The sequence below is a fragment of the Cornus florida genome, unplaced genomic scaffold (assembly GCF_030987335.1).
Source record: "Cornus florida cultivar Cherokee Brave unplaced genomic scaffold, ASM3098733v1 CherokeeBrave_3.0.0_Hap2_Chr10, whole genome shotgun sequence".
Lineage (NCBI taxonomy): Eukaryota > Viridiplantae > Streptophyta > Magnoliopsida > Cornales > Cornaceae > Cornus > Cornus florida.
The window spans coordinates 58,218,252-58,290,340 of record NW_026775580.1 but is presented as its reverse complement, the minus strand read 5'-3'; the positions used below and the strand labels follow the sequence as shown (position 1 = coordinate 58,290,340).

The window sequence follows — 72,089 nt, the reverse complement described above, 5'->3', positions numbered from 1 at the left end:
CGATGCTTTGTAAGGCCGAGAAGAAGTAACCAGGAACCAAGTACCATAAGAAACTACAGGTGAGTGCAATCACGAAAATTTTTGATCGCGACATTTGCTTCTTTGTGTCATTGCCATCCTCTGTTCCTTTGCCTTCATCTTCTCAAATAATGTTGAACCAAGTACAATTTATTTGCTAGAGTTGTATGTTGAAATGCTAGTTATATGAATGATGAAACTTTATAACATGTGACAATGTCAATTAGACAATTTACTAAAGACATAGTATATAGATAACAATAATATCTTCTCAAATAATGTTGGACAGTAACCACAGCTATTGACAATTGGCTAAAAATTTTGGTTGTAGTTTACTGATTGACAGATGGGTCCAAGAAAATGGTTTTCTTAGACTATTAGCTTTTGATTGTGCAAGCGGACATGAAGTCTACGGGTCATTTTTGCACGTCAAATCTGCCGGAGTGCCGGTAAAGAAAAATTACAATATCATATGTATATATAAGAAGGCCTGCAGTCTCCTAGAGTTCTTTTGCAGTGTAACAGTATTTTGAAAGACAACTGTGTTATTTAAATATAAATAAGATTTTTTAAAAAATAAAAAAAAATATTGTATAGTTTCAAGTGAAAATGCACCTTGCCCATACTGGACTTGAAGTGTTAACCTTTAGTTTTGAATAATGAAGGATTAGTGAGATACCAATGAATTATAATGATTAGGAAAAAAAAAAAAAAAAAAACCATTTTTAGTGTCCAATATATAAGCAATTGACCTAATATGGTAACATATGGGTGACCATAAAAAAGACATGGTGTAATGGAAAAAATAAAGTAACATATTATAATTAACCACAATTTAGTGACAAGTATAGTGACAAGTCCCCAGTGTTTATCAACTAATGGCACAAAATCCACACACAAGAAGAAGAAGAGTACCGGAATAGTGATATCTGGACCAGGGTACTGGGCCACCACATATGAGCTGGCTCCACCACATACTTCCTTAATAGCCCAGCCCAACCGTAACCCAAAACCTGATTCACAGAGTGCGCACGTTAGCATGAACCTTGGATGAACACTCCAATGAAGATGATGAATCCAATCAGATTCAGAGCTGAAGAAAAAGCTTTGGCTGATGTACACTTGGGACCAAATAATTGTACACTATAAAAATTGTACTTCATAACTGTATACGTAAAATTTTCTTTCGGAAAATAGAAACCCAAAACTTGAAAATTAATTAAACACCACCACAAAACATAATTGTATAACCATGAAGAAGAATCCTCTGCTTGGCTGCCGAGAAAATATAGGAAAATATAGAAAGACAAATAATGATCACCCCTCAACTAGGCATAATTACTAGTTCAATATTAACAGTTGATTCTCCATTTTGGGATACCCAAAACAACATAAATCAAGCAGTTACAACTTCAGGATGGATTATCTTAAATCCATTTTTCTCGCCCACTTTCTCAGCAACCAAACAACAGCTAGCTCACAGTAAAAAAAATAAAAAGATAGTGGGTACCTGAGTAGTTATGATAAGAAGCCAACCAGCCAAGAAGGAGATCTTCCTTCCATAGAAGGCCTTTATGATGTTAACAATTCCAACAGCATAAGCCGGTCCATTCCCAAAAGCACTTCCAGCGTTGGCGAATATGGATATGAGCACATGTTCCTTCATGTTAAACGGACCCGGGTTGAGGGAGAATTTCCGGGCCCCGCACCCGGGGATGTTGAACTGGGTGGTGGGGAGGACGGAGGCCATGAACCGTCCGATGGGGAGGGAGGCCACCTGGACTGTGATCATGGTGATGATCAGAGGCTCCCTCCGGTAGGCGAAGAACTGGTTGAGGAACGAGAGGACGACGACGGAGAGCAAGCCCAGGACCCACATTCGGAAGGTCCATACCGGGAGCGAGGAGTCGTCGGATGTGGGTACGGTCAGTCGGACCTGTTCGATTGGGGATTCTTCGTCGTCGTAGATGTCCTCATCGTCTGATACTTTCTTGGCCAATGGGGCTTCTATTTCCAAGGTTCCATGGAGAGAGCTGAAATGTTAGAGAGAGAGAGTGATGGGACTGTTAGAGAGAGAAAGCTAGAGAGAGATAAGGACTGCGGGAGACGGTTACTCTATGATACACGTACAGAGTACATAGAGTACATGAGGAGGTGGTGGATGGAGAGGATGATGATTTGTTTTTGTTACCTTTTGAAGTGCAATTACTAGGATGCCCTTTTGGCCAAACCTGTTTTTTTAGTGTTGTTTTTGAAAGGGAAGTAAAATATAAAAATAAATGTTTCAAGTGTTGTTTGAAAGGGAAATAAAATACATATATAAAAAAAATGTTTTAAGGCTGGTTGAAAAAAAAAAAAAAAAACAAAGAAGAAGGGATTGTCATATAGCAAAATATTTTTTGATTTAAAATATTCAAATCTTCAAATGACAGAATTACCCTTGTTAATTCCAATTTTCTCTCTCTATCTCTCACTGAAAACCTAAAAATTTTGCCCAGAAATCACCACCACCACTTCCACCATTGTCACCTCCACCCACTCACCACTGCCATCTCCACCGAAAAACGAAACAAAGAATTTACAAATTAGTTTAGTGAGAATTATTGCATACTATTATTTTTTTTTAATAAATAATAATCAATGTTTTTCTCTGTGCCCATCCAAAGTGTTTCTTCAATTTTGTGGGAAAAAAAAAAAAAAAAAATTTATTTCTTGAAAGAACGAACAGGGGCGATAGTGGTAGAGAGAGTGGAGGCGGCGCCGGGCCTTTGTCGAAGCATCCACTGGCCGTGGAGACTCGATGGCGAGCTTGCGAGCAAGGTGGAGAGCTTGGCTGTGGATGATCTGTTACCGGCGATGAGAGAGACGGCGAGCTCGGCCTGTGGCTGTGGACTGATGAGACAGATCCGGCGAGGGAGGTGTTGGATGGGGAAAATAACGGAATCGGAATCGAAGCCGTTCGCGAGAAACTCATGTTTGATTTCTGACTCGCCGCTGATAAAGAAGAAAGTTTCAATTGAGAAAGATTTCGAACTCCCGACTTCGGCGAGACCATGGAAATTGAGAACTCGAAGAGCAGCTTGTAAAGAGCCTAACAATTCTGCTGCGGCCGGCGGGAGCTCAAAGGGAGCGATCTTGAGGGGCAAAGAGCCGCGGAGTAGTAATGGTAAGCCGTCGCCGGTGATAGCCGAGAGTCCAATGACGAAGGCCAAATCGAGTCGAATGGGAGGATTGGCGGCGGCTGCTAGGACGGCGCAGTGTTTGCAGAAGAGAGAGCAGTTGGAGCGACCTAGGTTTTTTATTTCTCTTTTTTTTTGGCTATTTGGGGAACGGAGCCGAAGAGAAGACCGACGAAGAAGAGGCCAAAGATAATTCAGAAAAATTTGGACGTACGAACACTATCCATTCTTATATCAATTTCGGCAATTCAATTTCTACACCAAATTGTTCGATTATTGCTTTAATTTTATGTCTCACTAATCTATTCTACAAACTTGTTGCAGTCTATTTTTCAAGGCTTGTGGTTGACCGAAGTAACATTAGATCAATACAAAGTTCCTGCTTTCCAATAATCAAGATTGCCGCGGCAGATGTGGATGAGGCGGTGGCATAGGTGGAGGCCGGAAGGAGGTGGTGAGATTGTGGAAGTGGAGAGAGCGTGGAAGTTACGGTGGTGTTGGATGGTAGGTAGGTGGCGATGGTCCTGCCTTGCTCTTTTGTCGGACAAAGATGGTGCTAATGTAATAGTGCATATGTATAAGGGCAAACTTAACTTTTCATAAGTTATGATATTTTATCATAAAATGAATTAAACATTAAGGGTAATTTTGTCTTTTTAACGTTTTAAGGGTTTGTTTGGATCAAAATTCTCATATGGGGTGTTTTTGTCAAAAAAAAGGGTTAAGTTATATATGGTTGTCAATATGTCAAACTTCAGGGGGTATTATTATAATTAACTTATAAAATAAAATTGACTTGTGTAATAGCATTTTCCGCCAAGGAACGTTGTCTCATCATGTTGGCGGGAATGTTTGGGACAATAAAAAATTTTTGGTCATCGAGCCTTAATTATAATTTTAAAATTATATTCTCTCCATTAACAACCTTCAAACTCGTATATATCAGCTTTTAGTTCGTGTTACAGGTTGAGAGGTTCACCAATTTCTTCATTCTATTCTTGACCATATCACTTTAGTGTGATTCTTACACCCATTTATTTTTACAAGAACTATAACCCTTTCTGTGATAATAATAATAACAATTATTTAGATTATTAAGGTGATAAACATAGTTTTTAACATCGTAAACATCTTTCTTACTTTGCTTATCTTTTACAGTAAATAAATAATAATGATAATAGCAAAAATTGCTTGGGTTATTACGGTGGTAAATATAATTTTTACCATCGTAAACATCTTTCATTTCATGCTTACTTTTTACAAAAATAAAAAATTGTTTGGGTTATTACATTGGTAAACATAGTTTTTACCACTGTAAACATCTTTCCTTTCATGTTTACTATAACTGCACATCCATTCATTTATATTCAATCACTTATTCATCCGGATCTGATGTAGGACAAACTACCTTTGTTATATTTTTCCCAACCCCAACCGCAGCGCCCTCGTTGCAGCTCAGGCCTCCCTGCCTATCCGGGCTGCAAGCCCAGACGCCCTCCAGACTGAGCGCTTCACGTGACAACAGATCAAGAATTGGGTCTGATTCTGATACTGACTGTAATGAGTGGACATTTACGAGTGTTAGGAGATCAAGCGCCTAAGAGACCAATCTCAAACAAAATATCCAGAACACATTTCCTTTGAGAAAGTGAGATGCATTGACAAGACCGAGCAACTTCAATGCCAAGGAAATAATGAAATTGTTTTTCCTCCAAGAACCAAATATTATTATAAAAATCCTCTTATGCTGCTTATGAACAGATTAAAACCACATTGACATGTACCATATATGCTTATATACTGGATCATACTCAACTGTGATTATTTAATACTATAGTTCGAGTTTATAATTAAAACCCTCTATAATTATCTATTTCATGATTCACCCAAGACATTGCTATGCTTAATTACTGAAACAGGTAAGAAGTTATAATTCTTACCTGTTTAATTTCTCTTTTCCCATTTATGGGCCTGTAAATTTACTTATATATATATATATATATATATATATATATATATATATGAAATTTACCTTTTTAAAATAAAATAAAAAGGTTCAATTATCAGAACTCAAATCAGAAAACTATTAAATTTCATGCTTCATTAAAGATTGCAATGGAAAAAAAAAAAAAAAAAAAAAAAAAAAAAGTGAGCATCATGGGCGAGGTTAAAATTGCATGCCTGGAGTGCCTGGAAGATTTCTTTTCTTCTTAGGTGGCTGTTGTTGGGAGGTGGAGCTATTGTTGTTTGTTGCAGTGAAGGAAGGTACTGATCATTAGGGCCGTTGAAGTGGTTTTGATTATACTTTTCTTGAAGCTGGTGGACTTCTTCCCCAATATTTCCTGAAGAGAAGCTTCCATCATCACCTGTAATATTTGACATTAGAAAGAGAGGTTTGTGGAGATAGTTATGTTCGGCTCGTGAAAAAGTGCTAGTTTCGCTTTTCAGGTGAATGGAAAGTAGGAGTGGATGTCGGGCGTGCCAGGAACTGCTGTCGTTCCAAAGTGGATATCCGAACAACTATCCAGTAGGAGATTGTAAGGATCAGGTAATTGAATGAAGGACTGGAATTACTACATTCAAAGGTTTTTTTTGCCTTGAAAAATGACTTTCGGACTGAACTATGGCTAGTGGAAAGGAAAGCTGTATTGAAAGTGCAGAACTTCAAAGTAAAGTGCAGGAAAGTAGGAATAGTAAGTGCGGGACTTGAATTAAACATATTGAAATTGCATTACATGAATGTAAAGAAATTGAAGTGTTGTTGGTTGTGTGTGTTGAACAGGATTTGCAAATTAACTCTAACTGCTCTATTTATAGAGCTTTCCATGCATGCAGCAGCTTAATGTGGCAGCTTCAGCAACTTCCACGTGGCCAAAACTCGGACTGCCAAGTGTCCTATGATTTCTTGTCAATTGTAACTTCCTCCTTCCATCTCTGTTGCAAATTCCAGCCATGCTTTCCACGACCTCATTTTACAGACAATTCTTGCAAAATAATTTCCACTTGGTTTCTTCATAAGTCGACATGTGTCCCACGTCTCCATGTTCTTGTTCATGCCGTAGACTTCTTCCCCTTTCAGACACGATTTTATCATCCCTGTTTATTCATATTTTTCGACAACTATTTCGGTTAGTAGAGTAGTTGCATGAGATGACACTACTGTCAGCTTATTAAGTGTTCCACGATCTCTTGTAACACCTTTGTTCATTAGAATCCTTCTTTCCATCTAATTCCATACATCATGCTCATATATGGAAGTTATTCCATAACCCACGTTTCCCTTATCCTTCTGCACCCATGTTTCCTTGATCTTAATAACCTCTTCAAACAGACCTTCGTTTTTGGTTTGGAACATATGCGTCGTGGCCCCAAAACTTCAGCGATTTTACTCTTAATGGAAATATATATATATATATATATATTTCCAGAAATATACATCATTACCCACGATCTCCTGTCAACCACGTTCCCTTGGATTTTCAGGTAACTTCCCTCCTTAAGACCTTCCTTCTAGGTTTCGGAGTCCATGGCGCCATGTCCTCCTTAATTCTAGGAGCGTCCTCATCGTGGTTAGTTTCCTAGAATATATATATATATATATATATATATATATATATATATATATATGTATGTATGTATCCATCTAAACTACTTTCCTTTTCTTCTGCAAACACAGTTGACTAAATAAATGTTGAAGCCTCCTAAAAATAAGGAGAGAATCCAACCCATATCTCCCTCTTCTGACTTGGTCAACTTCGATTTTAAATGGAAATTATCCATTTAATTGGTATCCTATAGGATCTTCCAGTAAATTCATCTTTAAAAGAATCAATCTGCCGTGGCAAGTTTAATAAAAAAAACACTCGCCATGTGTTATTAAACCATTGGCTAGTTGACCTTTGACTTGGATATTCTTACGAGGTTACACTCATAATAACAACTACATGTTGCCTCCTTACACTTTTAAAGCCATCAAATCCAAAGTTGGTAAGTTCTACTAGGATTCACCACTTTCCTTTAATCAGTAATTCCACGTGGTTTTTAATATTCCAAAGGAATATTTGTCAATATTGTACTTTGACATGGCGAATTCCATTGGAACTTATCATATACCTCTTTTCTATTAGTGAACCACATTAATAATTCCATGTCACACCTTCCATCTTTGGATAATTGGAGTACTAATTTGGTGTGGCCAGTTTCTTAGAACTCGCCACATGTCATCTTTCCATTAGGCTAAAATAAATGGAATAAACAAGTTATAGGGAGAGTTTTGTCTTTCTGTCTTTTCTTTGCTTTCAAACTTGTAATATTGTTTCTTTCCCCTTCCTTTTCTTGTTGTACGTTGGTGCAGAACAGGTGGCAATCAAGATGTAATCGGATGCAAGCCATCTTCTGCTTTGGGATAACCGGTCACTGGTAACATATGCCCTTTGATTCTGTTTCCTCTGATTTTCATTGTGAATGATATCAAGAAAGTCTTATTTCTTCTCTTATCATATCAATCTTTGTTTCTCGTTACGACAAGCAAAATCCAAAGCAATTTTGTTAATTAGCTACTCATGAAGTCTCATCCTTGCTGGATTTTACTGAAACTACTTTGTAACCTTTGGAAGCATTTATATATACTTGGGTGTTTTCGTTATCCGAAGAAAATATACTTGTTCATACGTGCTATGTGCTTATTAGTTGCCATTTCTATGATAGTTGTTCTTGTGTTGCAATTTACAATGTTGTCACTCTTGAAATGATAGTTGCTGAGACAATTCATGGCTTCTTATTCTAATCTGTTATTTTTAATTTAGAAAGGAAATAAATAGATTATCATACTTATTATATTGTAATGTCCGTGTAAAAAGATGAGATTGAGATTGTTATTCTAATTTGAGTTTACGGTTCGTCCCAGCAGGCCAACCGAGTGGGGGTTTAGTTGTATTTTCTATTGCGATCTACATTTGGGACAATTCCACCGCGACTGTGTATAGTACATTGCTCTGGCTTGTGTATTAGTTATTTGTTGTGTGTACTCCTGAACTCTTATCAATGGAGAAAAACCATATCCTTTTTGCTCTATCTGAGGGACCTCTGGATTCTCTCGCCATATTTCCCCGTGTCCGTCAATGGAACTTTCTCCCTTGCTCATTAATGGCTACCTCTACTCTCACCTTAGATTAATCTTCTACAACCTCCATCATCCTATGTGTTATATATCTCTTGATGCAGAATTGAGTTAGACACCTACAGTTAGTAATTTGGAGATGTTAAACTTGTAACATTTGATGGATGGACTAACTTGTTATCCTCGGAGGGCATTTTGGGGAATTAGTCAGGCCTAGCTTATGAAAGCAAAGCTAGACAATAGTTTTAACTGACAAATTTTAGGTCCTATTATAGGGCACTAATATTCTATATGAAACTCAATCCTCTGCTGTGCACTTTTTTGCCGCGGTACCTGTGGTGTAACTTCACTAGATTTATTTCGAAATTTTACCAGCAAGTTAATGGTCCGATGAAATTTTAAAGTAATGTAGTGAAAATGCCCTACGGTGACCATGAGAAAAAATGTATCGGAGGATTTTGATTCTATTATACTCTTTCTATCTCTATATTGTGGCCATTGTTTCATGGATAGGTTATTATAGAACAACAGTATATCCTTCCTCTTTATCTACCTAAAATCCTAATATTGCACCAAACATGTTCCAGTCTTGGTTTTCTATTTTTATTCCATTTGTCGAATTCTGATTTTTGTTAGAATTGATCCCCCCCCCTCTCTCTCTCTCTCTCTCTCTCTCTCTCTCTCTTTAAAATATATATGTGTGTGTGGGGGGGGGGGGCAAAATTGTCATTACCTTTTAGTCCGTTAACACACTTAAAAAGTACTCCTTTGATTTCAATTAAGTGTATCTTTAAAATTCTCAAATTTAAAGGAAACATATTTAATACATTGGCAATCAAGAGTTTGGTTATTCAAATAATTTATTTTGCAAAGAGGCCTATCAGATTAGGGTTCACTATTTGTTATAAACCGTATGTTTTATTTTTTTATTTTTTATAAGGCCACTTAAATTAACAAATAGTCGAAATTTGACATTTCAAAATTTACCGAAAGTAATAATTCAGTGGACCAGACATCTCCTATGTTTAATTGATTTTTTTTTGGACTCGAATTCAATAAATATAATTGAAACTCATTTATGAAATTAGATAAAATTCAATGGGACCTAATTTATAGAGTTCCCTTCCAATCCACATAATTCATGTATGGTGATAAGATTGGGTCCCAACCTTACAATATGTATAATAAAAAATAAAAAATAAAAAAAAATTATGAAGACTTACATTACTTAATAGTTGAAACATATTCATGGTAACTAGACATTCATTAGTCATGATCATAGACTAGAGGAGTTAAAAATGCATTAATGGGGAAGGGGAAAAAGTCACTTTTAGCTCTTGGAGCTTTGAAAACTTCCAAAATTCACAAATAAAAATAAGCTTTTTTCCTCCCAAAATTTTAAATGTGAGTTCACGTGAAATTGTTGTGATAACAACTTTTTTCTATTTGTAAACACTAAAATTTTAGTGGACTTTAATTTGGACAAATGGACCCATTAAATATGAGCCTAATGTTTAATTAAGTTATTTAATTGGCCCAAATTTGGTCCACTTAAATTATTTAATTAAGCTCAGTCTAGATAGTTAAATAAAAAGAATAATTATTCCTAATAAAATATATTTGGAATAATTATTTTTAAGGATAATTATCATAATATATCCGGCCCGGCCTAGTTATGATATTTTCCTTATCAGAGAGGACACGTGTCATCATCATATGAATCCAAGAAGCCTATAAATAGAGGCCTGGAGGAAGGGGAAGGGACACAAAGTTCAGAATTCAGAAATCTAGAATTTCAGAGAGAAATACAGAAACTCTCATCCCCAACATTCAAACCCAAAAGCGAAGAACACCAAGCACATCAAATAGTGCCGTTCTTCATCAAATTCCACAGTGATTCAAGATCAAGCCTATGTAGCCCTTGGATCCAACCAACAAAAAAAATGAGATCGAATCAAAGGACAAGTTCTTTCTTTTGTAAAGAATATTACAGAGGATTGTACCTCAATTTCTCAAATTAATAAAATTATATTATTTGCTCCATATTTTGTTTCTATTGCAGACTTACAAAATTTGTGTGTACAAATTTGTGGCATGCCCGGTGGGACTCCTTTGCCTCTCATCTCTTTCTCCTACCATCAAGTTTCTTTTCTATCAGATTCTATAGCTCCCCCTAAGACTCCGACAGAGAAGAAAGCCCAAAAGAACATCGCTACCACAAAGGTCGACGCCAAAGCCACCATGAAAAGTGGCACGAAGGCCAAATCAAGTGATGGAAGTACTTTGGCGAGCCCTGTGACACGTAACAAGTCCCAGGCGATGGCTTCATCCAAACATCAGCAAGACTTGGTGAAAACCAATCCTGTAAAGCCAGCAAACGTGAAAACTCAACATGTCAAGAACCCTGACATTTTTCCAGAGGAGATTCCGCCACCAGATTCACCTCATTCCATCCATGAACCCTGACATTTTTCCAGAGGAGATTCCGCCACCAGATTCACCTCATTCCATCCATGATGCTTGCTCTAGTGTCGGTTCACCCCCAGAGTCACCACGTCAGACTTCGGAGTATTCAATCACTTCAAGAAATGTTGACTCTCAAGGCCTATCATACTCAGATGTGGTCGCCGCTACGATGACTGGAGCTGCCACACTAGAGGAACAACTAGCAACTATGTCTCGTACCATTGAGAACCTCACAAAGACTATTGAAGAGAAGGACTTACAAATTGTTACGCTGATGAACAAATTAGAAGTTCAGACCTTCGGTGAATCACCAGTACAATTTGGGCATCCTATATCTTCCACAACACCGCCAACTGGGAATCGTGCAACTTTCACACCACCACCGTCTGGGAATCCTACATCTTCCACAGCAATGCCGACAGAGAATCTTAATTCTACCGCACAAAGTACTCGCATGAAAGACCCCAAACAGACGCCGGTAACAGAACAGGTGGCTAGTCAAAACCAGACGCTGGTGACAGAATAGGCAGCTAGTCAAACCAATCATGCTTCTTCAATCTCTTCATTATCTGTCGCACAATTGCAAGATATGATAACGAATACAATTCGAGCCCAATATGGAGAAGTCTCATAGAGCACTCTCATGTACTTAAAGCCTTATACAAGGAGAATCGACAGTATGAGGATGTATGTAGGATACCAACCTTCGAAGATTCAGCAATTTGACGGAAAAGGTAACCCCAAGCAACACTTTGCCCATTTTGTCGAGACTTGTAACAATGCCGGAACAGAGGGGGATTTACTAGTTAAACAGTTTGTCCGCTCCCTTAAAAGAAACGCGTTCGAGTGGTATACCGACCTAAAGTCAGAGTCAATTGATAGTTGGGACCAAATGGAACGAGAATTCTTGAACAGGTTCTATAGCACTCGTCGTACTGTTAGTATGATAGAGTTGACTAACACGAAGCAATGGAAGGATGAGCCTGTAATCGACTACATTAATCGGTGGAGAGCACTCAGTCTTGACTGTAAGGACCGATTGTCAGAAATCTCTGCTGTGGAGATGTGTATGCAGGGAATGCATTGGGGCCTTCTTTACATTCTGCAAGGTATAAAACCTCGCACATTTGAAGAATTGGCAACACGTGCCCATGACATGGAGATCAGTATGAAATCCCATGAGGCAAAAGTCCCGTGGCCATAGAACCACGCAAGGATAAGAAAGACTAGAAGAAGGGCGATAAGTTGTCAAAGACCGCTGCTAAAGATTCCATGGCTATCTCAACCACCCCAATCAAGATATCTGTTAAAGATGATAAGAAGTATGATAAAAAGTCTCGCCAGTTTCAAGAGAGGGAAAGACAGCGTCCTACGCTAAAGGAGTTAAAGAAGAAAGAATACCCCTTCCCCGATTTCGATGTCCCTGGCAACTTGGAATGTTTACTCGAAAGTAAAGTTATAGAACTCCCTGAATGCAAACGCTCTTAAAAGATGGGACGTGTCAACGATCCAAAATACTGCAAATATCATCGTATTGTTAGTCATCCAATTGAGAAGTATTTTATCTTCAAGAAGGTGGTGATGAACCTGGCAAAACAAGGAAAAATCTTGTTGGATACGGACGAAGTTGTAACTTCAAATCATACTACTGCTACTGTGACAACCTCTGTCGTGGGGAGTGCTCGTTCTTAACCTTCAACTTCTGAGATGTATTGCACAACCATCCAGTTTGGCTCATTGGAACCAATCCCCATCTCTCTTGGCAAAGGGAGTGCACTTGATGTTTCAACCTTTGGAAGGGTCTTTCCTCAGGATGATGAAGAAGGATGGACTTTGGTGACAAGAAATAAACCACAGAGGCAATGAGCTGACATTTTTCAGACTAGTTATTCTGACAGGGGGCAAAAGAAGAAGAAACCTCAATATCGCCATAAGTAGTCTGGCCATAACAAAAAAATGGGTCAAGAAGATACAGTCAACCAAACACGCCTCTATAAGCCAAAGGATCCAGAAGCCTATTACTTTGCAAGAGTTCTTTCCAGAAGGATATCTAGATGACGAAGTTGTGACAGCTTACATGGTTTCAACTAAAACGGGCCCTGATGGTGAGAATAGCAAGGATCAAGATGAAGCCCAGACTGTGGAGAATCATACAAAGGATGTTGCCATCATTGAAAAGTTCGATGATGATGAAGTAGTTAGAGGTAGGCTGGATTTCTGTTATGCACCAATTATTTTCACTGACGAAGATCTTCAGTTGGGTTCGAAGCCGCACAATTGTCCTCTTTTCGTTCCGGTTACATAAAGGAACAAAGAGTTACTCGAGTTCTTGTTGATGGTGGATCAGCGGTGAATCTCATGCCAAAATTTACAATGAAAAATCTCGGCATCACAGTCGACGAGTTATCTCGTAGCCTTCTTATTATTCAAGGTTTTAACCAAGGAGGACAGAAAGCTATTGGCGAGCTCCAAGCTGAAACCTTATTCCATGTTATTGATGCAAAGACGTCCTACAATTTGTTGTTAGGAAGGCCTTGGATACATAGTAATGGTGTCATTCCATCGACTCTTTATTAGTGCTTCAAATTCTACAAGAATGGTGTACAAACAGTTGTGGCAGACCATAAACCATTTACAGAAGCAGAATCTCATTTTGCCGATGCCAAGTTCTATATCGATCCTGATACACCTTTGGAAGTGCCCATCCCAAGCCATCCGTCTATACAAGAGATTCAATCTACAAAAACAAAAGAAGCGTTAAGTGATCCATTAGATGTTTCAGTGACAGACATTGTAAATGTAGCTAAAATGCGAGGGGTCTCGATAAAAGCACATCGGACGAAACCTATTTTAAAGTATGTTCCAAAATCTCAACGACAAGAAAGGCAGTTGTAATACCCCTAATTTAACAAGGATAATTCTGGAATTTATTTAATTATTTAAATTGTGTTTTATGTATTTAGTTGTGAATTTGTTGGTTTCATTGTTTCATTGGATTTAATTAATTATTTGAATTTTGTGACTTGTTTAAGTGTTGTAAATTATTTATTCTATTTAATTCTTTAATTGTTTATTTATTGGGTTTTAATTATTTGATGAAATTGTTTTCTTTAATTAGAATTAATTATTAAATGATTTAATTAAGTAAATGAGTTTTTACGTTAGTAGGATTAATTAGGGTTTTGTTTTAGCGTCATTGTTGTAGCCGACGTAGTATATGATTGTTATATTGTCGGTTGTATAATTCTCTTTCAATTAGAATTAGGGTTTAGGTTTTTTATTAAGCCTATAAATATATTATTAGACGACTACTTAGGGTTTAGAGATCAAAAACTCTAGTCACGACATAAAGAAAATAGAGAGAAGTTTAGAGGAGTCTGGGAGAAATTTGGGAAGCAACAAAGGGAAGAAACAGAGAGTTGGCCGGAGTTTGTTGAACGACGTCGGTGTAAGGCAAGTTTTATACTAGCTCTATCTCTTTGGCCTGTGTTCTTTGCATCTCTAACACAATCTCAGGATGGGTAAAAACTAAATTAAACTGCTTGGTTGCATGGAATTTGTTCAAAACAGGTTGTGTTTCCGATTAAGTATTTTGCATGTTTTATTCTGTTTTGTGTAACTCTTGTTCCAATTGAATTCAATTAATGAATGATGAATTTAAATTACTCTGGAATACCCTAGGACTTAGTTTTAAATCAACAAGAAACTTGGGTTGGAGGAACAAAGTTGCCAGAGTTGGAGAAGAAGTTGAACAGCATGTTTTCTTTTAGGTGCATGTTAATCGTTTTTAAACTATTTTGTTTAATTCTTGTTCCCACTGAATGTGATTATTAATCAAGGAAGTTAATTAACTTTTGAACACCCAAGGACTTAATTTTAATCAGCAAGAAATTTGGTTTGGAGGATCAACACAGCCGGACACCGCCGGAATTGGAAAAACGACGCACAGGGGAAGAAGCCTGCTCTATTTCAAGTAGAGAAGGCTCAATTAAAAGATGGAGCAGGCTCTACTTTGTAGTAGAGCCAGCTCTACTTGGTGATGGAGGCGGCTCCACTCTAGGTGGAGCCGGCTCCTTCGAGGGTTTTCATTTTTTTTGGTTTTCTGCGAGACTGCTAGCTGCTGTGCTTGGATTAATGGGTTTCCAGGGGCAACTGAGAGTTTAATTAGAGGTTCTCAGTGATGTTTAAATTCCTACTAAACTTCAGAAGGCATGATAATACATATTTATACCATAGAAGGTTAGTAGAAGGGACATTATGAAACTTTTCAGGAAGTTTACATGGTTGCTTTGTGCGAATGATTCAAGTTGTTTAATTTTAATTTAGCAATTGAATTAGGCGTTTGATATGTAAATCATATAACAGGGGTATGGGATTAAGCCTATTAACTAATATAAATTCAGTTAATACTTAATAAGGAACTAGTTGATGATTACAAAAAAATTGTTTATGTCAACTTGTGGGATGTTGTAGAGTAATTACAAGTAAGCATGTAAAGTCTGTTAATGTTATTATTATACTTATTGTGAGTTACAGGATGGTTATATTTATTCTCTGCATTTAAAATTTGTTGGAGAATCAGGTACTGGATGTGTTGAAAAAGCTTGCTAGTTAAACATTCTTGTTATACTTATGATTGGATATATTAATATTGATATGTTATGCTGTCATATATATATTATCAATTCTGGATGGATGTTTGGTATGCACCGGTATGGGACGGTGACATACTAGGGGGATTAGCTTAAAAATGCTAAGTCCTACTTACTCTAGATTAAGGGATAGATTAACTACAAAAGTTAAGTCCTACCTGTATTTTGTGTCAGATCACTAAATAGTTGAGTGACACTTTTATTTTGGAACGGATTTTAAATATATTTTTATGGTGCCACGATATGAGCCTGAGTCTCAGAGTCGTTGGCTAACTGGCTATGATGCATAACTGGCTATGATGGTTGGGTGTGTACCCTGCTAGATCTAGGTAGTCATGCCCACCTCAGGTGCGTTTTGCATGGTGCCTACTAGTCAGGTTGAGACAGGCCTGTAGTCCAGTGAGAGTCCCGTAGTGTGATTATATATATATGTATCTACGACTATTTAGTTATTGTTGGATTAGTTAGGATGTGCATGCGTATCGGGTCTCTGCTTGGGTAGTAGTAGTATAGAACTTGCTAGTGGACCTGACCCACTTATTATTTTTCAGGTATTAGATGGCTGAGGTCTTAGAGCTTGTTCGAGCTAAGCAGAGACGATCTTTCATTCTACCGACGATGTAGGACTTCTTTCCTGATATTCAATTTGGGCTTTTATCTTCAGTTATTTATTTTCGATCGGTTTGGATTTTTATTAGGGGTCCACTGGAGATGGATTCCCGAGTTGTAAACTTATGAAGTTTGGATTGTCAGAGTTTAAATATTTATATTTGAGGATTTTTAATTTAGTATTCCTTCAGCTTATTATTATTTCTTAAATTCATTTTGTATTCTGTGTTCGATTAAATATTAATTGTTTGATATCCTTCGGATCTGTGCTCGGACTTGATTACCCGTGGCTCTAGAATCGAGGGGTATCACAGCAGTCACCTATCATTGAAATACTTGAAACCAAAGAATTTAAATTGAAGATGTCACAAACCAAAGAAAAAGAAGATGTGCAAAAGCTAAAAGGAGAGTTAACTCTTCCTCTCACCAAGATTCAAAAGCTTTCCCCTTTCAAGCCTCCGTTAAAAAGGTTCATGCGGCCTTCTCAATCTCCGGTCAATCATGGATCACTTCCAAAACAAAGGACTGATGAAGGATTCGATCCTAAAGCATACCAACTTATGACTAAGTCGGGGTATAATTTTACAAATCCTGCAAGCCTTGAAAAACTGAATTCAGAGGTCACCAGTGAGAAAATGCATGGACTCAATGAGACACAGAAGAAATTGAAAGATCAAGGGCATAAAATCATTCCACCCAAGTCTGGTATCGGTTTCGTACCTTCTGAGCCACTTCGAATTCACATCACAAAAAAGGATAAGAAGTCAAACACTTTTTACATTGGGTTTGAAGAAGTCAAAGATGAACAAGACCAACAGAGTATGCATCAAAAATCAATCTTCGACCGCATAGAAGCTCCATATGATCGAGCATCTGTATTTAACAGGTTGTCAAGCCAAAAGTCCAATGTCTCAAGTTCTCATGTCAACAGTTTGCCTCGTACCTCTGTTTTTAACAGAATGAGCTTTCGTGACCAAGGAAGAAAATCTCCACAACCTCAATCTCGAAAGTCAGTATTTAATCGAATTGGTACTATTAATGATGCATTACTAAGAAGCAGCAAGAGTGGAAAGTCAGAGAAAACTAACATCGACGTGGTGAACAATAGTGAAGTTCGGAGCCTAGTGCCCTCGTGAATAAAACGTAAGACAGAGGTAGATGTCACCAATGATGTTACATTAAAAGCTCGAATGCGAACCGTTGTATTCACTAATTAAGCAAAAGAAGTGGATAAAACAGAAGACATTGGCGAACCATCTTGTGTTACTTCATACCACATCACTATTGAAGAGGAACCTGACTCTAAACAACCTAATGACATCAAGAAAGCTCCACCAACACTAGAAGACGGGGGTCAGGCTACTGTTAATCAACTCAAAAAAATCAACTTAGAAACTGATGATTAACCCAGACCAGTTTTCATTAGTGCATTCCTAAGCCCCTCTGAAGAAAATGATTACTTTCAATTGTAATCTGAGTACAAGGATGTCTTCGCTTGGACATACAAAGAGATGCTCAAACATGGGACACGCTCGATTAGGCAGTCTCAACGTTTCTTCCGTCCAGAGCTAGTTCCGAGGATAGAGGAAGAACTCAACAAATTGATTGAAGTAGGGTTCATTAGTGAGGTCAAATATACAACATGGATTTCTTGCATTGTTCCAGTGAATAAGAAAAATGGACAGATTCGAGTTTGTGTGGATTTTCGTGATTTAAATGAGGCATGCCCAAAAGATAATTTTCCTCTTCCCATCCCCGAACTCACTGTAGATGCAACCACAGGGCATGAAGCTCTCTCGTTCATGGATTGTTACTCCGGGTACAATCAGATAAGAATGACTCTAAAATGTGAGGAACTAACTGCCTTTCGCACTCCTAAAGGCATATATTGCTACAAAGTTATGCCCTTCGGACTCAAAAATGCGGGACCAACATACCAGCCCGCCATGCAAAGGATCTTCGACGACATACTCCACAAGATTATTGAATGTTATGTTGATGACTTGGTCGTTAAGACGAAAGAACGAAGGAATCATTTACAGGATCTACGTACCGTTTTTAATCGCCTCCAAAAATTTCAACTCAAGATGAATCCTCTTAAATGTGCATTTGGTGTGACTTCAGGAAAATTCCACGGATACGTTGTACGTCATCGTGGTATTGAGATTAATCCTAATAAAGTGGAGGCCATTCAAAATATGCTGCCACCAAAGAATTTACACGAGCTTCGAAGTTTACAAGGTCAACTTGCGTTCATTCGTAGGTTCATCTCAAATTTGGCTGGTTGTTGTTAGCCTTTTAACCGACTCATGAAGAAAGACGCCCCATTCATCTGGGACTAATCTTGCCAAAATGCTTTTGATAGCATCAAAAAGTACCTTCTCAATTCTCCGGTATTGGGAGCACCTGTACCTGGAAAGCTACTCATACTTTACATTGCTGCGCAAGAAGAATCGTTGGGTGCCTTACTTGTTCAGAATAATGAAGAGCATAAAGAAAAGGCATTGTATTACTTAAGTCGCAGACTCACCCCAACGAAGCGAAATTATCCTCCAATTGAAAAAATATTCCTCGCACTTGTCTTCGTCTCTAAGAAATTAAGGCATTATTTCTTGGCTCATACGATACATCTTGCTGCAAAGGCTGATCCTCTTAAATATGTCATGTCTAAACCGGTCCTTTTCGGAAGCTTGGTGAGGTGGTCAATTTTGTTCAACGAATTTGAAATTGTTTATGTGCCACGAAAGGCAGTAAAAGGACAAGTCCTGGCAGATTTCTTAGCTGACCATCCTATTCCAGCTGATTGGAAAATTTTTGAAGATTTTCCTGATGAAGAAGTCTTCCTTATGGACATTTTCCCTACATGGATGATGTTTTTCGATGGGGCAGCACGAGCGGACGGGGCCGGAGCAAGATTAGTGTTTGTCTCTCCAAAAAGACATGTTATTCCATACTCTTTTGCACTCACTGAAAACTGCTCAAATAATGTTGCTGAATATCAAGCCCTGATCATCGGCCTTCAAATGGCAAATGAGATGAAGATCACGGATCTCGAAATATATGGAGACTCTAAGTTGGTGATTAATAAACTTCTTCAAGAATATGAGGTTAAGAAAGAAGATTTAGAGCTGTACCATCGTTATGCCTCTCGTTTGTTGAAACGGTTTGATAGTGTCATGCTAGAACACATTCTGAGGAAAGAAAATCAGATAGCGGATGCTTTAGCAAATTTAGCTACAACATTGGCGTTAACTGATGAGGACCTGGTTGATGTTCCTGTATGTCAACGATGGGTCTTACCACAAGTTCTGGAAGATAAATTTGAATAAAGTAATTTGGTTTATTGTTGGACACAAAAGGAAGAAGACTGGAGGCTCCCTATCATTGATTATCTGGAACATGGAAAGCTTCCCGAAGACATACGCCACAAGACTGAAATATGAAGACGAGCACCTCGTTTCATCTATTACAATGATACATTGTATAGACGTTCATATGAGGGCCTTTTCCTTCGCTGCCTTGGAAATGACGAAGCAACTCATGCAATAAAGGATGCACATTCTGGGATTTGTGGAGCCCATCAATCTAGTCCAAAGCTTCACTTTCGCGTCAAAAGAATGGTTTTTATTGGCCCACTATGGTCAAAGACTGCTTGGAGTATGCGAAGAGGTGTCAAGCTTGTTAATTCTATGCTAACTTCATACACCAACCACCGGAGCCGTTACACCCTACTGTGACGTCATGGCCATTCGATGCATGGGGTTTAGATGTAGTGGGTCCCCTAGAAAAGTCTTCAAAGGGCCACTTGTATATCTTGGCTGCCACTGATTATTTTTTTAAATGGGCAGAAGCTGCACCCTATAAACATGTGAAAAAAGAAACAGTAGTTGATTTCATCAAGTCTAACATTATCTATCGATATGGTGTCCCTCGATACATTATCACTGATAATGGGACGAATCATACCACACTACGCATCGTACACCTACTCAAGCAACTCCGTATTCTCTGGTTTACGGCGTTGAAGCGGTTCTTCCATTGGAACAACAGATCCCTTCGTTAAGGATTGCCATACAAGAAGGTCTTACAAGTGAAGAAAATGCCATCTTACGTCTTCAAGAATTGGAAGCATTGGATGGAAAGAGATTAAAAGCTCAACAACAGCTAGAGTGTTATCAAGCTTGACTTTCTAAAGCATTCAATAAGAAAGTTCAACCTCGGTCATTTCAAGTTCGAGGTATTAGCTGTTCGTAGACCAATTGTCATGAATCGCAAGGGAAATAAATTTGTATCCAAATGGGATGGACCATATGTTGTTCGCGAAGTTTATACTAACGGCGCGTATCTCATTATTGATGAAGACGGAGTAAGAATGGGGCCCATTAATGGCAAATTCCTGAAACACTACTACCCATGAAGGATATGCTTCTGATCGTATGAGCTTAAACTACACTATGCTCCTCGCCCGCATGAGCTAAAACTGTGTACGGCCTAAAAAAAAAAAAAAAAAAAAAAATTCTGCATACTCCTTGCCCGCAAGAGTATAAACTGTGAACGGCGAAACCAATAAACAATGACAACATCTTTGTTAAACAAATAGAGATAATAAATCAAGTTGTTTTATTGCTGAGATTCAAAGTTACAACTTTTGGGGTTTTTTTAAAAAAATAAAAATAAAAAAATAAAAAAAGGATGATGATCAATATTAAAATTCTATAGCTATGATTTCGTCACATTCTTGCCGTAATATCTCTTTTAGTTGCTTCACTACTTCAAGATCATTATTAGAGATGACGTTAGCTTCTTCCACTAATTTTCGATCTTCCCAAAGTTTGGTGACAACTTCCTTCTTCTGAGATAACTATGCATCCACCGTCGATATGAGGACTTTAAGCCCCTGAGTCTCTTCCCTGACTTATTGCAACTTCTTCACTAACTTGGCTTCTTTAACTTCGGCTTCACTCAAACTAGACCGAAGTGATTGTATACGTTTAGCATCCTCGTCTTCTATAGACCTAGCATTGGTGAGCTGTGTATCAATACTGGCCAATCGTTAGGATTGAGTCTGAAGTCATCATACAAGCATAAGAAGAAGATGCAGCAACATAATTAGCCACATTAGTCATATACGAATCAATTCGCCTCTTCAAAGCTGAATAGTCTCCAGGGAATTTTGCGAGTCCTTCATAAAGTGTTTGAAGTTTAGGTGCTCGAGACGATATTTTGTCGGTAGGAGTATCCCGTATAATACTCTTTATGAAATCAATAAAGCATAAAACGGCACGACAATGAACATCAAGAACGATTTCTTCTGCATTGAAAATTGACATTTCGGAAGGGGCAATACGATGCAAGGGTGGACCCTGTTCTCTTATAGGCAAAGAAAGAATAGCTACATGTTCAGTACCAACATTTTTAACCACCTCCATAGTTTGACTAGTCACTTCAGCAATCCCCAAAACATCCGAGTGTTGAATAGCTCTGCTTCTTTGTAGTGAAACGTCTGCATCTTTTCCTATTGCAGTGGCCAACGCTAAGGCAGATGGTCCATCAATAGATTCTTCACTACATGTTGGATTAGCAACAAAGACGACATCTTCCCCGAGAAATCCCTCGTTGTCTTGTGACTATTAAAAAAAAAACATGATGGTAATTCACAGTACAAAAAAAAAAAAAAAAAAAAAAAAAAGGAAAAAGAAAAAGTAGTACCTGTATAGGTTGTGAACTGCTAGGTACCCCAGTAAAAAATCAATCAAGAGAAGTGGCAATACATTCATGTACTGGATCAAGTCTTATCTTATCAGTGACATGCTTCCTGTTACGATCCTCATCGTAAGCTTTCACATCCTCATCTGATTCCATTGCTAACTAACGACGGCGACGGTCATTGATTTATGGTGGAACATCTTCTGCTATTTGGTGATGACTATTAAACCCCCAACAACACCAAAAGTATTATGAGATTTGGGGAGTGACCCTGGCACTGGCTTTGATGAGAGGTTTGACTTCAGCCCCTTAATTAAAACCTTCCTGATTTTAGTTGGTTTCTCTGGTGGGGAAATCGTGCGTTTAGGTTGCTTTGAGGTAGTTTCTTCCTGTGTAAATGGATCAATATATACGCTGGACCACCATTTGGCATATGCTTTGGTAACTGAGGACTTCTGGTGGCTGGAGGTTGAGGGAAGCAACGCATCACAACCAGAAGAATAATGAACGGATGATTTCCAATGCTTTAAAAACTCCTCTAAGGTGCAACTACGAAAGTCATTCTTTAATTTTCCAGGAATATCTTGGTGGTACCCAAATTGTCGGCTAAATCTATATGGACTATACAGCTCAATGATGAGACAGTCATTTTAGCGCAATGTCAAATAACATGATCGAAGACTGATTAGGGTGTCAGAGTCAGCCTTTATCATCTCACCATTATCCACAATGAGTCACTGTTTAGAAGATCTTTTAGCCATACGAGTTAAGTTTATTCCTTTACATAATTTAAATAAATTTTGTGCTTCAAAATCGTCAAAGGATCTTGCTCCTCCTTCGCCTGCATATAATGTCATTCTAGGCCAATAGTTGATATTAGGAACGGTGAAATTAGTTCTTAAATATTCATTTAACCAGCCGAATACATAGTGTATAGGAAATATTGCAGAGCAGCTTCCAGGATCTGGTGAGGAAACAATCTCATTTAAGCCTCTGTAAATACTGGCCAAAACTGGGATGGAAAGACAAATATTGCAGCCATCTGCTAACATGCTCGCAACCTTGAAAGTCCCAGGACGAATCATGTTGCCAGGGTGTGCAGGCAAGGCAAATTTACAGAGCCAACATGCTAAAAAAGCAGCTAGATAAGTGGTGTCTCTCGATGTTTCATGCAAATTTACAGAACCAAGGTTGATAAATACTTCCTTCTCTTTGGTGGACATCGGCCGGACAGGAGGGATCACACCGGATGGGTTTTGAGTCCTCATAAGGCGATGAACTTTATTTTTTGTTGTTCTCTTTGAAGGTTTGACATGTCTTGATGCACCTTTAAACCAGAAATTAATCCAGTCAGATATCTTTACGTTCTAATCTCCTTTATACTTCTTGGAAAGTCTGTGGAAGGCCAAAAATAGGTGTTGACAACTCAAGGGGAGAGAATTTTTGTTGGTGCCAGCTCTTGAGAGTTCATCTGCGCAAGAAATAACTTCATCATAAATTGTTCCTTGATGAGGGAAACCGCCTAGCATATACAAATCTCGAAGAGAAATTGACAGCTCGCCAATAGAACAATGAAGAGTATTAGTGGCTGGGCACCAACATTCAAGGAATACTTTAAATACATCTTCATGACGATCATAGGAAAATAGAGAGGCGAATAGAGCACCATATAGTTGCTGTTTTGATAGAAAGTCATGGAAACGCGCTAAGACATCTTCTAACCACTCTCAATATAGTTCGGTGTATGGCAATTCAACGGAAAGTTTATAGGAAATACTCCATGATATTTCCTTCGCCTGAACATTAAGACCTAAGAGTGAAAACTGATTTTCCTCAACAACTCTCTCATGAAGTGAAGAATTTAGTATCAAGGCTTAGAGACAATAGATTCTTCATTAATCTGATCAAGACTAACGTTGGTGAGTTCGCATATGGCCATGCATGTCCAATGAGATGAACAAAGTTTATTATCAAGATCAGGCACTTGAATAGCATTGCGACCAAAAAGTGAGTCATATACACTTAATGTCGTTCCTTGGACTCGTTGACTATTTTAGCTCTCTAAGATAGTCATCGTTTGTTTTGCGAAACATTTGAACACCACCATGATGGAATAATAAAGCTCGATCGGTGTTGTCTAGAAAGAGGATTTCAAGTTCTGCTATGAAAAAAAAAAAAATTTGTTTCCTCTAGGAAGCGTGGAGGAAGAAAATAAAATAAAATAAAATAAAATAAAAATTCCTCCAGGAAGCGTGGAAGATGAAAAAAATATATATATATTTGGATCAAATAAAATTGTTTTGATAGAAAAAATTTTTATTTCTTTGCAAGCGTGAAAAAAATAAAATAAAAAAAATCCTCCAGGAAGCGTAGAGGAGGAAAAAAAAAAATAAAATAAAAATAAAAAATATTTTCCAGGAAGTGTGAAGGAGGAAAGAAAAAAAAAAAAAAGGGAAAAAGAAAAAGAAAGAAAAAAAAAAAAAAAAAAAAAAAAAAGAAGAAAAGAAAGAACAGTTATACCTATGTGTTCAAGCAAATGCCGCAATCCAACACAATCTTCAGAGGCTGCAATCTTACAAGTCCTTCGGAGCTGATTGAAATTGATGTCAAACCCTATGATTTGGGTGATATATATAGGCAAGGGATTTGTATAAATTGGAAAGTAAAATTCCAATCCAAAGTGAGATTGGAAAGGCGAAAAAAAAAAAAAAAAGAAAAGTTAGATACTTCAAGTCCCACTTAAAAAAGGAGACAAGTCTTGTTAAACTTGGGACTCGAAGTGGGGGCAATTTGTAGACATTAAAATTTTAGTGGACTTTAATTTAAACAAAAGGACCCATTAAATATGGGCCTAATGTTGTTATTTAATTGGCTCAAGTTTGGTCCACTTAAATTATTTAATTAAGTCCAGTCTATATAGTTAAATAAAAAGAATAATTATTCCTAATAAAATATATTTGGAATAATTATTTTTAAGGATAATTATCATAATATATCCGGCCCGGCCCAGTTATGATATTTTCCTTATCAGAGAGGACATGTGTCATCATCTTATGAATCCAAGAAGCCTATAAATAGAGGCTTGGAGGAAGGGAGAAGGGACACAAAATTCAGAATTCAGAAATCTAGAATTCTAGAGAGAAATACAGAAACTCTCATCCCCAACATCCAAACCCAAAAGCGAAGAACACCAAGCACATCAAATAGTGTCGTTCTTCATCAAATTCCACGGTGATCAACAACAAGCACAGCCAAAGACGTGCCGTTCTTCATCAAATTCTATGGTGATTCAAGATCAAGCCTGTGCAGCCCTTGGATCTAACCAACCAAAAAAAGGAGATCGAATCAGAGGACAAGTTCTTTCTTTTGTAAAGAATATTACAGAGGATTGTACCTCAATTTCTCAAATTAATAAAATTATATTATTTGCTCCATATTTTGTTTCTATTGCAGACTTACAAAATTTGTGTGTACACTAATGAAAAGGAAACTTCATATGATTTGGTTTAGGTTCATTGCACAACTAGTTGATTGGGTTTGGGTCATGAAGTGTTTAAGTTTTGAATTATGTCCAGAACATAATTCAAGATTATGCTGGTGGTTCCACATCAGTTTGGTTGTTTTTCTCATGATTATTATTTTTTATATTTTTATAAGATAAGAAGTGATATAAGATTAGTAGATATAGAGAGTCGAAATTTACCACCCTAAAATCTACCAAAAGCATTAACCTATTATTTTATCGAGACATCTACTTATCATGATTAAATAAGCTAATCAATGTCAATCATATTAATCAATGTGGAAGAAAGGACATTCAATTAGACCTTTATTTTCAAAAATAAATTAAATTCTTTATCACTTCATATTTTTGAAGCTTCTTGGAATAAAAGAAGTCATATTTGAAACTGTACCCACTCTCAAAAATTAATTGAAAAAAAATAAAAAAATAAAAAATAAAACTAATAATAACTTTGGATTTTGCTCTTAATTAGCCATACAAGTAGTATATAAAAATTCTAATTTTGTGGCTTTTTTATTATTTTATATTTATTATGAATTCAACAAACTGGTGATATATTCTAATGATGTTGGAGTTAACAACTAAAATTTGTAGATAACGTTTAGTGAATATGAGGACTTAATGAGAGTTCTTTATAGTTTTTTCTTTAAAAAAAACAATATATATATTTTTAAAATTTTTAATTTTAAAAAATATCAATTTTAGTTAGTTCTATGATCTTGTGGTAACCTAACATCACACCAAAACCCATTTAAGCATATTCCTTGGCATGTCAAAATCAGTCAATAACACAGACACATCAACCTCTAATAATTCACTCATACCCAATTTTTTATTTTTTTTTCCTTACATTTTTTTTCATGAAAACAAGATATCCATATGATTTTATGCTATCTTCTATCCCTCCCTACCACAGGCTCAAGTTTAAGTGTGTGTGTGTGTGTGTGTGTGTGTGTGTGTGTGTGTGTGAGAGAGAGAGAAAGAGAGAGAAAAGTGAAACAAGAGTTACGCGAGGTGCAGAAACAGTTAGTTGATTTTAATTGTGATTAATTCATTTAATGACCTAGATCTAATTATTAGGTCAACTTGCTCAATTTATGATTGATTAAATATATGACCAATTTAAACATGCATCCATAATCACAAATATCTTAAAAGTAAAGCAAGTTAGGGTTAGAGAGATTGCACCAGAATTTTAGCGAGGAAACCCCAGTTGATAAAGTACGTTAACTGTTATGGAAAAAACCTCGTGGACTATGCAGTCCAAAGTAAACTAATCCACTATGCTTGAAACAAAGTATACCGAACTTTAACTCTGGCTCACACCCTATCGTTCTACATCACACCAATCGCTGACGATTCTCTGGCTTTGTGACTCTCCGTCCAACAACAACTCGATCTCAGGCTTACACTTGATATTTGTAGAAGAGTAGCAGGTAGATCAGACAACACTCCACGAATGCTCCAACCCTTTCAAAGTGTGACTGCGTTTACTTCTGTTCTTCAAGATCTGAACGCGATTGTAGAAGAATTAAATCCTGCTGATCATCCGGAATATCTGAATCTTCAATACTGCTTCAATTCCAATGAGATAAAGAACATTATAACTTACTCACTCATGAATATATATGTGTGCTCTCAAAAATAAATTCAAAATAATCAGATTTGATTTTTTGAATTTTTCTCTCTCTAAAGGCTTTCTCAAAATACAGAATTGATTTTCCCTAAAGCCATCCTCCAACCAATGTATATGACATGGTTTATATAGAGTTTTAAAAGTCCTAATCCCTCAGAAAATATGATAAATTTCATGCATAGGACTTGGAAACAAAAAAGAAACTAAAATCCAAGAGCTACTAGAAGACCTTGAATTGGTTAAGCCATCTTAAACCGGTTCAGCCTTCATGAACCGGTTCAAGATGACCAGTCTTAAAAGTTTGCAATTAACCTTGGTCTGAACCTTCCAGAACCCTTCATAACTATTCTCACTACCTCTCAACCTTTTTAGAACATCGTTCTCATCATCCCGGAGTATAGCAACCCATGAACACTTGAACTTCATCAAATCCGCATCCGATCTTTAGTCTTTGAATTTTGAACCAAAAAATTACAACTCGATCGGACATGTTTTGACAACGAGATTAGCCAATAATAAAATACATCTCACATCAAAATCAGTCAATAACACAGACACATCAACCTCTAATAATTCACTCATACCTAATTTTTTAATTTTTTTCCCTACATTTTTTTTCATGAAAACAAGATGTCCATATGATTTTATGCTATCTTCTATCCCTCACTACCACAGGCTCAAGTTTAAGTGTGTGTGTGTGTGTGTGTGTGTGAGAGAGAGAGAGAGAGAGAGTGACAGGCTCCATAATTTCTTCATTTCTGAGCTAGAAAGTTTGTTCTCCAAAAAACTTCAGTCTATAGAGAGATACTCATCTTCTGGTGACAGTATATGTAAAGAGAGGCAGATTTCATGCTGGGGTTATCTCAAGCTAAAGTTTGCATGGACAAGAAAATTAAAGAAGTAATGGTACATGGCAAAGAAGTAGTGTAAGTGACATAACAAACATTCTCAAATCCAAAGGATCAAAAGCACAAGGCAGTTTCAGGTATAACCCCTTAAGCTCTGCTCAGAACTTCGTTGAAGGTTGTGTAAGTTGTACACAACAGAAAATACTTAGAAAGTTTTGTTTGTTTTAAAACAGATCTATGTCTTTATCAACTTTACTTATTTTAACAATTAAACAATTAATCACATGCAGATAAAATAAAACAAAGTATAAAGTTAGAGATGACACTAGGATTTTTGCGAGGAAACCCCAATTGATAAAATACGTCAACTGTTTGTATGAAAAAAACCTCGTGGACTGTGCAGTTCAAAGTAAACCGATCCACTAAGCTTGAAACAAAGTAAACTGAACTTTGACTCTGGCTCACACCCTATTGTTCTACCAAACACCAACTGTTGACAATCCTCTGGCTTTGCGACTCCCCGTCCAACAACAACTTGACCTCAGGCTTATGCTTGATATTTGTAGAAAAGTAGCAAGTAGATTAGACAACACTCCTCGAATGCTCCAACCCTTTCAAAGTGTGATCGTTTTTACTTTTGTTCTTCTCTGAAATTGATGTAAAAGAAAATCTGTTTTTGTCTAATTAATGCAAATACAACTATATGATCACGATCAGGATTCGAACATCACAACTCTAACATCACTAGGTGAATATGTGTGTGTTCTAGGAAGACAACAGAAAAATCAACTTTGATATTCTGAGAGGGATAAACTTCCTAAGAGTTTGTATAATATATGAATAATGATGTAAAAGTCGTTCCTAAACCGATGTCTATGACATGGTTTATATAGAGGTTTGTAAAGTCCTATTCCTTCTGAAAATAAAGGAAATTTCGTGCACAAGATTTGGAAGAAAAGTTGGATAAAAAAGGAATCAAACAGAACAAGAAAACTGGAAACCTTTTTCAAACAGGACTTCTGGAACCGGTTCCCACATTTGGTACCGGTTTCCAAAGGACAATGAGAGTTTCTTGGATTGTAGCTTCTGAAACCGGTTCCCAAATCTTGGTACTGGTTCCCACTTGACATAATCCAACTGGAACTTGGATTTTCTGTATTTTGGTAACTCTGAATATATACCATGTAGGTAATTGTGTCCTAAGTGGGAACAATGTCCTAATGTGTTGTTCTTGCCTTTTCTATGATCAACAGTACTTTTCTCTTCTGAACAAACTTCCAATTCCGCAGTTGATGTCGAGTCTGATATGGTAACTGAAATTACAACTCGATTATGACTTGTTTTGCTACAGAAATTTGCCAATTACAAAAATATATCTCACAGGCTGCTGGGACAACCGCGATGAGGACTCTTCTTTTTGAGGGGGTTCTCATCAAGATTTGCTACCCCATCTTCCAAATCACTCCAAAATTGATCACAAACGACTAGCACTAGTGCACCAAATCCCATCAGAACTTCGCGGTTAAGAGTGTTTGGCGAAAATAGTACTAGGTTGGGTGACTGGGAAGTCCTCGTCTTTTACTTCCAAAAATTTTTATTCTTGGGGCATTTTTATGTTTTGTGAAAGTATAATGTCAAGTTTAAAATGTATACTTATGGGTTTATACTTTATAGAAAAGAAGATTATTGATACTCTTATCTGCCTTTGATAGCATCTGGATGTGTATAGCAATTAATATAAACTTAGCAGCAATCCCATTAATTCCTAGTTTGCAAGTCATGTTTTTACTCATGTTGACAATCTGTTAGATACAAATTATATATATATAATTATATATGATGGAAAGAATAAAGAAATTTTATAGCCTCAGAGAAACTCAAAATTTCTTGAAAAGGAAATGTGAAGAAAATCTGTCAGGGAAACAGATTTATCTCCTTCCATTTTCTTACCTTTTCGTTTTATTTTATTGTACTGGATATCACATTATAGTATCCCGAGTCCTCACTAATAATAAGTAACTATTGGATTGTCGGTATCTTAGAATATTTAATAATTTTTCGTTTATGAGAACCAAACAGTAATTAAAGTCACGAAAATTGCATGTTTGGAACAGTAATGGTATTGAAATTTGACATTGTGATCTCAAAGTGATATGTGCTAACAACACGTTCATAATACAATGGTGTCTGTTTGCTTAAAAATTTTCAAATGGGTTCTTATAAGCAAGGGTCTCATGATCAAATAGAGAGGTGATCAATGAAATTTATTATATACATAGCCTCCTTTTGTTTGGACGTAAAATATTTTTTAATTCTCTAGTATTTGATTATCGTAAAATATTTATGAAAAAAAATATATATTAAAATTTAACAAAAATAACTTATTCATCAATTTTTGACAAGTTATTTTACATGCCCCGCCTGATGGACTCGACCTCAATCTCGACGTCAACTTTTGCCAAACATCGACAAAATAAAAAAATATATATTTTACCTTTTGTCAAAACAAACGAGCACAGAGGAATATTGTTCTCTCTAATGCTTTGATTAATTCAAAATGCCATTTTGTTCTCAAACATGTTTTATAAGGTTACATGAACTTGTCTCAAACATGTGTTGCAAGATTTTTAAAAGACTGCGCCGCTTCGAGGGGAATACTTTCTGACTGGAATCTTCCTCCTTCTTGCTGCAGACCTCCTCCCCGTCCTCCGGATTAATCCTACAGAGCTGCTTGAAACCTTCACCGGAAGTGGTTCGATGTCTTCATCAAATAACAATTGAATAGCAGTTCTTAGTGATGTTCATCTTTGTTAATTGGCTGGGCCTGTGCCCTTTTGTGGCCGTGGATCACTGATGTGATGTATATACCTGTGTCAAATTGGCTTCCACTTGAAGTATACCAAGATTGTCAAAAAGCCAATAGATTTGAGATGAAAATGAATGGTCTATTATATTTGAGCAAATTAATATTTAACATTGTTATACAAACAACTTACATTCTATGTGGAGTATTCACAGAATCACGAGGTAGATCTGCTCCTCTATTAATTATCATATTCCATAGTGATGCATGTGAAGATTGATTAGGTTTACAATAACATAATCAATTTTTGTATCTATAAAAATTTATAAAATTTTAGTTCTGTATTTTAGTTAAGAAATAAAATTTTGATTTTTGGGTCTACTAAATTGAGGTGAATTTTTGGAGGAGAAGGTTATGGTGCAGAAAAGGATTGAAATGATAATTCTCATGCTCATATATAGTATTTAGCTTTTGTTATACAATGCTAGCTGAACCTTTAAACTATTCTATATCAATACAACTGTACTGTTATTATTAGTTAAAGAATTTGTAGATTTATTATTATTATTTTTTGATGAAATATGGAGTGCTAATAGAATGTTCTTATGAATTCTTAAAATGTGTGGCACATATATATGATGCACAAAAATTATCGTACTGAATGGTGTTAAACTTTCTAGGCTACTTTTAGAACCCATGTTGATAACAAAAAAATAAAATATAAAAATAAAAAAATAAAGAAAGAAAGAAAAGAAAAGAAAGAAAGAAAAGAAAAAAGAAAAAGATCACTATTAAATTCTTAAATGTTCAAGTATCACTTATTTTGAAATATTGAAATGAGCGAATATTTCTGATTTGAATTGTATATTTATATATGATGTTGGTGTACTTTTGCAAATAAAAAGGAATGTCAATATATTAATTTAACTGTGATATTAATTACACATATTTTTTATAATATAAAGTAGTGACCTATTAAATTAAAATTTTAGTTGCTATAAGTATTTGTATATCCTGTATTCATCTTTATTATTCTTGTCTTATTATCATATGAACTGGCCAATTACAAGAATTCTCTCTGTATACCATTATTGTGGAGACGAAATTATATTTATGTGGGTGTTATATTTAAGTAGCTTAAAGACTCACTTTCTTGTAATTGTGTCGAACTTTCTTTTTTTTTTTTTTTTCTTTTCAAACTCTTTTAAATAAAATGTGTTCAACTTTCAAATATGAGAATTTGAATAATCATATATATAAAAGTTGTCCCTGTAAAATTGAGTACATTTAATGTGATATTGGGTTAATGTGCAATTGTGGTGTGGAGTTTACTACTTGCTTATTTATTGAATGAAAAATTTTATTAAATAAATTACACTGATCTTCCCTTAGGTTTCATCAAATATATACTGACCTCTCTTTTTATTCGTAAAAGTACACTAAGTAAGGCTTGTGGCTTGTAATTACGTTTTTGTCCATATATATATATATATATATATAGTATTTTATTGCAATAAACATGTCTTTTAGGAGCAGAATTAAAATTTCTTCGGTCAATAGTCCTCGGTAATAGGCTTTTGTTGTAATTTCAAGCACATACAAAATATTCACAAGTTGAGACATAAATGTTAGAAAACCTTCCATAATTGTAATTTCAAGCACATACAAAAAATATATTTTTTTCCAAGTAAGATTTTATTAACAAAACCAAGACAATACAAAGGAAAGCAACTGCTGACAGATCAAGGATTGAAAAATCCCATTTCCACAAACCAGCAAAAAAAAAAAAAAAAATCAACAACCAAGATACACCAACTCTACAAGCAAACCTCCAAATAAAGAGAATTGAATGAATAGCCAATATCTCTGGCTGGCACAGGCATCAAGTAAGCAGACATTGTAAAAAAAAAAAAAAAACACACACACACACACGCAGTATTCAAGTTCAGAACAGAATGATGTATTCGGCACAACCAACTTTCAACAGTGTTGTATTGATTCTATTATAGAACTACCAATGGCAGCAAATACGGACTTAACGGATAAGTGTTGCTTGCGAATATCCGGGTTTAGCTACAAGTCCAAAAGGCCGGTAATTGTGAGGGTTCCCATGTCATGAAAACCAACCAAATTTAGACATAGACAAAGATGAACGTCTTAAAAGATAGGGCAACCGTCCACTGCTATACCCTTGGCTGTAGGGCATGACGCCAGAGCACAATGCTCAGAGTTACTCTTATCGTTACCCCACCAGTTTATGCTTTTGTCCTCCAAGCCCGTGGTGAAGTAAAGCAGAACCGCCATGAAAGCCACCCCGGCATCCAAAGCTGCTGAAAGAATATAGTTATACCTCTGCCACCATTTCTTCCTGTACCTAAAGACAAAGAAGTTGAAGATCGTCCCAACCAATATCCAAGAATTGTAGTTCAATGCTGTTGCCGGTGGCATAGAAGCAGTTGCTCCGAGGAGTACTGGAAGGTTAATGAGGGGAATCCAAGATTGGTTGGGGAAAGCCCTGTGCGCGAGCCATACCGCAACTGGTCCCAACAATCCTCCAAGGAAGAACCAGTTAAGAGCTGCGTAGTTGCCAAGAGGGCCGAAAATTCGCCTGGGTCCTGCCAGACCCCAGATGACAGATGCATCAAAGAAGACGCGGTCGTTAGGGCATGTCCAAGGACTATTTTCTGGAAGAACTTCCTTGTGGCATATATCTTTAACCGTGTGCAAAAGCCACCACGCAACACTCATATTGATAGTTCCTGCAATGATGGTTCCAAGGAACTGGGATACAGATGAAAGAGTAATCAGATACGAAGAAAAAATTGAACCGAAAGTTACAATCATCTGGTACTCTTCTACATAAACATGTTTTGTTTGTCTTGAGAAGAATGAAGTTCTGAATTTCTAACTATTAATTAGCCAATTTATTCTGATATGTTAAAGCTTATAGTTTTAAGAAAATATAGGAATAAGTTGTATGTTATTTGAGTGAAGTAGGAAGATACCTGAACTATAAACATTGATCTTGGGGGGATCTTCATGTAATGGCCTAGCTTGAAATCACTGAGAAAGGAGATTGCCTGCGTCATGCTCATATATCCATAGGTCTTAAAGCAGACATTGGCTATCGGTCGTCCGGGTAATATCACTCCCATAATGTACTCTGTGATGATATTCAGCCCTGGTGTCTATTCAGGAACCATTAAAAAGTCAATAGGCTAAAGAAATTTTCTTTTTTCAAAATGGGAATATATTTATTAAAACTATAGAAGAAAGAAGAAATTAGGCGAATTATAAGTTTGACTTACCTGATTTGTGGTGGCGGTAATGATGCTGATGGGGAGGGTAAACATGAAGGCAAGGGCAGCTGCAAACAGAAGCCCCCACCAAGGCATCTGAACCTCCTTCTTTAAGAAGATGCAGAGTGCAAGAGAGACCACAATCGTCACTGCGAGAAGCAAGTAAAACCACCATGAAGGTATGTCCTCGTAGTTCTTCATCAATCTCGTGTGCACATCCTCCTTCTTCTTGGAAGAAGCTACGGTTCGATCATAAATCTCCCTGTGGCATTACAGTGCAAGAGGTCAATGGATTGTGTCCACCAGACAAATGAATGGCAGGAAATCATTGTCCTCTGTGGTTTATGAAGGATGCAGATTCACATGAATAGAACTGATTGCAGGCACTAAACATTTCATTCTCAAGCACAATAACTTCAAGGATTAAAAGATTTTCCATTGCTTTGTTGATGTAAATTTCCTTCAACTGATCCATTAGGTGATAAATGGTTGGTTTGAGTTGTTAGGGAATGATTTAGTGTGTCATCTGCATTATTATGACATTCTGTTTTTTTCCATTCAGTAGAAAATCCCTTTAATAGGCTCTTAGAAATAAATTCGGCAACCATAGAAGTCATTCAATTTAACATCAAATGCCCCCTGATTTCCAGCAAAATAATCATATGAAAACCACTTATATAGTTTTTTTTTTTTGCACATCTAAGTTTAGTGAAGGTATATATTTAGTCGGTAGAATTTCTAAAAATTGATAAAAATTTAAATGGGCTACTTAAAAACTTCACAAAGAAGTCAGCAATTCAACTAAAAGTATCAAGCATATATGGACAAAATATAAACAGAGGGATTACCTTCCATAAAACAAGGCCACATGAGTAAGTGTAGATGCAATGGTGGCGAATCCGAATCCATAGGTAAGAGCGAAGAACGTACTCAAATTGACTCTTCCTTGTTTATTATACTCCGCCATATCTATCTCGAACTTCTTATTAACAATAGCTGTTATGTTATACAACTGGCCTTCTGCAGTGAACAAGTCGGCTGAATATATGGGGAAGTTTTTGGCATTGTACACATTTGTCCCCCAGTAGGCTGTGGGAATGACTACGTAGAGTATAAAGAAATAGCCTACAAAGACATTGGCAATGGCGAAAAACGGACAGATGAGAGGGCTGAACAGGAAGGAAGCCACCACTGTCCAGTCTAATGTGAAGGCTCCGAGTCCTAGACCAGACAAACCCGAACCGAGCTGGTGGGCAGTGACTGATTTGGGAAATGCCCAGCACACCCATGCGATGCTTTGTAAGGCCGAGAAGAAGTAACCGGGAAACAAGTACCATAAGAAACTACAGGTGAGTGCAATCACGAAAAATTTTGATCGCGACATTTGCTTCTTTGTGTCATTGCCATCCTCTGTTCCTTTGCCTTCATCTTCTTTTTCATGCAATGCCCTGTGAAATTCAATTAAAAAATAATAATAATAATAAGTTCATTATTCACTGTTTCTGTAATACATAAATATTTGGATAAAGAGGATCTTTCTGGTCCTCCTTTTATATTGTTATTAACTGTGCATTGGCTCCTAGTAAATCCTCCACAATTAACTTTTATTTATTTATTTATTTTTCTGTTCTAATTTTGCAAGAGCTGCATGCTCTCAGTTAGAGTATGTATGCTATGTTCATATGTTTTTCTAAGACTGCATACACGTGCTTTACAAACTTTCATTGTTCAGTTCAAATGCACATACAATCTTATAGTTTGATACATACAGAGAGCCATGTGGATGTGTATGTAGATATATATAATATATATCTATACCCCACCAACTTTTACTGCATCAGCTTCCCCAAGCCCATTGGAATAATCTACCTCTACAAGTGCTGAAGTTGTCATCAGAAGTGACTTTCCTATGACAGAAGCTTAAGTTTGAATTTTAGGGGAAAAACTTAACCAAAGAGCTCTAACAAGTGGTGGCAAAGAATTGCTTAGAAAAGTACAATTTATTTGGTAGAGCTGTATGTTTGAAATGCTAGTTATATGAATGATGAAACTTTATAACATGTGACAATAACAAGTAGACAATTTACTAAAGACATAGTATATAGATAACAATAATGTCTTCTCAAATAAAATTGGGCTGTAAAGTGGCTAAAAATTTTGGCTGTAGACTGTAGTTTACCGATTGACAGATGGGTCCAAGAAAATGGTTTTCAGACTATTAGCTTTTGATTGTGCAGGCGGACATGAGGTCTACTGGTTATTTTCGCACGTCAAATCTGCCGGAGTGCCGGTAAAGAACAATTACAATATCATATGTATATATATAAGAAGGCCTGCAGTCTCCTAGAGTTCTTTTTCAGTGTAGCAGTACTTTGAAAGACAACTGTGTTATTTAAATATAAATAAGATTTTTAAAAAAATAATAAAAAAATATTGTATAGTTTCAAGTGAAAATGCACCTTGCCCATGCTGGAATTGAGGTCTTAACCTTTAGTTTTGAATAGTGAAGGGTTAGTGAGACACCAATGAAGTATAATGACTAGGAAAAAAAAAAACCATTTTTAGTGTCCAATATATAAGCAATTGACCTAATATGGTAACATATGGGTGACCAAATATTAAAAAGACATGGTGTAAAGGAAATATAAAGTAACATACCACAAGACCATTTAAACTATAGTGACAAGTCCCCAGTGTTAATCGGCACAAAATCCACACATACACACAAAAGAAGAAAAGGAGGAGTACCGGAATAGTGATATCTGGACCAGGGTACTGGGCCACCACATATGAGATGGCTCCACCACATACTTTCTTAATAGGCCAGCCCAACCATAACCCAAAACCTGATTCACAGAGTGCGCACGTTAGCATGAACCTTGGATGAACCCTTCTATGAATTAAGATGATGAATCCAATCAGATTCACAGCTGAAGAAAGAGCTTTGGCTGATGTACACTAGGGACCAAATAATTGTACACTATAAAAATTGTACTCCATAACTGTATAGGTAAAATTTTCTTTCTGAAAATAGAAACCCAAAACTTGAAAATTAATTAAACTCCACCACAAAACATAATTGTATAACCATGAAGAAGAATCCTCTGCTTGACTGCCGAGACAATATAGGAAAATATAGAAAGACAAATAATGATCACCCCTCAACTAAGCATAATTACTAGTTAATTATCCATTTTAAGAATACCCAAAACAACATAAATCAAACAGTTCAAACTTGAAATCGAATTTTCTCGCCCATTTTCTCAGCAAGCAAACAACAGCTCATAGTATAAAATGCATAAGAATACTTTGATGCTCCATTTTGGGATACCCAAAACAACACAATTCAAGCAGTATGATTATCTTAAATCCATTTTCTCCTCCACTTTCTCAGCAACCAAACAACAGCTAGCTCACAGTAAAAAAAGAGTGGGTACCTGAGTAGTTATGATAAGAAGCCAACCAGCCAAGAACGAGATCTTCCTTCCATAGAAGGCCTTTATGATGTTTACAATCCCAACAGCATAAGCCGGTCCACTCCCAAAAGCACTTCCAGCGTTGGCGAATATGGATATGAGCACATGTTCCTTCATGTTAAACGGACCCGGGTTGAGGGAGAATTTTCTGGCCCCGAACCCGGGGATGTTGAACTGGGTGGTGGGGAGGACGGAGGCCATGAACCGTCCGATGGGGAGGGAGGCCACCTGGACGGTGATCATGGTGATGACCAGAGGCTCCCTCCGGTAGGCAAAGAACTGGTTGAGGAACGAGAGGACGACGACGGAGAGCAAGCCCAGGACCCACATTCGGAAGGTCCATACCGGGAGCGAGGAGTCGTCGGATGTGGGTACGGTCAGTCGGACTTGTTCGATTGGGGATTCTTCGTCGTCGTAGATGTCCTCATCGTCTGATACTTTCTTGGCCAATGGGGCTTCTATTTCCAAGGTTCCCATGGAGAGAGAGCTGAAATGTTAGAGAGAGAGAGATGGACTGTTAGAGAGAGAAAGCTGGAGAGAGATAAGGACTGTGGGAGACGGTTACTCTATGGTCTATATATACACGTACAGTCTACAGACCACATGAGGAGGAGGATGGAGAGGGTGATGATTTGTTTATGTTACCTTTTGAAGTGCAATTACTAGGATGCCCTTTTGGCCAACCCTCTTTTTTTAGTGTTGTTTTGAAAGGGAAATAAAATATAAAAATAAATGTTTAAGTTGTTGTTTGAAAGGGAAATAAAATATATATATAAAAAAATGTTTTAAGACTGGTTGACAAAAAAAGGGAAGAAGGGATTATCATAGACCAAAGTAGTAGTAAAAGAAGTGAAAATGAGAAGTTCGTTCAATCTTGAAAGATGATTTTAGTGTGATTTATGTCACTCTTAAAAATTATTTTTAATTACACCCTGTGCATGAAAAATATAAAAATTACATGTTCGTCTAAATTATGAGGTGTTCTAAGATCGTTGATAACTACTGTAATTATGATTTATAGTCACGATGTAACAGATTCGGATAAAATCAATATGAATATATATATATATATATATATATGTGTGCAATAATCATTGAGAAACGCTATTCGCACTCCACTTTTCTACATTTGCACTATAATCTTAATGAAATATATCTGCAATAATCATAGAAAGGTGCTATTCGCACCCCACTTTTCTACGTTTGCACTACAATCTTAAATGAAATTGTAATTATAACATTAACTTTACAAATAAATGATTATTACTTTTTAAATGGCACAACTGTCCTTTCAGATTTTCTCTTCTTATCTTTAATGTTTAGTATTTTGGATCTCTTTTGGCAAAGATAAAAAAAAAAAAATGAATAATATTTTGTTTTCAGGACCAAAAAGAAAAACTATGTTGAATAAATTGTTTCTTTTGACTACACCAAAAATTAAAAAAGTAACCATTAAAATAATTGTCTCTTTTGATAGGAAAAAAAATCCCAAAAAAAAAAAAAAAATTAACTCTTTTGTCAAAGTCAAAAAAAAAGTACGGAAAAAAAAGAGGACTAATATATATATATATATATATTGAATAAATTATCTTGTTTGATAATACCATAAAATATATATATATATATATATATATATATATATATTTCTATTGAATAAATTATTTCTTTTGATGGGACCATAAAAAAATAAAAATAAAAATTCTTTTGACATTACTGGGAAAAAAAAAAAGCCAATTTTGTTGAATAAATTTTTCGTTTTGATTGCATAAAAAAAAAAAAAAAAAAAAAACAGGAATAAATTATCTTTTTTGACTATCAAAAATAAAATTATAACATAAAAAAAATAGTAAAGGAACTAAAGAAGGTTAAAAAAAAAAAAAAGTTGTGTAAAGGGTAGTTATGGCATTATAAAATAAGGCATAGTTGATTAATGAATTGAAGGACTTTCTTGTCATTTTTTTAAAAAATAAAAAGATAAATGTAGTGTAATTGGAGAAAAGTGAAGTGTGAATATCGCCTCCCTAATCATAATTATAATAATAATTTATCTATCATCCCATAAATAGAAGGAATTGGGAAAAAAAGAGTTCTTACTTTATATAATAATTAAGTTCTCATTTGTAGATTTTACTCATGCATAGTCTTCAAATAAGATGAATGACTTGTTAAAATCAAAAAAAAAATTCCCTACTTATTAAACCAATTAGTGTGGTTAACACTATCATTTTTATTATTTTTTGTTTTTCTTCTTATCCTATTAATCCAAATGCAGTGAAGAATTTAAATGCTATTGCAACAATTTGTTTCGAAAATGGGCAATTTCGGAATGTTGAAAGGAATTGGTTTTTATTAAAATGATTATTTGTTAATTTTGAATGGGATTATAGTAATAATTTGAGCTGTAGGCAGCTAGGGGCTATACAAATAATACACAATAATAGTCATGGTCAGGCGAAAAGGTAGAGAAAATAAAGTTGACCTGTGTAATAGCATTTTCCGCCAAGGAACATTGACTCATCAATGTTGTAGGGAATGTTTGGGACAATAAAAAATTATTGGTCATCAAGCCTTAATTATAATTTTTAAAATTATATTCCCTCCGTTAACAACATTCAAGCCCATATATCAGCCTTTAGTTCGTGTTACAGGTTGAGCGGTTCACCAATTTCTTCGTTCTTTTCTTGACCATATCACTGTAGTGCTTGGATTCGCACACTCATTTATTTTTACAAGAACTATAACTTATGATAAATATGGTAAAAATAATTTTTATCATTGTAAACATCTTTCTATAATAATAAGGGCAAATTACACAAAAAAAATCTTTCAGGTTTTCAATTTGTACATGTAGATAGAAGATGTCCACAATAAAACAGAAAGACCCTGGATTGATATGAGTTTATATTTTTGTCCTTAGAGTTAAACTATTTGTTTAATGAAAAAATCTATAAAAAATTGTGTATTGTTGAAGTTACAATTTTACCCTTAAGACTCCTTCACTTTCTTTCCTCTTACAAAACCATGTTTTTAATTCCACCAATGTCTGTTTATTTCTCAAATTCCTAAAAATTGGCCCAACACGCTTAAAATTATAGAAAAAGCTGCTAAATTGACAACAAAACCTTACACCGCCGCCGCGCCACCACCACACCACACCATAGTACCACACCGACGTCGCCACCACCACTATCCCCAAACGCACAATCAGCAGATAACCACCGGGCCTCCACCGCGCCACCATCCCATCGTTGTAATTACCACCACCATTCCCACCTTACAACCATCGCGGTGCCACCACCCCCACTATCCACAAACCCACAATCGGCAGCAGAAATCGATGGAGAGAGAAAATGGAGGTGGTGCCGCCACCACCACCATTGTTTCCTCCACCTTCAAAACCCTCTTCCTCCGCCGATCCCCTTCTCTCCAAGGGTTGCGACGCCTCCAATTCACCAAACCACCACTTGCCGCCTCATCCTTGAATTCCTGGATTGTGTTGTCAAATCCATCACTCACTTTTCGCGTCACTAGCAGAAGCTTGCTCAAATTGTGGCAGCCTCTCCTCTAGTCGTATTTCACGTCGGAGATCAGCACAATCCGGGGTAGTATGGCGAAGATCAGCACAAGCCGAAACATTATGGCAGCGATCACAAGCCAGTGCAACACAATGGCCAGCCCCCCAAGGAAGGATTATTGGATAAGGTTAAGGACAAGATCCATGGCGATGGCCAAGTGAAGGGCGAGAAAAAGAAGAAAATGAGAAGAAGCAGCACCAGGACGATCATGAGAGCAGCAGCAGCACAACAGCGATTAGATCTCATAGATCTCTCTGCTTTTACGCTCCTATCTAGGTATATACCGTATACGCTCCTATTGGTGGATTTCTAAGAGGACAAAACTGTAAATTCATATCAATCCACTAACCACAGACAATTAATTTGGCATTTCTATTATATTGTGACCATCTTTTATTTACATGTACAAGTTAAAAACCTAAGGGGTCCTTTATGTAATTTGCCCTAATAATAATGATAACAACTGTTTGTATTATTATGGTGGTAAACATAGTTTTTACCAACCTAAACATCTTTCCTACTTTGCTTACCTTTTACAATTAAAAAATAATAATGATAATAATAAAAACTGTTTGGGTTATTACAATAAACAACTTTCCTTTCATGTTTACTATAAGTGCATATGCCCAATTGCTTTGCTATCCTAATCTGATGTGAGACAAAAGATCCTTGTTACATTTTCCCATACCCAAACTCGCAACGCCCTCGTTATGGTTCAGGCCTCCTTGCCTACACGGGCTGCAAACCCGGACGCCCTCCGGACAGGGAGTTTGGTGTGACACCGGATCAAGAACTGAGTCTAGCTCTAATACCAACCGTAACTGGTGAGCGCTTACCCATTTATCAAAAAACTCAAGTTGTTAAGTTGTTCTACATACTCACCAATTTATACCCAGTCACTTTCTCATCTGAATCGGATGTGGGACAAATGACCTTTGTTACACTTACCTTTTACAAAAATAAAATATTGCTTGGATTATTAAAGTGGTAAACATAGTTTTTACCCGTAAACATTTTTTTTTTCTTTTGTTTTTACCATAGTAAACATTGTTTTTTTCTTTTTTCCTAAAAGGTAAGCATGGTAAGAAACATTATTAGTAGGGTAAGTAATGGAGTCACAAATCACAGTCGCTTGGGTTATTATTTACTCTGGCGATTTTGACTTCAACCTACCACACAGTACCTGTATAGGTTAGAAAATGATGGATCTCTCAAGCTCCCGTCGGTCTCAACTTTTGGTACACGGAGAGATTTGTAAGGAATAATTGTAGAAAAAATATTAAATTGTTGGTACAAAAAGAGATTTGTGAGGAATAATTGTAGCAAAATTATTAGATATTCATCCACTATAGACCATCTAAAAGTTCGGTAAAACTCGTATTCAAATCTTTTTCTAATATCTAATCATTTATGGATTCACATTTTATATATTTTAAAGAATAAATTACACCAACTGTCCTTTTGAGAAAATATTAAATATTTCAAAAATATCGTACTCAAACCAGTTGAAGTCGTTATATCATTGATGTGGTGGTGCGTTCTACCGCATCCAAGGGTCAGGATAACCTCGGGGTATTTAATGCTTTTCTCCAGTTTTTTGATATTTAAAAAAATTATATACGACAAACTATTCAACATTTATTACTTTGACCACGACACTCTTAGGGCCCGTTTAGCATGTGATGTGTTTTAAGCGTTATGTTTTTTGTAAATACCAAAACAATCGTTTTGTTATAAGAAAATTTTGGGTAGAAATTGAAACCATATTTAGTAACGAAAATTTATTTTTTAAAATTCTAAATTTTGTTTTACTTATTCTGTTACAGTACTAAAATACACAATATCACTAATTTGATGATATGTGTTTAGGCTAAAAAAATCTTATATGTTATGAATTATTTCAAATCAATATTAACCGTCCCAAATATGATATAGGTCCAAATTTAAATACCAATATCAAAAAAATAATATCATAACAGTTTTCAAACAAGCCCTTAATATTTTCTTCCCACGAACTTGCAGACTACATTTTATTAAAATAAAAATTTTAACATTTTATTATATAAAATGTAATTTAATATATTATTATAATATAAAAACATTCCTGACTCTGCACAAATCCGATAAAGTCGTTTATTTATCCGGAGTGTAATTTACCCCAACTTGAGAAAGAGTTGGACCGTACTGCATTTGAAAATGGCAAAGTGTTTCTCACGCAGTTTAGAAAAGCGTGTAAGCGTGGAGAATCAATGTGGATTCTTGTGACGGATGAAGGAGATTCAGAATCTCCCAAGGTAGTGAGAATAAAAGAATCTCCACCAGCTGTATCTTTTTGGTTGCATTTAATCGTCCCATTGATGACAACTTGCAATTTTTATAGTATTTCCTTATTATGTGATGTGTGTTCACATTTCAGGGTTCACTCTCAAGCTTGCCATCGCTATTATGCTGTGTTTTTTTTTTTTTTTTTTGGGAATGTTATTACGCTGTGTTTATGCAAGCTGTTTATATTATGTTTTACAGTATAATATAATCCCGCTATGCATTATTTGACCATGTCTTCCGGTTATGTCACAAGAATACTCCTCCGCCTGCTATTGTTGGACTTCTCCGTATATTAAGGCTTCGTTTGGATAAACAGTAAAGATAAAAAAGATTTGCATTTCTATTTGTGTAAATATAAATTATGAAAAAAGAAAGAAAAGAAATGATAGGTAAAAGAGTAAAAAGAAACTATATTAAGCAATTTATTATCATAACCCTAATGCCAAGGTTAGACTTAGATGTTTTTTAAAGTCCCACCCAGCTTCCTTTTGCCTTTGCAATCGAGAGCCGATCTCCGTCCAGCATGAGAAAACCTTTACACGCCGGCCTCCGTTACCTTTTGGGAGGCTTATGCCCCACAGAATTTGTCTGTCTGATCGAGATTGTTGCTTGGCCCGTAGGTCCTGACACAAGATTAGAATTATAACTCTTTTAGAATGGTATCTCACTAACGACTTAGGCCTCTGGAAAGAGGCCTTTGTCGCCTTGCATCTAAGCTACGCATGAAAGATCCAAAACCAATCCCAAGTATTAAAATGTTAAGATTATTTTTGAAATAGTGAAAGCATAACTTAAGTTGCAATATGTTTTTCTCCAGATCTTCTCACCATCTCTTCTTTGCCATCCTTCCAAGAGTCAGAAGATACCAACCAAATTTTTTTATTTTCCTCGTTAACAAATCATAAATGAAAAATCACTATTCTTTTCTTTCTTTTCCTTCTAATTTCATCCATCCAAACAAAACTTAAATGTATTTACTAGAGGAGTGACTGATCTCCATTGTCTCCGATCATATGCAATTATATAAAATATAAATTATTTCTCAAAAGGGGAAAAATGATTAATTAAATTACATATGACATAGACATTTTACGTTTTAAGCATCAATATATATATTTTTAATATAGTCTCTGTCATGCGTGTGTGTGTGTATTATATATACATATATATATATATACCACATATCAAATCAATTGCTGTATTAAATACTCTATACATACGAACAATTTAGCGGACTGAAATTTAAACCGATTCAATTAAAATCACTTTCTATTTGAAGGTTTGTTCTAGTAAGTATTTAATTTCTTGTAATGAATTGCCCATCAACACCAATCTCTATATTAAATCCAACAGTGGTTTGATAAGATAAAAATAATAATGTGACTGTATTGTATGTATATCTTACCAATAAAATAAAAAATAATTTTAAAATGTATTATATGTATATCTTACCAATAAAATAAAAAATAATTTTAAAATATATTTTTTTTTGTCAAAATTCTTATAAAATTATGGTCTTTTCCTATGCATGGCACGATCCATTGCATAGAGGAGAGAAGAGATCACTTTTGAGAAGGAGAAAGTCTATAGTATATTCTGATGGTTACGGTTCTCCGTTGTTGGATTATTCATATCAGGTGATCGAATCCCACCACCACATCCAACGATGAAGAATCTCGAAAGTATAATACTCCGGAGTATTGTAAACTTTCATCTCTAGAGGGTGGAAACGAAATCCGTCTTACTCTCAAGAGTGGAAACTAATCAAGCAATCAGACAAGAAAAACAATATTTATTGAACGAATATAAAAGATTATTTCATCTTTAGAGGGTGGAAACGAAATCCGTTTTACTCTCAAGAGTGGAAACCAATCAAGCAATCGGCCAAGAAAGGCAATATTCATTTAACGAATATAAAAAGATTAATATACCCTTGATGTTTTGCCTAATTTTCATTTTTATACCTTTCACTTTCTCTCTCTAAAGAACTTACAAAATTATTTCATCTCCATAACTCAACCAGGGCCATCACCTTGACCCATAACCATCATCTCAATTCATCGTATAGTGCCATTAAACATCAAAACCCTTCAAACCACCTATTCTTTTTCTAGGAAGAAGCCCCCAAATCAACAGTCCACCATGATATATGGACCATAGATCCATTTTCTTTCACAAAAATCAAATGAAGCTTAGATAGACCCACCTTCTTGTATCATGGAAGTTGGCACTTCTACTTCAACCTATGTTAGTAATGATCATGTGTGTGTATTTAATAAACACACACACACACACATATATATTTTGTGTTGGGTCAATAAGGTATTATGATTACCAGGTGTTTTTTTAGTAAAGTAATGCATTCGGTTTTTGTAGTTCCTTTAATAAATAGAGTCCAACGACTCTTTCTCTAAGTATTTTATGTTTTTGTTTCAATTACTAATATCCAGGTACTTATCATAGTCAGTAATTCTCATATCAGGTTACTAATTCTTACATCAAATTAGTTGGTTATATAGTCAGTAAAATAGAGTAAAAAAATATACTGTATCATTTTCCTTTCTAGTATTATTTTGAACAGTAACTCTATTGATTTGCTACTTAGGCCAATCAAAAATTTTGTTTGTCCGAATTTTCAAGAGTAATGATAATTGATAAGTTCTCCGATTTTGAGAAAAATTAATTTTTTTATCTTAAAAATTGTTAAGAGGTGTGACGGTATAGTCCGAGTAGTAAAGGATCAGATCTTAAGTGATCCGACTCTATGATCCCTAATTTCACTTATTAAAAATAAAAAATAATAATAAAAAAAAGTAAAAATTGACAATTTTACTGTTATGCTCTGTTCCGTAGGCAGATTAAAAATTTGTTTGTCCATATTTTTAAGAGTGATGATAGGCTCTCCGATTGTGAGAGCAACTATTTTAGTGTTATATTGATCATGAAGTCTCATTGTGTGTATCAGTGTGTGTGTGAGAGAGAGAAGGTTTGGTGTTTAGAGAGGGAAATCTCATCTCGAAGAGTGTGATTGATAAAAGCTTTGGTGGGAACCCATGATCTTGCGCAGGGGACTCCAATCAGAATTTGAGCATCGAAAGTAGTGCAAGATAAAGGAATAAATAATAAGCCAACACAACAAAATTTTATTTTTGAACATTTTTAAAATTAGAAGGTTGAGTTGATATTTGATAAATTATTTTTGATATCCATTAAAGAGTCTGACCATAATTAGTGGAAAAATTTAAATTTATCTCGTATAATTAAAGTTTAATCAAGCCAAAATTGTAAACATATTTTTATGTAAAACGTTGCGGACGTAGCAAAATCAATCATTAATAAACTCCAAGGGTACAGAGGCGTTAGCAGTAATTTAGGAGATAAGTTCTTAAAGTCTCGCTTTCGAACTGCACTCCTAACTTAAATAGTCGTATGTATATTTTAAAAAAAAATAATAATAAAAAAAATCAACCATTAATAAGCAAGCTAAAAGGCTAACGGTATAAATCTAATGAAGTGCAAAATGTAAAAACAATGTAATTCCACATCTTCTTAATAATAAAATTCACTTTTATCTTAGTTACTGAAAGGGGAAAAAAAAATTAATAATAATAAAATCCCCCCCCCCCCCCAAAAAAAAAAAAAAAAGGAATAATTTGAAAAATATTTAACTTTTTTCATTCTATAAAATAAATTGCATAGGCAGTCCTAAGTTTTTGGGGACTCAGTGCAAAAATTAAATTGGGGCCCTACTTAGCATAGTCTCACTCTCACATAAAAATATAAAAAAATTAAATAAAAAATTATTGTGATTAAATTAATGTCATAAAGTAAGTTTTATAACTAAAATTTATCAAGAGTTTATAAAATTCACTAGCCACTTGAACCATCAAAATAAAAAGTATCAAATTCTCATCATAACTTGTTGTTTACCCTATTTTTTATTTGAAGAGTTGAAACTACTACGAGACCTTTTATCAAAAGAAAAAAGGGTTAAAATCATAAAATCCTCTATTGTTTCTAAAAATAGTTATATAACCCTCCTCCCCCACCCAATTAAAGAAACTATCATACAATTTCTTAATATTTTCTAAAAACTATCATGTTACCCCCATTCCGTTAATTGCCCGTCTAAAACTAACAGGATAAAAGCACGTGATAGTCACATGTATTTTATTCCACTTAAATCTGACCAAATTGCCTTTTAATCACCTAATGACCATACTACCCTTTTAATCACTTTCAGTTTCCACGCCTCAAACTGAAGAAAATCTTGCAGCACAATTTAGAAAATCTCTCTATTCTTTATAGTTGCGTCTTCCATTGCAGAATAGAAAGAGATATCTTCTTCATGGTTGAGTCTTCCTTAAATCATTTGGGCACTCGATGTAATCTGAAATCTTTTCAAAACCAGGATTAAAACCTAAACCTTGTGGTTGTAACTTTGGAGCCCAACTCTCTTGCAAGAGCCCGATTGTCTATAGTTCAGGGCTTTTTTTTTTTTAGAGTGAGAGCTTGTAACATAGCTATTTTTTTTTTTTTAAAAAATCTCAATATTGCATCTTGTAATAATAAAATTGGTGTTTTTATTAACTTTCTCTCTGCAACAAACCCTTTCTTCCCCTCTGTTTTCTCCCTACTCTCTTCCATGGGAGTGGAGAGGTGCCATTTTTGCCTCCCATAGCTTCATTAAACTCGGCGTATGTCAATAAGTTCGCTCTGTTGGTGTTTTTCACGTCCTTTTTGCTTTTGTTCAGCTAGATCTGTTAATATTTGGCTTGTTTCCGGCTAGTATGGGTACGTGGATATGCTGTTTTCTAGATCTCTGATTTAAGTTGGTTTTGGTTGTTCCCGACTTGATATGATCTTTTCCACTTGATCTGATCTTGTGTGGGTTTGGATGATTTTTTCCCTTGTCGGAGGTGCCTTGTGTTGTAACTTTGGAACTGTTGCCTTGATGATGGCCATGCTTTTGGGTCTCTCCTGTTACTGCTCTTCTCCCTTAGAAGTTTCTGTTCTTGAGTTTTGACTCTTGTTCTTAACAAATTTAGAGCATATGTTCTTCATTTTTTCTTGTTTTGCTTCAAGATTTGTATGCCTTTATTTGGTTTGGCAAAAAGTGGTGTTTTCATTACAGTTTTACACGAGGATGATTAGGTTCGTTATTGTGTGTTCGTGATTACAATTTGATTTTTTTTTTGGAAGTTAAAGCAATTACTCACACATGCACCCTACTTCCATTGCAGTTCGAACCCTCAACCTTTCCTTTGGGGAGGAAGGGGTGATACGGTTGGGCCAATTGGTCCTTTGGTATTACAATTTGATTATGTTGAGTAGTAAAAAAGTTTAACTATTTAATATTGGATGTAACATAAGGTATAGAGAATTCTGAACAAGACAAATCTCGGCGGTAGCACAAATAAGGCAACTATTGTGATTGCTTTGCTGCAAGTGTATGATTAGGATCTTCATAATCAAATTTGATATTTTGAAAATCAAAATCTTCGTTTTGAATTTGTGCTACCGTCGAGTCTTGGGACTCATTTTGTTCAGAATTCTCTATATAGGGTACTCCGTCACCTTCTACAGTATAGTCGGTCCCAAAGGAGCAAAGTGGTCGGTCCCCAAATGAGCAAAGTGGTTGTGTGAGACTTTGAGTGCGTCTTGCCAAGGTCAAAAAATAAAAAATAAAATAATAATAATAAAAAAATAATCTAATACTATATCATCAATGCACAAACTGTATCTGACAAAATAGTAGAATTAAATAAAATTTTGAGGGTTTGGCCCATCTCAATGTCTGATCAAATCCATGTTTACTAAATCGAGACTCCCTCATTTAAAAAAAAAAATAATATGTGTTCCAAGCCCAAATAGAAATCAATGTTAAGCCTAGTCCAAGCACACAAAAAAAAAAAAAAAAAGTTAAAAAAGTCCAGCCCAATTTTGCTTGGTTGTTGAACTTGTTGGCCATCAACTTCCACCTGGCTCGTAAAACCCTGGACCCTAATTGTTAGGTTTACGGTACTGTTGTTGACAGGGATACTCATTTCCATGTATATCATATTGTAGTACTAGTATATAGTATATACTAATATATAATCTTATTTTATACTCATCTCTATTTGTTTAAATTTCCCCATCATCACCCACCTACCCACCACCACCACTACTGCCGCAAACCCAACCACAATCCAAATAAAGCTGGGGGATGCGTTAGAGAGAGAGAGTGAAGAGTTAGAGCGAGAGTGAATCAGAAAACATGGCAATGGCGATGGCGCTTCGCAGACTATGCTCTTCCGTCAACAAGCCTCTTCGTCCTCTCGGCGGTTCCGTCTATCACATGGTCTCTACATATATAAAAACATATACACACATTTCTGTTGAACTTCCAAAATTGTGTGATTCGTTTCGAGCTTCGTGTTCACTCTCTCCATTAATTTCATGATCTTTTTTATTGTTTTCTTATGCAGACTTCTTTGCCGAGTGAAGCACTTGACGAGAAGGAGAAATCTCGCATTACTGTAATCGATCTCTCATGGCTTTACTTCTATTTTTTTTTTTAATTGTTTTTTTAATTTTCGTCGTAACTGTCAAAAATTTGATTTTTGTTTGCTGGATACTCGCAAGATCTATAATTCAATTGATGGATTCATTGGATCTTGTTTTGTTTTTCGAGCTTGTGTTTATGCTCTAATGGGTTTTCATTGACAGTGGACAAGCCAATTGAATGCTCCATTGGAAGAGATGGATCCGGAAATCGCCAACATCATTGAACTTGAAAAAGCCAGACAATGGAAGGTACAGATTGCTATACCTTGATCCTGTTTATTTGTTTTACTCTTTGAGTAATTATCACTCTTTGTTTGATTTAGAATGAATGTTTTTTGCTTGATTGATTTATAATTATGAATATAATGTTGTACATTAATGTGTAGGTCATGAACACATCTCTATATTCTAGTATGGTTATTACTCTTCTTATACTAGTAGTATTTTTAGTAGCTTTCCACTTTAATTTGAAGCTTGGTTAATAGTTGGAAATACGATATCTTGTGTCCAGGGACTAGAACTTATACCTTCGGAGAATTTCACATCACTCTCAGTGATGCAAGCGGTTGGGTCAGTCATGACCAACAAATACAGTGAGGGGTATCCTGGTGCTAGATACTATGGAGGAAATGAGTATGAGAAGTCTTTTTATTCTCTCTCTCTCTCTTTTTTTTTTGTTTAATCTACTTTTTGAAGTTTTTCTATTCTGGTTTGTTTTACGCTGAACTGATAAATTTATTGTACCTTTAGATTCTGGTATAGTTTTCATGAACATTGGATTTATGTGCATTAAGGTACATCGACATGGCAGAGTCCTTATGTCAGAAGCGTGCGTTGGAAGCTTTTCAATTGGATCCTGAAAAATGGGGAGGTAAATGCTTTATTACATGTTTTATTCTAGAGAAATGAACAATCTTCAGTCATATATTTGATTTATCATATTTTTCTTCCTTTTGGTGAGTGGGGCCTGAGGATGCTTTCCAGATTAATTGAGTGCGACACATTTTATCTAATTGGGAATATAACTGAACCAAAAACAAATTTATTAATCACAACATGTACTAAGTGCCCCCTAATTTTATTAATTGAGAGCCTCACAGCAAAAATATAGACAATATCCTAATTAGGACACACTTCCCTACAAGTCTCTAGTTAAATTGAGCAAATAGAGATCGGTTTTAGCCTCCTGCCATGTTTAATTGAGAGCAAGCACTACCTTGATATTGTTTTGCTCTCACTTGCAAATGTATGGGCAAAAACACGGATATGTCAGCTGAAAGGGACATCTTCGAGCATAGGCATATCTCAACTGAAAATCCTTTTGTAGTTATTATCTAGCGGAAAATGTTGCCTCTTTCAATTGTTGTTACAATCTAACTATAAATTAGAAGGTAAAAAAATTTCTGCTGTATTTCTTTAAGAACAGCCTCCCCACTAATTTTTTATTTTTTATTTCCTAAATGGGGTGATTTTATAATATAAAGAACAATAGAGTACAGAACAAAAGCAGAGGGCATATCATCAAGACAGAGCCTCCCCACTAATTAAAGATGGGGAATGGCAGCCAAAAGTATTGTTCTTTAGCTTAGTTGTCTATTAACCAAGCAGAAAGTGAAAAAAAAAAACTATAACTCACTAGGATAACTGAAAGCTTAAGCGTTTTTCAATTCTTAACTTTTGGTTTTTATTTTTTTATTTTTTAATGGGATTAATTGAATCCTTTAAATATAAATTCTGATGAATGATTTCGGGGGTAGGACTGTGGGGCTGGGAAATGGGGGGACAGCTAGATGAATGAGCCATTGAGCAGCATGCATCATCATCATCCTTGCCTTAATCCCATATGAATGGGCTCAACTACATGAATTCTTTGTCTCCATTCTTTTCTATTACACGCCATTTCACTTACTATGTTCAAATGTTTAAAGCCATTTAGCATCATGCATTTTGTAGAAATTTTCCACAACTGACTGCCTAGGGTTACCAAAAGGAGATCTATGATTTTACTGCATATGTGGAACTTTTCATTGCTACATCACTATGCTAATTGGCTAGAGTGATTTTCTTTGTTGTTGTTTTTCTTGTTCCCCTTGGAAAAAATAAAAAAAATTGTGGCTGTTGTGGAATTTAGATGCCATATACAGTTGGATTATGGGGACCATGACTTGGCAGGACCAACCCGAACTCAACTTGAAATCAATCCAGTTTATTAATAGGTTTGGTTGACTTTTCGTTACTCGGGTTTGGCTTGGACTGAAAAATTTCAGTCTTACCTTAGTCTAGTTGGGTTTGGACAAAGGTGTTGGGCAATCTTAACTGAATACGAGTTCAACCTATGTTGTGTTATTATGAGAAATTGTTTAACATATAAGTAAACTGACACTAATCCAAATTTAACCCGAGTTCAGAAAAATAAAGTTGGGTTGGACGTCAAGTTAGAATCAGGCTTAGACTTCAGGTGTTATTCCTCGAGTCAAGTTTGCTAGTTGATCCTTCAACTTGACTAAGCGTCTAGTTGCATTGACTTGGATAAGGGTTTCAGAGAGATCCTTTGCTCTTTGTGGTTTTTCCAAATAGCCCTTTTAAGCTGAAAAAAAGCATTTTCACAAATTTTTATACACATATATAAATGTATTATTTATTGTTATTTTAAGGAAATATGCATTTAAGGAATTCTGATTCAAGTGAAAAGTACAAGTTTCCAGAGCTAACCCTTCAAATTTGAAGACTTATTATGTTGTCAGCTTGTTGGAAAATATTTCAAAGTCTTTCATCGAAAAAAAATATTTCAAAGCCTAAGGTTAAGTTAAGAAAGTTCTAATATTTGCAAATTAATATTTTAAATGAAGTTTATAGATATATGACAACATGTTATGAAGAAATTAGGAGTGAAGTGACATGATGACACTTACTGGTGATAAAATAAAAGAAAGTAGGTTAAGATGGTATGAACGTATACAAATAGATCATTAAATGTACCGTTGGAAAAGGAAGATTAGTTAGAGAAGAAGGTAGGAGACAAAGAGGTAGACTAAAACTAACATGGGATGAAGTACTAAGGAAAGATCTTAAGAAATTGGATATAATAGGATAACTGCAATAGAAAAGAGTGGAAAAAGGGTTTATGTGACTGAGCCTATTCGGTTGAACCAAGGCAAGGATGATAATGGCGACGATGATGAATTTGATATAAAGTTTGTCATGCACAGTTGAAGTACGGAGTTGTGTCCAGAAGTTTACCATACACGGCTGGATTACGGGGCTGTCTATGACACCATTACAGCACATATGCATGTCTAATTAAAATGCCTTAACTGGCTAGAATAGGGAGGTTTAGTGAAGAAGCATGGAAATCCTGTCAAGAAATTTCCTTGCAAGAAAAGTGTACATTTGGTCATAGCGTTAATTCTAGCTATCATTAGCAAGATGGTGCATACAACAGTCTTGGAAGACTTATGCTATTTTTGGGGATATGGTACTGGCACTTTTAATTGGAATTAGAGTAAAATTAGTTCAAGTTAAAGTAATTGACTTCTCCTTTTAAATGCTGCAAATGTCAGATTTATCAGGAATAGTGTCTGTATTCAATAGTTTTCAACATATAGTTCACAATTTTGGTACAAAAGTGGCCACGTGATAGAAAAAGAGAAGTGTAAAAGGAGAGAAGTTAAAACACAAAAAATTGGGGTTCCCTGCCCTTGTAGAGCCAAATCCATGATAACGTGGTCTCACATTTGAGGTTGCTGGTTATCCACTTGGTACTGAAAAACCTTTTTATTTCTTTTTGTTCCTGAATTTATATCATGCAACAAAACAAAAACATATTTTATTATCTCAAAATCATTCATTTGCATATGTCCATCCTTTAATGCCAACTTTAAGCACTGGAAGGGCATTGGGAAGCAATGGGTTTGACGTTGTTAAACTTTTTGAGTTAACCTCTGGCTTCAATTTATGTTTTCTTTTTCCAATTAAATGATTTGTACATTGCTTTATTGTCCTTCACTTTTTGGAAAGACTTGGATTCTGAACATTATCTTTGTTTAAACTTAAAAGTACTGCATTGTTTTTTACTTGCAGTCAATGTGCAGTCTCTATCTGGATCCCCTGCTAACTTTCAAGCTTACACTGCACTGTTGAAACCTCATGAGAGAATCATGGCGCTTGATCTTCCTCATGGTGGACATCTTTCACATGGTTATCAGGTGCTTACCACTTGCCTCATTTAACTTTTGTGAACTAGATTTTTTTGGTGATGTCCTACCCCTGAATATTAGCAAATAAAAAATTTAAAATATTGGTCATTATGGCTTATGTGTTTGTTTATTTATTGCTTCGAATGTGGAAATGTCACTACTCAGTTGTCACATACAGCAGATTGCCTTTTTTCCCTTTAGAGTTGCCACAAATCCAGATGTATGATTAGTTATTGGCAGATGCTTACCTTCTAGCCTTTTTGGGGCCAAAGTTTCCAGTTATATTGGTAATCGAGCAATCCTATTTAATCATTGGTGTGGCATGTATGCACAGAAATTGTACAGGGCAAAACTCACCTTGTTTTCTCTTCTTCTGCTCAATTACAGTATTGTCAGTATTTTGTTCTATACTACATATATTTTTGCGAAGTGCTTTAGAGTGTTTCACAGAATACAAGATAAACCTCGCTGTTCCTTCTATTTGAAATTTCAGCAGTCTTCAGTTTCTTGTTTTGTTGATATAGGCATGATACCCTTCAGAGAGCACAATCCTTTTGAATTGTGAAAACTGCAAGTGAATATTTGTGTCATAATTGAAGCAGTTTTGCACATGTATCTTATGGCTGGATCATACCTTCCATATATAATAAATATAACTACAAGAAACATGTTTGTCAAAGGTCAATACGGGCAATACAATTTAGTCTTAAAAGTAAGGAGCTAATGAGAAGTATGCCATTTTTACAGTGACACTGACATGCATGTATATTTATGTAACCTATTTACTTAGATTTAGAAGTGTAGCTTTCCCCCCCACCCCCTGGTCCAAAAAACACTCATTGTCTTATTTATGTCTGGTCAATCTGCTTTGGATCTATTATGAGTTTATAACCTACCCAAGTTTCTTGTAGATTACCCAAACCACATCAATTTGATGATTCTGATATCTTGGGTGTCCTTTCATTAAAATATAAGTCTCTTTTTCTCAAGGTAATTGCATTAGATGGTGGGCATATTTGAAACTGTTACGACAAATGTAGCGAACCAAGAACAAAACAAGAATCACGACAAAAAAATAAACATGCCACACAAAGAACACAAAGATTTACATGGTTTGACACAAGTTGTGCCTATGTCCATGGTGAAGATCTGGCAAAAGATTTCACTATATGAAAATCAGGAGATTACAAGTTTCGGCCCCAAACCGTAGTTCTCGCTCTCTCTCTCTCTCTCTCTCTCATGTGATTTTCAATGTTCTCTCATTATTCTACTCCAAACCCTAAACACCTTTATATACGGGTTACAAGAGAGTACTAAACAGGGTCCACGACCCACAAGGGAAACAATGGGTCATAAAATTTTCCCTTTTCGGGTCAACCGGGTTGCAGCACGATCTGGTCCGAAACAAAATTCGGGCCATCACGGAAACATTTTAGGTTGGACTGTTGGAGGGCTCTGAAACCAAGGATCTTACACCGCTCCTCTCACCATGAACTTCTCTTCTTTTAAAGTGATTTTGACTGCACATTGAACTTATAAAATATAAATAAAATTTGACTGCACATTGAAATTTTATTCAGTAGTTCCTTCTATTACTTGTTTTCTTTTAGGCAAATGATAATAACAGCTTTTTATGATACACTAGACTTTATCATTCTCTTGTCATTGTGCAGACAGACACCAAGAAGATATCCGCTGTCTCAATATTTTTTGAGACAATGCCATACAGATTGGATGAGAGCACTGGTTACATTGACTATGATCAGGTACCTTCAAACTCTCTTTATGGAAGTTATTGTTCCAACAGGGGTAAACTAATACTCTTGTGTGTCTTTGTGGTTTGTTATAAACTAATTACTTGTTTGCCTGTAGTTTAGTCTTGTTAAGGTTATCCTACTTCTGAAATTGAAAAGGTAGAGATAGATTGGACTCAAGTTAATTTATATTGCTGTAATCTGCTGAAAAACTGGCAAGTGCTCACCAATTTTTTCCAAAACTTAATTTACACGAAGATTGAAAAGTGCTCACTGTTTATTTCACCATCTCTTTTATCTTCATTGCCTTGTAGTGTGATACTCTTCAAATTTTTTTAGGGTCAAACAATCTATTCTATTTGCCTTCGCAATTTTGGTACCACAAACAAACACTAATTATCACAATTGTGCAATTTGCATTCTGAAGCCACTTGAAGCATTATCATAATGGTGTGGCTTGATCTTTCGCACCATTTTTGTATATATTCTACAAGGTGTCAATTAGGGTTATATCTTATTCATAGACAATGAAAATTCTCTTCTTTCTTCCGTGTTTGGGTACGAATTGGATTGTGGTAAGCTGTAAGCATGATATCCAAAATGTACCAGCCTTCTCATTCATCATTTTGTTTGCAAATCTAAACCATCTGGATTAACTGCATAAGCATATATATATATATAGGCAAACACATATATATTTTATGATGCTAAGTTTTCAAAAGTTGGCATTTGTTCGTAGTTATCTCTAGTCAGGAGAGAGTCACATGGTAATGGACAGAGTTTTTGAGTAGAATGAAAATTTTTAGTAGACGTGGAAGACGACTGAGTTACAGTTAAACTATGTAGCTAATTAGAGGTTAAGTTTTTCACTATTTTAACCCTTCATTTTTATATAATAGGGTGAGAGAAAAAGCCAAAGACCAAACCTGGTAATGGCATAATAAATAGTTATAGATGTGGACTGATTGAGAACTGAATACCTATTTTATATGTTTCTAGATTAGACTGTCTCTTCTGTTCCAGGGGCTAAAGGGGGATGTTTAGGCAGTTTAATTCTATGCATTTTATCTTTAAATTTTTTTGGTTCCATCTTGTTTATTCATTAGTAATTCCACTTTTACCCTTGCAGTTGGAGAAAAGTGCAACGCTCTTTAGGCCAAAACTTATAGTTGCTGGTGCGAGTGCTTATGCGCGCCTTTATGATTATGCGCGTATCCGCAAGGCAAATTTTCTCAGCTTGACTGATGTTATTGCAATATCATGGTTAACATCAACTTTTCTATATATTGTATAGAAGTGATGAGATTTAATTTCTGATGGATTCCACAGGTTTGTGATAAGCAGAAAGCTATCTTGTTGGCAGACATGGCACACATAAGTGGGTTGGTTGCTGCTGGTGTGATTCCATCTCCATTTGAATATGCAGATATAGTGACAACTACGACGCACAAGTCACTTCGTGGGCCACGTGGGGCAATGATCTTCTACAGGAAAGGTGTAAAAGAGATCAACAAACAAGGGCAAGAAGTGAGTTATAATTTAGGAACAAACAAGTAAAAGGAAAACATTGCTTTACGCTAGGGGCATGCGTTGCTTACCCTTATTACTGCTACATTCTGTGCAATTTTTTTAGTCATGGGGCCATGGCTGGCTTTTTTACCTGCTGAACATTTAGGTTTCAAAATGATCTATCTGGAATTTTTTTTTTCTAATTTCAAGTTCCATTCTACAGGTGTTGTATGATTATGCAGACAAAATCAATCAAGCCGTCTTTCCTGGACTTCAAGGTGGTCCCCACAATCACACTATTGCTGGCTTAGCAGTTGCGCTGAAACAGGTCTGTTTTCTTAGACTTTTTCATGCCATTTGGTCCAAGTAATTGCAGCATTGTCATATTTCTTTACACTTTTTGGTGTTATAGGAGATGTGCAAGTATTCATTTGATTGGTACTCATCATATCCAATCTTGATTCGTAATCTAAAAATTCTGTGATTTACTTATCAAAAGAAAAATTGTTATGTGATCGTAGGCCACTACTCCAGAGTACAAGGCCTATCAAGAGCAAGTCCTTAGCAATTGCTCAAAATTTGCCCAGGTACATATATTTAACAGGTGCTTTTCCAACATGTGGACTGTTGTGATTTGGTTTATATACCATATTTCTTGTTAGCAAATTTCAAATCGTAGTTGGCTTTATTATCTTTATTTTCTAACGTTTTGACTGTTATTTGTGGTGGTTTACACTTCTGAATTTTTTTAACTTTGCAGAGTTTGTTAGAGAGGGGCTATGAACTTGTGTCTGGTGGAACTGAGAACCACTTGGTCTTGGTGAATTTAAAAAACAAGGTAAGAAGACATCTTTCTTCTTTCTATGGCAATTGTTTTAGTTCTTAATCATAATATTATTTTTGCATGATGAAATGGTATCAACTGGAAAGAATCAGATGTTGATAAATATATTTTTCAACATGTTGGTCAAAAGATTCAGCAAAAAAACCTTTTTCCGTCACTTCTTAGAAAAATTCCACCAAAATGTACATGGTTGGGCATGTCTGCCAAAAACTTTAGCCATGAATCATTGTTTGTTGCTATGATCCTCTGGGTCATTGCTTGGTGTAGTGGAAGATGAATGTTCGAGTAGAAGGTAATCACTTGTGCATGTAATGCCAAAGCCCAAAAGTTTGATCTTTCCAGTCCATCCCTTCTGCCACCATTGATTAATTGGGGACCACATTGAGTAATGGTCTTTTAACTATTGCTCTGTTTAAGGGAATATTGCTGCATTGCAACAAATAAAACCGGAAAATTTCCAACCCTGTTGCCCTTAGTTCTATTGTTGGGTTTATGATCGAGAAAGTTGCACAGCCTTCATCAGAAATTTAAATACACTTCTACTGTGGGCTTTGAATAAATTTATGCATCCAATGTAATCATTATTTCATTCAGGGAAAAAAAAAGGGTAATCATTATTTTGTTAAGAAAATTGCTTTGTACAGGGTATTGATGGCTCTAGAGTTGAAAAGGTTTTGGAATTAGTTCACATTGCAGCAAATAAGAACACTGTTCCTGGAGATGTTTCCGCCATGGTGCCTGGTGGCATCCGTATGGGTAGAGACCTCATTTCATCATCTTGCACTTTTAACTACAATCTGTTAGTTCATTCTGATGAAGTCCTTATCTGGTGATTCAGGAACCCCGGCTCTCACCTCCAGGGGATTTATTGAGGAGGATTTTGTTAAAGTAGCCGAGTTTTTTGATTCTGCTGTGAAGTTGGCTCTGAAGATTAAGGCTGATGCAAAAGGTTCTTCATTTTTTGTCATGTCTTTTTCTTAGATATACAATGATATCTTTATATTTATGATATGTAATGATTAATTTCTTAGCCACAACACACGTATACTTAGTGCACTAGTCTTGGATTATGATGATCCCAGGAACGAAGTTGAAGGACTTTGTGGCGACTATGAAGTCAGATACCCAAATTCAATCTGAGATTGCAAAGCTCCGCCACGAGGTTGAGGAGTATGCCAAACAGTTCCCTACAATTGGCTTTGAGAAAGAAACAATGAAGTACAAGGACTAAAGGAGACTCTTCGCTGTTTCTGGTATGTTGCTGTACTGTGGACAGTTTGAACCAATTGTTTCGGTTTTTTGTTATTTAACTATAGGATTGAAGGCATGAGAATTCACCATCAGGCTATGGGGTTATTTATGTTGTATATTATTGCTGTCTTTTAGTTTACTTTGCAGTTTGGTATTCTCTTTGTTTCAATGACATGGCTGACTCTTGCTATCTTGTGTGAGAAATAGCTTTACAGCCTAAAAGCACAATTCACAATTTTTTGTCGGTCTCATAAATCTTTTTAGGTTATTCATAGTTAAATCTCAAGTTCTCAACATTTTGATTCAACTACTTTTGTCGTAGTTTCCTTGTTTATTCTTGATGATTTCGATTATTCCTAGCGATATATACATATATATTCTATTTAGATTAAAAAGTAACTAGGTATTGATGCTTTTATTCATGTATAGGTTGCTTTTATATTGAATGTTTCTAACACGTAGTATCTCCACGAATGTTTGTTGGTCGACAGGCTCATCATATAGCATTTGAGGTTGTTGACATTTGTAGAGGCAAAGAGGAGTTGGGAGATTCACGTACATCTCTATTAGTGAGAGGAACTCATTGGCATTCATCTGTAGCTCGCCGAAGAAAATTGGGGTAATATCTTCGTTGCAAATTGGTGAATGTGTAGTTTCGAAAAATTGATGATCTGGAATGTATAAACTTTTACGAAGGTGGCAGACGACCACCATTTCTTCATTTGGTGAATATTTTTAGGGTTGTGTTGTATCATTAAACGTGTTATAAATCCATCAAGCACGTGAGTGATCTCTTTAAATAATGATGAAGAGCTCGAATTTGCCCTTGTACCTCATCGGTTGCCTTGCTGTGTTCAGACAAGTTTGCTGCTCTTTCACTACTTGTTTACTTTGGTTTCCATGTTGAGAGCCGATGATAAATTTGACTTGGTGTGGCTAATTGAACTGGTTTTATATGCAACGGACAAGTTGTATTTAGTTGGGCTTTATTTGGATTACTAGGAGGGAAAAGAAAGGAGTAAATGGTAAAATTATTAGTTATGAAAGAAAAGAAAATAAATGAGAAAAAAATAGAGGGCAAATTATATGTAGTTGGGTTTTATTTGGTTATTAGCCGGAGAACAGAAATTAGAAGGAAAAAAAAGAAAAAGAAAAAGAAAAAAGAGAGATTTTATTTCACCTGTGTTTGGATAACTTGGGAAGAAATTACTAGGAAATGATATTGTAACAATTCTCTAATTGTGTTTAGAAAGGACAGTGGAGAGACAAGAAGAAAATGATTTGATTTATTTTTGTGAGAGGTGAGGACAGAACAGTATTTCAATTACAGTGTATTATGAATAAGGAGCAAAATGTATAATTGTCAGTATTTATAGACTTTGTTTCCTCTGGAAAGACCTTTTTCCAAAACCTCCCCTTTCTCTGTAGTTTTTTTTAAACAAACACAATTGACAATCCTTCCATTTCTTTTACTTATTTTTCTTTCAATCCAAACAAGCCTCAGTGTCTAGAGAGTGATTAGTTTAGGTTCTTGAATAATCAGTACTCATTGCGTTGGGAAAATATATGTGTGAATGAAAAAAGCAGGAAAAATAACCAACCCCATTCCCAACACGGCGCATGTGTTTGTTTTATCATTCAATATATATATATATATATTTGGATTTCAAATTAAAAAATAAAAAAAAAAAAAAAGTTACAGAATGGAATTCGGGTTCTATAAAGTGATATCTCTATTTTATTTTATTTTTAAGTGGAAGGTTGAGGCTTGACAATTCTTGTCTCCATTGGGATAAAATAGTAATTGTCTAAATAAATAAATAAATAAAATATTTGGACCAGGCCTTTACCAAATCTTATGTAGTGGGCCACAAGGCCCGGTCCAATGGAACGATACACTTGTTAGTACAGGTAGTGGGCCTAACTGACGTGGCAAAATCAATAGCGTTGCTGCTTTTATTACTATTGGAGTGGGCCCAGATGACGTGGCAATTTGGAGGTAACGTGGCAACATCATTCATTTATTACTGGAGTGGGCCCAGATTACGTGGCAAACATGATAGTATATCACTTCCCTCCACAAATTCATCCATAGGTATAGCAGAAGATAGGAAAATGTGTCTGGTGTTCATATGGCCTATCTATGAAGACGAACTGTGCAAAGATACACAACACAACTGATATATATATATATCTCACCTATAGATATACATATCAATGGCGTCTCTGCCTTCAGTTATAGGAGGTCCCACTCTCAAGCTCGAGCCAGAATTCAGAAAACACAGCACTAGCGCTCTTCCCCTCGAAAAGGTAAGACTTGCTTAATTTTGTATCAATTCATTTCATTGTTGTAATCGTTAAGAGAATTAATTTGATTGAATGTTACTTGTTCTTTGTCATCAGATAAGAAATTATGGTAATACCCAGTTGGATAAACCTTTGGATTCAATATGTTTGGACTTTAGAGAAGCATATTCAATGATAAGAGAAAGTGGGAAAGTGGAATCGTCCATGTTTGTCCCACTTTTGCAAGAATGTATAGACAAGAATTCACTTTCAGAAGCTCAATCCATTCATGCCCACATCATAAAAACAGGATTGCAAGAAGAGTTGTTTCTCATGACTTTTCTTGTCAATGCTTATGGGAAATGTGGGAGCATGGAATACGCACGCAAGGCTTTTGATGAGTTGCCTAAGAGAAATGTCGTGACATGGACGTCCCTGATGACGGGTTATGTTCACAATTCGCAGGCAAAGCTTGCTCTGCTGGTTTTCAAGGAAATGTTGGAAGTTGGTGCTTATCCGACGAATATCTCTCTAGGAATTGTTGTAAATGCTTGTTCTTCGTTGTACGCTATTGAATTGGGGAAGCAAATCCATGCCTACGTTGTAAAGTACCAAATTGAATTCGACACAAGTATTGGGAATGCCCTTTGTAGCTTATACTCTAAATGTGGCAGCTTGAATTCTGCGGTTAAAGCATTTTGGAGGATTAGGGAAAAGAATGTGATTTCCTGGACTACAGCTATATCTGCTTGTGGTGATAACAGTGATTCTGCAATGGGTTTGAATTTGTTCTCTGATATGCTTTCCGAGGGTGTCAAGCCAAATGAGTTCACGTTGACTAGTGTCTTCAGTTTGTGTAGTATAATGCAGGTTTTGGATGTAGGGTTGCAGACTCACTCATTGACCATTAAACTTGGATACGAATTGAACCTACCCGTTAGAAATTCTATTATGTATCTATACCTGAAATGTGGATGTATTAGTAATGCAAAGAAGTTGTTTGATGGAATGGAGACTGCCAACTTGATTACGTGGAATGCTATGATTGCAGGCCATGCCCAGCTGATGGATCTTGCAGAGGATAGTCTTTCCGCGCACCATGGGGGAATTGAGGCACTTAACATTTTTTTGAGAATGAATCAATCAGGTATGAAACCTGATCTATTCACTTTCTCAAGCATACTAAGCATATGTAGTGGTTTGGTGGCTTTGGAACAAGGGGAACAAGTTCATGCTCAGACCATAAAAACCGGATATTTGTCTGATGTGGTTGTTGGAACTTCCTTAGTGAACATGTATAATAAATGCGGTAGCATTGAGAGAGCAAGTAAAGCTTTTGTGGAGATGTCTATGAGAACTTTGATATCTTGGACTGCTATGATTACAGGGTATGCACAACATGGCCACTCTCAACAGGCACTGCAGCTCTTTGAAGATATGAGATTGGCAGGGGTAAGGCCGAACAGGATTACCTTTGTGGGTGTTCTTTCAGCTTGTAGTCATGCTGGAATGGCCAAAGAGGCTTTGGCGTTATTTGAGATGATGAAAAACGAGTATAAAATCAAGCCTGTAATGGACCATTTTGTGTGTCTGGTTGATATGTTTGTTAGGTTAGGTCAGTTAGATGAAGCTATGGATTTTATCAACAAAATGGATTTTGAGCCCAACGAGTCTATATGGTCAACCTTGGTCGCAGGCTGTAGAAATCGTGGGAATTTAGAGTTAGGGCTTTATGCTGCTGAACAGTTACTCAAACTCAATCCAAATGATTCCGAGACTTATGTCCTGTTACTGAATATGTACCTCTCCGCTGGGAGATGGGAGGATGTTTCAAAGGTGAGAAAAATGGTGAGAGATGAGAAACTCGGAAAACTGGAGGATTGGAGCTGGATTAGCATTAAAGATAAGGTTTATTCATTCAAACCTGATGACCAATTCCATCCTCCACACGGAGAGTTGGACAAATTATTGGGGGATTATCTCGAGAAAGCAAGGACACTTGGATATGAGTCACAAGGAGGCTTAGAGGTAACAGATGAAGAGAATGTTGAAACAACTTCCTCTAATGTTGTTCATCACAGCGAAAAGTTAGCTGTTGCATTTGGGTTGCTGAACACACCAGATGCTGCAACAATACGGGTCAATAAGAATATTAGCATGTGTAGGGATTGCCATAGTTTTATTAAATTCATCTCATTATTGACTGCAAGGAAGATCATCATTCGGGATAGGAAGCAGCTGCACAAATTCTTTAATGGGCAGTGTTCATGTGGGGATTTAGCAAGTCTTCTTTGATATATTTGAGTTCTAATTGATAAGAAGGCTAGCCCATAATTTTTCTATCTTTTTACCTTTCATGTTGTCACGAAAATTCGTTGTATGGACCGTGGAGTTACAAATTGCAGCAGTGGCTTCTGGATTTGCATACCATGCGAGGGTTGAGTCAAGGGGATGGAATTAATTAAATAGGTCAGTATAAAGAGATTTAGCTCCAGTAAGTGCTGTAAGACAAAATTTATCTGTATTTTTTTTTGCTCAGGTAAATATAAACTTAGTTGTATTTTTGTGGTATCATTCCTTTTTGTCCTTCCTAAGTTCTCATCCACCCAGCCTCATCATGGCTACATAGTTCAACAAATTCAGACTAATCTTTTTATTTTAAAGTAAATAAAAATACACACCAATATTACTGTCTTAATTGGTCAACTTCTAGCATTTGCCATGTTTAGCTATGGAATCCTGTGTCTGGTTTTTGTTTGGTTCCTATGATCTGCTTTGAATTAGATTTTGTTTCTCCTAGTTTCAGTAATTGATTTTTCATAATTTTCTTCTTGTCTGGTTACTGCAAGACAGTGAATTCTTGCAAATATTCTTGAGTTTCTTTTGTTTTGGTTTTATTTTATTTTATTTTATTTTATTTTTCTATATATTCTTGAGTTTGTTAATTAACTTTCCAGTTGCAAAAATTTTCCTGTTGAAAGCTCCCAGCTCTATGTTTTCTGTTAAGATGACAGAACTTTGTTGATATTAGATTGTCAAAGAATATATATATATATATATATTTTTTTTTACTTTTTTGTCATTGACAAGAAAATACACACGCAAATGACACATTGTACTTTGACATGCGAGTTTAAATTATTTGAAACTCCGACAACAACGACGTCCTGCCATTCACGCTCAAGGCCTCAAATTCTTGAATTAATTAATTTATTTTTTCTTCTTCTTTAAGAAAGTTCAAGTAGACATACTACCCACTGTATATATATCATGTCTCCACCTAGACTTCTTTTTGTTAGTAATGCAATGTTTGTACCTTTTGTTTTGGTTAATGGTTGTATTTGGTTAATTTACTTTTGTTCCTAATGCAATTGTGCTTTGTACAATTGGTGACTTCTCAACAATGCAATGATTATGGTAAGTCTTGGTTACTTTGTACATAACATTTGGTTATTTCTCTCTCTCCAAATTTTTTGGTAACTTTTGGTCACCAGTCAGTTTTTTTCTTTTTTTGTTCAAACTGAAATTGAATTAGGTCACTTACATCAAATTGAGTTGGTCACACTCTCAAATTGAGTCGGTGACACCTGTCAAATTGAATTGGTCATATTCTTAAATTGACTGTGTGATAATATATGTGTGCAATCATATAACTACTCTGAACAAAAACATCATCACACACCTAGCATAACAAAACTATAAAAGCAAGCATTGTCATAAACATAACATAATCGTCAGACAAGCATTATCATATTACATTATAATAACAATTGAATACAAGATAACATAAATGGTCATATAACTATAAATCACTCCATATACAAATTAGCAAAGATTGGGCTTTCAGTCAGTACCATCATTTACAAATTATTTTTTTTTTTAAAAAATTTAATTATTCACCCAAGAAATAAACGGGATTAGCGCAAAAAGGATTAGATTTTTGGTTGAAATGTAAAATTTTGGATTAAAATATAACTTGAAAACACATGCATCTAAGTCCTAATAATATTTTGGGGTTTTTAGTATAAAAATATTGAGGATATTTAGGGTGGGAAGTGTATTTAAACATTTTTATTTTCTACCTAATTTTGCATCAACATTGTGCCAACACACTCTTTAGACACTTGTTACACAAATGAGACTCGTATCCATATCTTCTTATGCATTACAATGAATAACTCGTTCCAACTAATTACATATAAATATTTACAACCTCTACAAAACTCGTCACCCTTTTAAAATATTCTTTAATTTGAAAATTACCATAGACTCTCTAGAATTTTCCATCACTTTACAATACTTCACAACTCTCTCTACACAGTTGTAGCAAATTCACTCAGCTCCTCCCATGTTGCCCATGGCAAGACAGTGGGGATGGATTTTGTAGAATATTTTCGTAATTGTAATACGATCCTAACAGAAGTAAATAATATTACAAATTTTCAACTATAATAATTTTTTTCCTCTTACATGGATAAAAATAAGATTCAACTTCTCAATTGAAACTTTAAGACTAAAATTATTGTTGGAATATCAAATAAGAATAATACAAAAGAGTATTTAGTGATTGGAATAAATAAATTAGGATTTGCTTAATATATACTTAATATTATTGAATATTAAATAAAGTATAAGGATAAAATTATAATTTATCATTATAAATGGGGTGAGGCGGAGTGACATTTCCCTATCCCCGCCCTATAACCATGTGGGTTTTCAATTTTCACCCCTATGCCCACTCCAAAACCATTTAACCACTCCAATAACCATTTTAAATGATACCCGACGGGGCGGGATATTTTGCCATCCCTAGCCCCAGCCAATTAGTATTTAATATATTCCATGTCTTTAGTATTTGGTTTATCACTTTCTGATCTTAGCATTGTATTTCCAGTATGATGCTTAGGTCTCTTTCCTTCCTTTTGTTTTGGTGGTTGTGGTTTGCAGATGCAGGCTTGGAGTATGCCCCTTCCTGGTGTGTTTTAGGGGATATGCCCCTTCCTGGTGTGTTTTAGGGGATCACTTTCTTGTGTGTACTTTATTTTTCTTGTATAAATAAAAATTCAACCCATTCAGGAAATAATAATAATAAATAAAAAATATGTCCCCCCTAAAATTGATAAAATGCCCCCCTTAAGCCCTTGGTAGCCCTCTAAATCTTATTTTATTCTATGCATATAGTTTGTAAAAAATTAGGAAATACCCCCATAAATTATCTAATTATAAAAATATTTTTAATTCTTTATTTCTTTTCTTTCTTATCTTATTTTTCAAATTTCATTTTGCTCTCTTCAAAAAGAAATTTGCAATTTCTTTCTAATCTCTTCAAAAAGAAATTTGCAATTTCTTTCTACTATATTTCAACTGGTTGTCTTGCTGTAGTTAGTGAAATTTTTTTATATATATTTTGGCATAGTTAGCTTGCCCCTTGAACCAAATTCTTGGCTCCGCCCTACGCATATTTGTCTGCACACGTATTGTATTCAGCTCCACCGGTAGTTATTAACTTACCTGTACAATGTTTGTGTTTATAAGATTTTAGAATTCTTTATTATTTAATGAGTTCAAATTATTATTTTTTTCTAAAAAAATGTGATCCGTTACAATAAACAAAATTATGTCTTAGAAATAATCTTTGCATTCTGGACCTGAAATTTTTTTGTATGCTATATTTTGGAAATCAGGCAATTCTCTTTTCTCTGACCGTTGTCTAATCAACGTCAGCTGAACATAGGTATTGTGAAATTGATGTTTTGGTACAGTGGCAAACAACAAAACTCGGTTTAAATTAAATTGCATGAAATATATTACGAACTGGGAGTTCAAATTGTAGCGAGAAATAATTTTGAGGCCGATTATTTAAGGTGAATTGCCTGAACTGCATGTTTTGATTGGTCACGTGTGCAAAATAAAAAGAAATGAGACTCTCTACCATCCTATATTTGGTAAATATGACCAATCAAATCTTGCAAGTCAGACAATTCACTTTGACAGCTCGGTTCAACTATCACTTACTCAATTGCAGCAGTAGCTTTTGGATTTGCATACTATGTGAGGTTTTAGTTAAGGGGATCAAATTAATTAAAGATTTAGCTCCAGTAACTGTTGTAAGACCAAATTTATCTGTATTTTTTTGGCTCAGATAAATATAAACTTTGTTATATTTTTTAAGCCTTATTTATTTTTGTCCTTTGTCTTCCTAACTTCTCATCCACCCTGCCTCATCATGGCTACATAGTTCAACAAATTCACACTAATATTTTTACTTTGGGGAAAGTAAATACTCACCAATATTGGTGTATATTACTAGTATACACCGTTTGTGAGGTTGAATTTGATGGCAAGTTATATGTACAAAAGGGAATATAGACATTTATTTTTCAGCACCAGACTTACACCTTCATTTTGTCGTGTACGGACACGATACGACATGGATACGTTAGCACGTCAAATTTTAAAAAAGTAAAACATGAGTACGACTACATAATAATATAAATTTTTATTATTATACATTTATTCAGTAATAGTATTATAACGAATATTTGACTTCATATCATCTTGAGTTCATGTTCTTGTACAAGTCTGTCCAACTTTTACAATTGCAAAAAACATTAAGATATATTCAATAAACCATAAATATAGCTTGGAATTGTTTTACTACTTCAAAAATAATTTTTTTTTTAAATATATTTATTATTATTATCATCATCACAAAGAGTCAAAAACAATATGGAATTCTTACAACAGTTGTTCTTTAAAACTGATGCTAGTCTTTTACTATTTGATTTCATTCGCTAGAGTAAGAGATTATTTCTGTCAGTTTATTTTTAACAATGCTATTTTTAATCTTTTGAAAAAGAACTATACTAAAAAATTAATGAAATTAATAAAATCATATTTGTTAATAGTGTAGAATTTATATTTTTGAAATTATAAAGAAAGTTTATTTTAATTTTCTTTTATTAGCACCTAATATAATGGTAACTAATATGTCTACCCATAATATGTCTACCCAATTATCACTCTCGTCATACGAACGATCTCAATTCTTCACACATTTTTATAAATTGATGATGAATTGCAAATATTGCTTGTTATAGGTCCACTCCTTCACACACTTTTATAAATTGATGGTGAATTGTAAAAGTCACTCGTTATAGATGTCACTCTTTAGACACTTATAAATTAGTGATACACATGTCACTCTGACTTTTTATAGGCATCCTCCCTTATAATCAATGACTAATTTACACCTTCTATAACTTTCCATCTAATTATACAAGACAACATGTAATCTCTCCGAAACTTTTTATCAATGTAGAATATCATCTGACTAACGAATTGGTATAAATTCTCTAACATTATAGAATCCCCTATCATTCTTCAACATTTTACAATTCTTTACGTTATTCTCTCACATTTTAAAAAGTAAGAAACAAATACTCCCTTTATACTAAAAAGAAAGTCTCTTTTATTTTTATTTTTATTCTATTGATAGTCAATGAATTATCAAATTAATAATGTTACAAAATATATATATATATATATATATATATATATATATATGTGCTTAATGATGAACAATTTTTTTAATTTTTTCGATTGATAATTGGGGTTTTCTAAAACAGGACATTGTTTGTTGATCCACACTATGTTTCACAACGCAATTATAATTATATATATATATATACATATATATATATTTACTAACTAGGTTCATAACAGCATTGTGGTGGCTCATGAATTGATTCATGCCTTAAAGATGAGAAGCAATGCTACAAATCATTCCTCGGCTTTAAATGTTCAATATGGCTGAAGCATGAGTGGTCGAGTGGCAAAAAATATTGATCAAAGGTCAGAAGGGTTAGTTGGGCTAAGCTTTGTGAATCAGAAAGGGTGGAGGCTTGAATTTCAAGGATCTAGAAGACTTTAACCTTGTAATGCTCGCGAAATTGGCTTGGAGGTTGTTCAAATGAGAAGATTTGATCCTCTGTAATTAGTTAAAAGGAAGATATTGCCTATTGTGATTTTTTTTTAAGAAGAGAAACATTGTAAGCGATGTTTCCTGCAGAATTGGTGCTTAATCGTGCTAGTTTTGTAAGTCAAGAATCAATCGAATTTTATGAATTCATCTTTTCAAAATTACTTTTAATGTAGTGACTTTCAATATCATCTGGTTTGGATTGTCCTTGTATGAATCTCAATTAAGTTATAATATAAAAAAGTTGGCAAATACCATAATTTTTTTGTGTATTACTGTATGGATCTTGAAACCATAGTGTTTTTAAAATATTTGTGTCATAATCCAACGCGAAGAAACTCGAAAGAAGACTATGATCAAATTCAGAATCAAAATCTTCATATGAGAAAATTGAGTCGAGTGCTCTTGTGGCTGAGAAAGATGATCGGAACAAATATTCTGGTTTTGGAATTGATAAGAATAAAAATAATTCTCGTAATAAAGGCAAATCTTACCATTGTGATCACTCTGCTAAAATTGGGCACACCAAGGATTGATGCTGGGAGTTACATCCTCATCTCATATCCAACTATGAAAATAATAAGAAAGAGAAGAAAAATCATCATGCCATAGCAGATAATTCTTGGATCATCAGCAAATTAGTAAGTCTATATCTTCTGAACAAAGTCAGTCTCCATCTACCGATGCTTTAGGTAATTTACAAGTCTATCTCACTTTGTCTTCTAACGTTAATTCTTGGATTATTGATTCTGGAGTCACAGATCATGAGGCTAATAATCTTTCTTTAGTGTCTGATTTTATTCCCAAGTTTGATAGGCATAATGTCTCTATTGCAAATGTAATGACCTAAACCCGAAGGTCTGGATTCGCTAACCGGGTCCTAACCTAACCCAGAAACACCTAAGGGTAAATGGTGACTATGACTTGTACAATGCCTTAGAGGTTATTATAAAGTCGTAATGGTCATTTATAACCATTCTGGCTCACTTGAGAATGTAGGAATCAACTCCGTTTTCTTATCAGTCTATATAGGGTTACAAGGGTAAATTGGTCTTTTTGGACCATGCAACGCATTGGGGACTTTACAACTGTCATATGGGTCATATCTAGTTACTTAGGTGCATTTGTAAATGAAAGAAAATAACTTGGTTCTAAGTCGCCCGTTTTAGGGCTAAAAGGGTAAAAATGTCATTCCGGGCCATTCCGCTCACATTCTGGTGGGACCGTAGTGATCTTAGTCTCCTAAATACCCGGTAGGACCCATACATTGAAACCAAGGGCCAATGAAAAACCTTCAAAAAAACAGTACTTAAGGCCCTAATTGCGAACGCTTGGAGGGCACCCAGAGCGTCCCCCTGCGCGTGTGCAAGAAATGTCGCGCGTGCGGACAATGTGAACAGAGCGCTCGGGCCTCCTTGAAAAATGAGGCCTTGGCCCCTTCTGGCCACTCTTGCTCCCGAACCTACTTTCGAATATCCCTTGGTTATTTTTTACCTTTTGTCCCTATCCTAACTCACAAGCATGTAAAAAATGCGGAAATGAAATTAATACATCAATTTATGATTTAGGATCATAACATTTACTCGAATTCATTTACATGCTCCAAGTTACATTAAAATGATCCAAAAGGATACAAGTTACAAGCTTAGACCCTTATAATTGCAATTACAACACTTAACAAAAAAAAACTACATAGATTATACATTGATTTCAAAAATATCAAAAAATGCTCCCGTCAACCCTAACTATGCTTGTGAGGGTCCATCACTAACCACGACTCTGTCATAACTTGGAAAATGTTAATGGAAAGGGTGAGCACGGAGGCTCACTAGGAGATGTCTAAGGTGCCAACTTTGGACTCTCTTGAGCCACACAACACATATTGAGGATTAAGAGAAACTGGGGTCATACTTGAGGGAGTCCATAACATTTAAATCACAAACCAATCTCTATAATAACAATTATACAACTCATCAAAATATTGCATAGGATATAATGCAATGCCCATCCGTCCCCAAACTTGGTCTCTACCAATCTCAACTTACACTTAACAACCGCTAACTGACTTTACCGAGGCGAGATTAAATTACTATCCCTGGTTCCAAATTCGATAACTATTTGGGGCCTAGTAATCAACTTTTCACGTCCTAAACCGGCACGCGCTCCCTCTAGGTCGAATTAGCACTGGACTTGTGAAATATGATTTATTTTTATTTTTTTTATAAAAATCCATTTCTTACCCTTTTCACAATTTCCTTTCCCGCCATACCATGCATATGCATCAATTTCATCAATTTTACTTCAATTTCATTAAAGTAGTAACAATGGCATGAATATGGCATTCTCAAGTAAATCAATTCAACATGACATTTAATAGAAATTAAATACAACCATTGCATTTTCTACAATAGAGTCACAAGTATGGCATTCTCATTTGATTCAATCAAAAGCATGCTCCTCATCAAAATCATATCATCACAAATCA

General features: G+C 35.5%; 4 protein-coding genes across 4 annotated transcripts in view; 2 read left to right on the top strand and 2 right to left on the bottom strand.

Annotated features, from left to right (window-relative positions):
- The window catches only part of LOC132276861 (oligopeptide transporter 4-like), a 4,576-nt gene extending 2,935 nt beyond the window's left edge, over positions 1-1,641 (bottom strand). Inside the window, exons 1-3 of the mRNA XM_059778487.1 lie at positions 1,529-1,641; positions 934-1,031; positions 1-138 (exon numbers count right to left, since the gene is read on the bottom strand). The exon at positions 1-138 is cut by the window's left edge and continues 442 nt beyond it. Of these exons, the coding sequence (XP_059634470.1) occupies positions 1-138; positions 934-994 (199 nt within the window). The 5' untranslated portion in view covers positions 995-1,031; positions 1,529-1,641. The remainder of the gene's footprint in view (positions 139-933; positions 1,032-1,528) is intronic.
- Positions 1,642-32,338: 30,697 nt separating this feature from the next.
- On the bottom strand, positions 32,339-37,924 carry LOC132278948 (oligopeptide transporter 4-like). The gene is made up of 6 exons (XM_059780859.1): positions 37,296-37,924; positions 36,607-36,704; positions 34,707-35,306; positions 33,868-34,120; positions 33,565-33,747; positions 32,339-33,340 (listed from the first exon to the last, which is right to left on the bottom strand). The coding sequence occupies exons 1-6, from the start codon at positions 37,809-37,811 to the stop codon at positions 32,717-32,719; spliced, it is 2,274 nt and encodes a 757-aa protein (XP_059636842.1). The 5' UTR covers positions 37,812-37,924; the 3' UTR covers positions 32,339-32,716.
- An 11,428-nt stretch (positions 37,925-49,352) lies between these two features.
- Positions 49,353-60,168, top strand: LOC132276598 (serine hydroxymethyltransferase 1, mitochondrial-like). The gene is made up of 16 exons (XM_059778091.1): positions 49,353-49,577; positions 49,705-49,755; positions 49,946-50,032; positions 50,295-50,416; positions 50,578-50,654; positions 53,864-53,988; positions 55,653-55,745; positions 56,863-56,955; positions 57,063-57,260; positions 57,466-57,570; positions 57,764-57,829; positions 58,003-58,080; positions 58,731-58,842; positions 58,925-59,035; positions 59,169-59,339; positions 59,829-60,168. The coding sequence occupies exons 1-15, from the start codon at positions 49,494-49,496 to the stop codon at positions 59,315-59,317; spliced, it is 1,551 nt and encodes a 516-aa protein (XP_059634074.1). The 5' UTR covers positions 49,353-49,493; the 3' UTR covers positions 59,318-59,339; positions 59,829-60,168.
- Positions 60,169-61,439: 1,271 nt separating this feature from the next.
- LOC132276721 (putative pentatricopeptide repeat-containing protein At5g52630) lies at positions 61,440-64,197 on the top strand. The gene is made up of 2 exons (XM_059778293.1): positions 61,440-61,647; positions 61,741-64,197. The coding sequence occupies exons 1-2, from the start codon at positions 61,555-61,557 to the stop codon at positions 63,916-63,918; spliced, it is 2,271 nt and encodes a 756-aa protein (XP_059634276.1). The 5' UTR covers positions 61,440-61,554; the 3' UTR covers positions 63,919-64,197.
- The last annotated feature ends 7,892 nt before the right edge of the window (positions 64,198-72,089 follow it).

Coding starts and splice junctions, on each gene's coding strand:
- LOC132278948 (XM_059780859.1), bottom strand. CDS start 37,811: ATGGGAACCTTGGAAATAGAAGCCCCATTGGCCAAGAAAGTATCAGAC. Junction 36,705..37,295: donor TTCTTATCATAACTACTCAG/GTACCCACTCTT, acceptor TCTGTGAATCAG/GTTTTGGGTTATGGTTGGGC. Junction 34,121..34,706: donor GTGGCCTTGTTTTATGGAAG/GTAATCCCTCTG, acceptor GTAATGCCACAG/GGAGATTTATGATCGAACCG.
- LOC132276598 (XM_059778091.1), top strand. CDS start 49,494: ATGGCAATGGCGATGGCGCTTCGCAGACTATGCTCTTCCGTCAACAAG. Junction 56,956..57,062: donor ATTATGCGCGTATCCGCAAG/GCAAATTTTCTC, acceptor TGGATTCCACAG/GTTTGTGATAAGCAGAAAGC. Junction 58,081..58,730: donor TGGTGAATTTAAAAAACAAG/GTAAGAAGACAT, acceptor TGCTTTGTACAG/GGTATTGATGGCTCTAGAGT.
- LOC132276721 (XM_059778293.1), top strand. CDS start 61,555: ATGGCGTCTCTGCCTTCAGTTATAGGAGGTCCCACTCTCAAGCTCGAG. Junction 61,648..61,740: donor GCGCTCTTCCCCTCGAAAAG/GTAAGACTTGCT, acceptor CTTTGTCATCAG/ATAAGAAATTATGGTAATAC.